The sequence below is a fragment of the Prionailurus bengalensis genome, chromosome D3 (genome assembly GCF_016509475.1).
Source record: "Prionailurus bengalensis isolate Pbe53 chromosome D3, Fcat_Pben_1.1_paternal_pri, whole genome shotgun sequence".
NCBI classification, from domain to species: Eukaryota; Metazoa; Chordata; class Mammalia; order Carnivora; family Felidae; genus Prionailurus; species Prionailurus bengalensis.
Genome location: NC_057356.1, coordinates 18,215,445 through 18,285,957, shown reverse-complemented (window position 1 = coordinate 18,285,957; position 70,513 = coordinate 18,215,445). Strand labels below are relative to the sequence as shown.

The 70,513-nt window shown below is 48.5% G+C and overlaps 1 protein-coding gene across 1 annotated transcript; it reads left to right on the top strand.

The window, feature by feature from the left end:
* Nucleotides 1–46,613: 46,613 nt before the first annotated feature.
* On the top strand, nucleotides 46,614–69,987 carry FOXN4 (forkhead box N4). Its single transcript, XM_043557842.1, has 9 exons — nucleotides 46,614–46,699; nucleotides 60,457–60,605; nucleotides 62,359–62,483; nucleotides 62,590–62,700; nucleotides 63,037–63,164; nucleotides 63,791–63,887; nucleotides 65,192–65,399; nucleotides 67,700–68,092; nucleotides 69,160–69,987. Exons 1-9 carry the CDS (start codon nucleotides 46,614–46,616, stop codon nucleotides 69,417–69,419), a joined length of 1,557 nt encoding a protein of 518 aa, XP_043413777.1. The 3' UTR covers nucleotides 69,420–69,987.
* Nucleotides 69,988–70,513: the final 526 nt, after the last annotated feature.

The following is a 70,513-nucleotide window of genomic DNA, read 5'->3' as shown; positions in this document are numbered from 1 at the left end:
ATCTTGGTTAGCCCACATCCCTCTTTTCCTTAGGAACCAGACTTCCGAATCAATGGTAGTTTAAAAAAGTGGAAAAGTCTGAAAAAGACAAGCCAAGTGGAATTTCAAAAGTAACCCTTTCCAAGAAAGGGTCCAATGGTCTTCTGATACCTCCCTCAAATTTGGAGGTGTGATACTTCTTAATTAAGCTTTTCTGCATTCCCAGAGCCTAACAATCTTGGCAAATTAAGGTCATTTAGAACCCGGAAGGGGAGACGTTACCTTTTCCCCAACCCGTTGTTTTCTGGCTTGCCCAAACGCAAACCAGAAATTAACTGCAAACAGCAGGTAGCAATTTCAAGCACGGAACTCAACAGAGTGTCGGCTCCACCAACAGAAACTGACCTCTAGCTCTCAAAGAAACCCTTCTGAAGGTGCTGTCCCCACTTCTGAGTGACCGTCCTTGGTGGCAGCTAAAATTTAAACCAAACGCACGTTGAGAAAGCGTGGTCCGATACTTTGATTCAAAGGGTCTTAGCTGTGGCACTGACAAGGATCGAACCTGAGTGTTAAAAGCATTGTAAGACCGCCAGTTTTTATGTATCTGATTTGCTCAACAGTGACAGCTCAGCAGTTGAAATGAGGGACTATCTTTTTATCTCACGACAAGAGGACTGTTGGTGTTTTATTATCCAACTACAGCCTCTTAATCACTACTGAATGAGTATAATTATGAATATCAGCAAACAGAATAATGCTCCTAAATTACCTTAGGGATTAGATGGTCCCCTTGTAAAAAAAAAAAAAAAATAGAGCAGTTCATGGGTTCTTAATTGTCCCACGGGAGTTGCAGGTGGAGGAAACATTTGCAGTTACAGTATAGGACCATGTTTTTCAGCCTAAGCAGGAAATAAAAAAATATCAAAGGCAAGACCTAAATGTAGCTCACTAACTCCCAACCATAGATTAAATACATGTTAGAAAAAAAGATCTTGGAAAATTCGCCGTAGCCTTTTTCCTTTGCACACATTTCTTAATTGAGATGTAATGGACATGTAACATTATAGTAAACTCAGACGTAGTTCAACATTTGTATACCCTATGAAAGGATCACAAAAAGTCTGGTCCACCACCACAGTTACAAAGTGGTTTTTTGTGTGTGTGTGTGTGCTGACAACTTTTAAAGATTTACTCTCTTAGCAACTTTCAAATATACAGTACAAGATTATTAACCATGTCCGCATGCTTGTATATGACATCTGCAGCATTTATTTATTTTACCACTGGAAGTTTGTACCTGCTGACCCCATTCACTCATTTTACCTACCCTCCACCTCTGGCAAGCAACAATCTGTTATCTGTATCTACATGCAGTCTTTGTTTTTGTTGTTTTTGTTTTTGCGGTTGTTGTAGGAGTCTACATATGAATAACATCATACGGTATTTGTCATTCTCTGACTTGTTTCACTTAGCATAATGCCATCAGTGTTGCCATAAATGGTAAAACCTTCGTACGGTTGAATAATTACACACACACACACACACTCTTTATCCATTTATGCATCCATCAACACTTAGGTTGCTTCCGCATTTTGGCTATTGTTAATAATGCTGCAATAAACACAGGGGTTCAATATAGCAGTTTTAAGTGGAGGATATTTTTCTGAGTTACTTTTTGCCTTTCCTGAAGTCCATTAAAGTTCCCAGAAATCCTGTTTCCTTGAGTTTATAGATGAAGTTGTCCAAGAGGCATTGTCTTGCCTTAAGGAGAATCTTCCTGGCATTCTCAACTAGCTTTCCCTGGAACAGAAGCTATATCATGGTCTGGGAGCCTTATAAACACTCAGCAGAAATTGGATATTGACCATGGATTACACTAAAACCTATTTGGATCAACAAATATGAAAGTGTGGCTTGGAATTTTCCCAGGATTCTGCACCCCCCTCAGTTCATATCCCTCTGGGGACAACGGAGAAATTAATAGATGCCCCCACAGTACACAACTTTCTACATGGCTTTTTAACTATTCCCCATTCTGACATCTGTGCTTAAATAACACTGGTGAAAACAGCTAACACTTCCGGCAGGTTGAGAAATCTCCGGAGCCTGTGGTTCTCAAACTTGAATATGGCAGAGGATCGCCTGGAAAAGTCTGGGAAATGGCAGAGTAGGGCCCAGGAATCTGGATGTGTAACAGGTACCCCAGGCCATTCCAACGAATAGGTCCGGGTAGCCCGGGACCATGGTTAGAACCCCATTCCTCAAAGCTGGGTCCACAGACCTGCAGTATCGACATCCCCTGAGAAGTTTAGCACAGTTTATGCAAATTTCAAGTTCAACGGTCTTTCTTTTGCTACGTCTGGAATTCATTAGGGATTTTCCAACCCTTTTTCCTCCATGTCCAAAGCCAGTCAGCTCATTTTCTTTTTGTGACATTGCCAGGACTTGCCAGGCAGGACAGACCGCCCCCCTACCCCTTTATTTTCTTCTGGAGAGGGAGGCCCAAAAGGTCTCATCTCAAATTTCTAAAAGGGTAGGTAGACACCAAAACCAAAGAGATACTGCCAGTCTCTCAGATTCCTCTTTCTGAAGAAACATACCTTTTCTGTCCCCAAAATTTATTGTTTTTAATATTTGAGAGACACAGAGCATGCAGAGGAGGAGGAGACACACACACACACACACACACACACACACACACACAGAATCTGAAGCAGGCTGCCGGCTCTGAGGTTGTCAGCACAGAGCCCGATGCGAGGCTCGAACCCATGAACCACCAGATCATGACCTCAGCCAAAGTCGGACACTTAACCAACTGAGCCATCCAGGTGCCCCTGCCCCCAATTTTTAATAAAAAAAACCCAAAACGTACAAGGTCTTTAGCCACGGGCTGGATCAACTTCCTGGAAATGTTCATTCCGCAAAGAGAATTCTTGCGCACACACCCCAAAAATGGAATAAAGATCAGTGTGTACAGTTTTTAAAAATTTACTTTCCTGGGGAGATACAGGCTTCCACGTATGGAGTAAATCAATCACGGGAAGAAAAGGCACAGCATAAGGAATACAGTCAATGACATTGCAATAGGGATATACGGGACAGATGGTTGTGGCATCTGTGGTGAGCAAAGCGTAATGTATCTACTTGTCCAACCACTACGTCCTACACGTGAAACTAACGCAACACTGTGTGTGAACTATACTGAAAACAAAAACAAAACTGACTTTTCTGGATTTGGCTGTTAACCCTGGTTTATGATGAGACCGAGCAGGCAAAGGAGAAGGAAAAGTGTGTTGAACAAACATCTGCTAAAGCCCCTCACGGAAATCGCTTCTCAGCCTCTTGGCTCAGATCAAGCGTAAAAGCCCCCCATGGATATTGGCTTTTTAAAATGTATCTTTTCTCTGATTGTAAAAGAAGGACATTTTCGTTTCAGACGCTCTGGAAAGACACAATAGAGAGAATACAAATCATCACCACTTCGGGGCGCCTGGGCGGCCAAGTCAGTTAAGCATCCCAGTCTTGATTTTGGCTCAGGTCATGATCTCATGGTCCTGAGATGGAGCCCCACGTGAGGCTGCACGATGGGCGTGCAATCTGCTTGGGGCTCTCTCCTTCCCTCTTCCCCTACCCCGCTAGTATGCTCTCCCTCTTTCTCTCTCTCTCTCTCAAAATAAATAGATAGATAGATAGATAAATAAATAAATAAATTCACCATTCAGAAATTACCACTGTTTTCATTTGGGAATATTCCTTTCTAGTCTTCCTCACCCCAGGCATATATGTATGTAAAAATATTGGGATAATGTTTTATTTTCATGTTTATTTATTTTGAGAGAGAGAGAGAGAGTGCGAGAGCGTATACATGCACATAAGTGGGGGAGGGGCAGAGAGAGAGAGAGAGAGAGAGAGAGAGAGAGAGAGAGAGAGAGAATCCCAAGCAGGCTCCATGCTGTCAGCACAGAGCCTGACACAGGGCTCGATCTCGTGAACTCTGAGGTCATGACCGGAGCTGAAATCAAGAGTCGGTCACTTGACCCACTGAGCCACCCAGGCGCCCCCACTGGGATGATGTTTTATATATGGTTTTGTATCTTTTAAGAATAACACGATTGATCCTTACACATTAAGAATGGTGCTTTGAAACACCACATGGTTGGGGCGCCTGGGTGGCGCAGTCGGTTGAGCGTCCGACTTCAGCCGGGTCACGATCTCGTGGTCCGTGAGTTCGAGCCCCGCGTCGGGCTCTGGGCTGATGGCTCGGAGCCTGGAGCCTGTTTCCGATTCTGTGTCTCCCTCTCTCTCTGCCCCTCCCCCGTTCATGCTCTGTCTCTCCCTGTCCCAAAAATAAATTAAAAACGTTGAAAAAAAAATTAACAAAAAAAAAAAAAAAAAACACCACATGGTGTGAAACGGTCTGGATTTGAAGCCGTCAGAATGACAACATTAGAATAAAAATTCGGGCAATAGCTAATTTCCCAATTGTGCTCCATAGAATTTATGGTATTATTTATGAGTCTTCTGGCCAAGTACCCCTGATTAAAGTATTAGTGCTAATAACTAGAATTATTCTCATCAATAAATATCTTTTAAAGAGTCAAAGTGGAATTATGAACAGAGCCAGGCTTCTGTAACAAGAGATCTACCCCTGGAAAGATGAAAAAAAGAACCCTTCATTTTCTGTGTCAAATTGACAGCACCTTCTTGTTCCCTCAGTCGTAAAACAAATTCTGAACCAAAGAAAGAGAGCAAAGCTCGTCTGACACAATCTTAAGTATCTAGGAAACTGTAGGAGACGGAAAATGGAGTTTCACCTTCTCTGACAGTGATGAAAAACATCACAATTAGACCTAGCTTCTCGGACCACCGTGGGATCCTCTGGGTTAGATGATGCTTGACTCAAGCAGAGACAAAATGAAGTAACTTTCTTGAACCGGCTGAAGCTACTGGAGATGTTGCACATAGAATCTGTATTGTCAACTTAAGAAGTCAATGATCAGATTAGAAAGTTGAGTGGTTTATTTTTTAAGGTTTTTAGTTTTAAATAATCTCTACATCCAACGTGGGGCTCGAACTTACAACCCCGAGATCAAGAGTCACAGGCTTTACTGACCAAACCAGCCAGGCACACTGAAAGTTGAGGGATTCTAATAAATAGGAACCAGGAGCGCAATCAAAATCCTAACTATGTGAACACGGCACCTGATCAACCACTTTCTGAGCATCTAATGTGTGCAAGGCATCATGGGAGGTACTTGGTCCCCAGAAACTTACAATCACTTTAGAAATAAAAGCACAGTTATAGGAACAGTGAAGACAACAACCCTGGGGGCACCTGGGTGGCTCAGTGGGTTCAGCAAACCCACTTTGGCTCAGGTCATGATCTCACCACATTCCTGAGTTCAAGCCCCGTGCCAGGCTCTGTGCTGACAGCTCAGAACCTGGAGCCTGCTTCAGATTCTATGTCTCCTTCTCTCTCTGCCCCTCCCCTGCTTGTGTTCTCTCTCTCTCTCTCTCTCAAAAAAAAAAAAAAATAGTAATAAATTTGTATTTTAAAAAAAGACAACCCAGGGGCACCTGGGTGGCTCAGTTGGTTGAGTATCCGATTTCACCTCAGGTCATGATCTCACAGTCCGAGAGTTCAAGCCCCATGTCGGGCTCTGTGCTGACAGCTCGGAGCCTGGAGCCTGCTTCGGATTCTGTGTCTCCCTCTCTCTCTGCCCCTCCCCTGCTCACGCTCTGTCTCTGTCTCAAAAATAAATAAAAACATTAAAATAAAGAAAAGAAAAGAAAGGAAAAGAAAAGAAAGACAACCCTAGACTAAATGCCTCTCTCTCAAAAAAAAAAAAAAAAAATATATGTTAAAAAAAAAAAAAAGACATCAACCCTAGACTGAATGCCTACTCTTTTAAATGGCTTTTACTCAGATCCGCCCCCCCCCAAAATGATTAATTAGGAAGTTACTTAAAATAGTAGAAGTTCCTGCTGTCAAACTGTGGGTGAATTTGCTTTTCTTCAAGATTTCAATATAAGATGCTTGCTCTTCGTTAATCAAAAGATAAGACAGTGGGGGTGATGGGAGGCAAGTGTTCAAAAGAGTTTTTAAAGTAGTAATACACACATACACGCACCACGGTTTAGATGAATCTTTGCTTTAAAAATAAGGCATACCAAAATGAGTTGCAAAATCGTAAAGGAAAGCCATCAGGAGTAAGGGGAAGGAGCTCACTGGACCCAATTACTCTCTGAATTCAACATATTGCTTGGGTGCCGCTTCTCCCGCCTCCTAGTGACACCGCCTCCTAACCGGACAGGAAAATGAGTCTACCAGAGGTGTAAGGGGCTTAGCGAATTAGGACTTAAGACAACCAGGGTCCAAGTAACTACTCAATGCAGTAGGTGTCCCACAAATCTACAGATGTGTTAAAACGGCGTAGCACTCCCCACACACCTCGCGCCAGCGTCACCCGTCCTGGTTTAAATATCGTATGGTAGTTACGTACGACATCATCGAGGGACACCGGGTCAAGTGTACATGGGACCTCTGTGTGGCTATTTTTGCAACTTGGGGAGTCTGCTATTATTTTAAAACAAAGTTGTTGTGTTTTTTTTTTTAACTTACCTGTGTATTTGACTCTGATGGGGTTACAGAGTCCTAAAAATACATAGTCACCGAAATATATTTGGACAGCAGCAAAGTACTTATCTGAAACGTAGTGTGTCAAAAGAGACCAAAAAAAGGGCATTATATAATCACCGAGAAGACAATCCAAAAAGAAGATATAACAATTTTAAGAATGCACCCAACATGAGAGCACTCAAATATATAAAATAACAAACGTAAAGGAAGAAGAAATAATGCAATAATAGTAGGGGGTTTTAAGACCCCATTTGCATCAATGGACTGGTCATTTAAATAGGAAATCAACAAGGAAACAATGGCTTTGAACGACACGCTGGACCAGGTGGACTCAACAGATATATAGAGAACATTCCATTCTACAACAGCAGAGGAGAGACCCAAAGGGACAAAGACAAGAAAGGATCGGAGAAAATCTCCAGAAACAATGACAAAACAAGTACCAGAATGGCAAGAAATACAGATCAATAATTACTTTCAATGTAAGTGGACTAAATGCTCCAATCAAAAAACAAAGGGTGTAAGAATGGATTTAAAAAAAAACACACAGAAAAAAACAAAACAAAAAACAACAAGGCCCATCTATCTGCTGCCTACAAGAGACTCATTTTAGACCTAGAGACACCTGCAGATTGAAAGTGAGGGGATGGAGAAATATTTATCACACAAATGGAGGTCTAAAGAAAGCCAGAGTAGCCATACTTACATCAGATAAGCTAGATTTTAATTTTTTTATGTTTATTTATTTTTGAGAGAGAGAGAGGGAGGGAGGGAGGGAGGGAGGGAGGGAGGGAGAGAGAGAGAGAGAGAGAGAGAGAGAGAGAGAGAGAGAGAGAGAGAATGAGCGGGAGAGGGGCAGAGAGAAAGGGAGACACAGAATCTGAAGGAGGCTCCAGGCTCTGAGCTGTCTGCCCAGAGCCCCCACATGGTACTTGAACTTGTGAATTAAGAGATCATAATCAGAGCCAAAGTTGGATGCTCAACCGAGTGAGCCACCCAGGCACCCCAGACAAGCTGGACTTTAAAAACAAAGACTATGGGGGCATCTGGGTGGCTCAGGTCAGTTAGGCGTCTGAATCTTGATTTTGGCTCAGGTCACGATCTCACGGTTCATGGGATTGAACCCCACATCAGGCTCTGCACTGACAGTGTGGACCCTGCTTGGGATTCTCTCTCTCCCCCACGCTCTCTCTCTCTGCCCCTCCCCTGCTCAAACTCTCTGCCTCTCCCAAAATAAATACACTAAAAAAAAAAAAAAAGACTGTAAACAAAAGAAAGAAAGAAAAGAAGCATGGAGGCAGCCATTCCGTATGAACATTGAACATGGATTTGAATCATGAGTTGCTTCCTCATTATCTGGCAAAGGAGCGTATACAGATTTCCGACTAAACAACAAGTTCCCACAATTCTACTACCTTGGAGCAAAGAGGCCAGCTGTGCAGATGACTTTGAGAAAGTAAGCTTTTGAATAAATTACCCATGAACTAAAAAAGGCCATCATGTGGATGGTGCCCAGTTGAGTGGCATGAACCCAGTGCTCAGTAAAGAGTAGCATCATTATTCATTTTGTTCTGCTCCTCAAGCCCAGCTCCTTCTCAGGTCATTTCCACTGGCTTCGTTGCCAATATTTCCAAATAAGGCTTTTATTTATTTATTTTTTTTAAGTTTATCTCTAGGGTGCCTGGGTGGCTCAGTCAATTAAGCGTCTGACTTTTCGGCTCAGGTCATGATCTCACAGTTCATGAGTTCAAGCCTCACATCGGGCTCCGCGCTGACAGCTCAGAACCTGGAGCCTGTTCGGATTCTGTGTCCCCCCCCCCCCCCTCTGCCCCTCACCTGCTTGCTCATGCTCTCTCTCTCTCTCTCTCTCTCTCTCTCTCAAAAATAAATAAACATTAAAAAAATCTTTTCATAAAGTTTATTTCTTTTGAGAGACAGACAGAAACAGGGCAGAGAGGGGAGGGCAGAGAGAGGGGGAGAGAGTATGAATCCCAAGCGGGCTCCACACTCTCAACACAGAGCCCGATGCGGGGCCCGACCTCATGAACCATGAGATCATGATGTGAGCCGAAATCCAGAGTCAGACGCATAACTGACTGAGCCACCCAGGTGCCCCAAGGCTTGAAACAAACAAACAAAAAACTATTTATTTTGAAATAATTATAGATTCACAAGAAGTTGCTAAACCAGTACAGAGAGGTCCCATGTACCTTCCTCTAGCCTCCCCCAAAGGTAACAATAACTATCGTACCAGGAAATCAACACTAGGACATTCTTCACACTTTATTCAGATTTCACTTTTCTCTTTTGAAGAGAGAGTGAGTGCACATGTGCACCCATGTGCACAACCGGGGGAGGGGCGGGGGAGACAGAATCCCAAACACTCTCCACACCCAGCACCAAGCCCAACGGGGAGGGGAGTGAGGATGGGGCGGGGGGAGTTCGATCTCACGATCTGAGCCGAAATCAGGAATCAGACACTTAACCGACTGAGCCACCAAGGACCAAGGTGCCCACACATCTTACTAGTTCTTATATGCACTCATGTCATGTGCTTCTATATAATTTTATCCCATGTGCACCATGACCAACAAGACACAAATGATCTGTCATTTCCTAAAGTCATACGACAATTTTTCTGTGACTCCTGGCAACCAGTATTCTGTTCATCAGCTCTATAATGATGTTATTTTGAGAATGATCTATAAACGGAGTCACAGAATATAGAAGCTTTTGAGGCTTTTTCCACTCAGCATAACGCCTTTGAGATCCGTCCAAGATGTCAGGTGTATCAATAGTTTGCTTGTTTTTATTATGACGTAGGATGTCCAAACGTTTACCAAAGCAATCTGGGAATTAATTCACAAGTGGGGGAAGGATAGCTTTCCTTCATTTTTTATACAGTATAACCACATAGGGGGCACCTGGGTGGCTCAGTTGGTTAAGTGACTTCAGCTCAGGTCATGATCTCACCGTCTGTGGGTTTGAGCCCCGCGTCGGACTCTGTGCTGACAGCTCAGAGCCTGGAACCTGCTTCGGATTCTGTGTGTGCGTCTCTCTCTGCCCCTCTGCCTGCCTCCCTCCCTCCCTCTCTCAAAAATAAATAAAACAGTAAAAAATAAAAAATAGGGGTGCCTGGTGGCTCAGTTAAGTGTCTGACTCTTGGTTTCGGCTCAAGTCATGATCTCCGTTTCGGGAGTTCGAGCTCCACGTCTACTCGGCGCAGAGCCTCTCTGGGATTCTCTCTCTCCCTTTCTTTCTGCCCCTCCCCTGCTCATGCTGTCTCCGTCTCTCTCAGAATAAATAAATACACTTTAATAAACAAAAAATTAAAAAAAAAAGAAAGTATGACCACATATAGATAAATCTGCACGTATATTACATCTACGTGGATTTCAATACAGCCATGACAATTAGAAAATGACACATGACACTTTGCTTGAGGACAGGCCCACCTGTCACATTTCCTCGGCAAGACCCGCTCCACAGGAAATACTCCTCTCTAATGAACCAAATCATTCTTCCCCATGAATCATGCTCCCTCGGGTTCCTGTTTTGAGACCTGATGCGGGAATGACAAGGAAAGCTGGGACCTCTGGGAGCTCAAGTACACTTTCAGTCAAGGACAGTGCCATTTGGAGTTACCAGTTGCCAAGGCGACGCTATTAGGTGCTATAGAAACAGATCATTGACGGAATGGATGGGTCGATGACAGGCTGGAGCTAGAGTTTCTTCATCGGGCATGAGGATTGTGTGGCTGGCTACTAAATTATTCTCACCACATATACAAATGCTTCTGTCACCTTTTTGGCTGTCTAGAGAAGGAGAAATTGTCCACCAACGGGTAATGTTTTCTAAACAGACTTGGTTATGCAAAAGAAAAGAAAAAGACCAGAAAAGAGAACTGTCCTTCTAAATCTTTAGGCTTTTTAATGAACCCCTGGAAAAAGCCAGTAGGTTCGACACCCGAATTCCATCTTGCACCTGCCCCAGGAGAATTATTGTCACTGCCTAAGCGCCTAGGAAAAGAGCTCAGTTTTAGCTTCCTAAGGTGATCTTTCTCTGGGGCAATTTGGGGTTACCACATCTAAAAGTATAAACACGGTGCCTCGGGGATACATTTACAGACAGTCTCAAATGTGAGGGCAATTACTACCCACAATTTTCTTCAATACCAGGCACCTACCTACTATTTAAGGTTCCACCTGAGCTGCCCACCGCAGCAGCCTCCACCCCATGCAGCTCTCCAAATCAATGAAAAGTAAAATTGGAAATTCAGTTCCCCAAGCACACCAGCCACATCCCAAGCACTCAGTAGTCACACACGGCCAGCAGCGACCGCATTGGACATGGAAAATGCAGACTATTTCCATAATCACAGGAAGGTTGATTGACGGCGTAGCTCGAGGGCGATCTGAAATGAACTGGTAACACCTCACAACTTCCGTCCTAAAGGATCGCACCCCCCAATGAGTACAAAGGGTGGCATTGAACAACCATCTCAAATAAAATTTTCACCAAATATATGCAGACTCTTATCCGTGAGCCCCGTTCTCGCCCCATCGCTCCTGGAGGCCCAGCTGTTACTCTTGTTTAAAGAGCTCCTCATAGAAGAGAAGGTGCCAGAATGAGGCCACCTCCCAGTCACATTACCTTGGATGCCATCCTGCAGGGAGAGTGCATCAGTTGTTAACAGCTCTTGTGCTGAGCCATTCAAAACTGCCTCCCCGTTGGCTTATAAGCCTTGATCCTGAGATGCCCAGCAGCAAGGTCTGATGCGATTCTAGCTCACTGGGCGGGGTGGTGTTAATAATTCATCCCAGGAGGTGGTGACTGCTCCCGATGGCCACCCACCTGTGGCACACGGGGCTGCTTGCAACCGATAAGAACTGGAAACCGGACCTCCCTCGAGATTACGTTACAGCCACTGCTGATCTCTGATTAGTCACCTACATTCCTGACCAGTCACCGAATATCAAAGTCAGGACCTCCAGTGAGCTGTGCTAAAGAAAAGATGCTCTTGGCTTCTCAGCTGAGCTCCGGCTAGGTCCTCGGTGAACAGACGTGGTCACCAGAGAATCAACTAGACAGAGACGAGCTCCCATTCCACCCCTTAGTTACGCAGATCTTTTTTTTTTTTAAGTTTATTTTTATTTAGAGAGAGATAGAGAGCTAGGGGGGTGGGCAGAGAGAGAGGGAGACAGAATCCCAACGCGGTACTCAAACTCACGAACCATGAGATCATGACCTGAGCTGAAGTCAAGAGTTGGATGCCTAACTGACTGAGCCACCCAGGCGCCCTTCCCAGACTTCTCGAAAGAGTCATTTGAACAATTTCTTCTGTGTTCTTCCAGAGTTACGTTATGCTTAAATATGCATGTATATGCAAGTGCATGCATCACTTAATGCATGCAACCAGGAGCATACAACGTATGCTTCCTTCCTTCTGAGGTTTCCCTTACTCACTCTTGATGATCATTCTGCGGTGCTAGGAAACTTCCAGAGGCATACTGGTGGGACACTGGGAATGGCAGGAGCACCCAGGTGTCTGTAGAGAATTTACAAATCATAAGAAGACCAACTAGGGGCACCTGGGTGGCTCAGTCGGTTAAGCGTCCGACTTTGGCTCAGGTCATGATCTCGCGGTCCGTGAGTTCGAGCCCCACGTCAGGCTCTGGGCTGATGGCTCAGAGCCTGGAGCCTGTTTCGGATTCTGTGTCTCCCTCTCTCTCTGCCCCTCCGCAATTCACGTTCTGTCTCTGTCTCAAAAATAAATAAACGTTAAAAATAAAAATAAAAAAAAATCAACAAAAAGTCTGCTTTACGTCATCACCAGGCACCAGTAATTCTAGACAATGTCAGGGATAAAATACTCCATCCCACAAGAATCTTTGGTTCATCTAAGTCTTAGATTATTGAAACTCAACAGAAATAGTTGAGCTATAGTGTATTTGTAAGCTTCAAATTAGCACAGTTTGTGGATTATCCTTTATTTTTTTTAACGTTTCTTCATTTTGGAGAGACAGAGGCAGAGTGTGAGTGGGGGAAGAACAGAGAGAGAGGGAGACACAGAATCCGAAGCAGGCTCCAGGCTCCGGAGCTGTCGGCACAGAGCCTGATGTGGGGCTTGAGCTCATGAACCGTGAGATTGGGACCTGAGCTGAAGCCAGACGCCCAGCCGGCTGAGGCACCCAGGCGCCCCATGGATTATCCTTTAAACAGCACTGAATTCTATGTAGAACTTGGGGATTTCCTAGTTACGTGGTCTTCCTCTAACACACAGACTCCGCCACATGTGTTCCTATTCAGAGTGAGATCATGTTGAATGAGAATTGTGCTCACGTTGGGCACAGGTCTATGTGTCCAGCCTCTGTCATATTTTGTACCTGTTTCTGGGCTTAAACAATAGATTAGAAGTAAGGATAGCCATATGCATTTTTTTTTTCTTTTCGGAGTTCTTTTTCTCACAGGAAGTTTTAAATGAAGTTCATCAATCATTTAAAAAAAAAAAATGTGTAAAGAGCCAGAGTCAGCCTTTAGAACTGTCCCTTGAAGATCCCTCCCAGAGAAAATTGTGTGAAAGCCATGATCTGTGGCTTAGCAGTGGAGAAATTCCTTAGATTCGCAACCGCAAAATGTAAGGAAGTGGATACACATGTAGGGGGAAAAAAAAGAACAGGTTTTAAAGAATAGCAGGAGAAATGGGCAGAAGACATGAACAGACACTTCTCCAAAGAAGACATCCAGATGGCTAATAAACACATGAAAAATGCTCAACATCACTCCTCATCAGGAAAAGACAAATCAAAACCACACTGAGATACCACCTCACACCAATCAGAGCGGCTAAGATTAACAACTCAGGCGACAACAGATGCGGGCGAGGACGTGGAGAAATGGGAACCCTCACGCACGGTCGGTGGGAATGCAAACTGGTGCAGCCACTCAGGAAAACAGTGCAGAGGTTCCTCAAAAAAGCAAAAATAGATCTACCCTATGACCCAGCAATAGCCCTACTAGGAAGGGCTACTCCTAGCCCTTCTCCAAAGGATACAGGAATGCTGAGGCACAGGGGCACATGTACCCCAATGTTTATAGCAGCTCTTTCAACAAGAGCCAAATTTGTTGAATTAGCCAAATTCAGCAAAGAGCCTAAATGTCCATCAATTGATGAATGGATGAAGAAGATGTGGTATATATACACAATGGAATACTAATCGGTAATGAGATAGAATAAAATCCTGCCATTTGCAATGATGTGGATGGAACTGGAGGGTATTAGGCTACGTGAAATAAGCCAGTCACATGTTTTCACTCATACATGGAATTTGAGAAACTTATCAGAAGACCATGGGGAAAGGGAAGGGGAAAAATATAGTCTGAAACAGAAAGGGAGGCAAACCATAAAAGACTCTTAAATACAGAGAACAAACTAAGGGTTGATGGGGGGACACGGGGGAAAGGGAAAATGGGTGATGGGCATTGAAGAGGGCACTTGTTGGGATGAGCGCTGGGCATTGTATGTAAGCAATGAATCATGGGAATCTACCCCGAAGCCAAGAGCACACTGTATATACTGTATGTTAGCTAACTTGACAATAAATTATATTAAAAAAATAAATTAAATAAAGCAAAGGATGCAATAAGGTATCATGAGAGACTGACTATACAAACAATGACCAGCTCGTACATAAAAACAAAGCCCTGAACTACAACCGTGCAGCAAGCTGCCCAGAAAACTGACCCATTACCTATAACCAGCAGCCCAGGAAGCCAGCCTGCTGGGTCAGACCTGCCAGGAACCAAACTGCTATCGATCTCTAGTAACAATCCAGGAAAGCCAAGCAACGACCCCAAAACCAACAGCACAAAACTGCCAGGACTACATTCACAACGGCCAAGCTTCTTTCATTTTTGTTCCCATTTCCAACTGAGGACCAACCAGAGAAAGCCAGATAAGCTCCCTAACTGATCACACAGAATGCCCTTCCAGTTAGCCCGCCTCCAGATTCCCGTGCCAACTGCCTCCCGCTCTGAGCTTACCAGAAGCTTCCTTTCTCCCTGCCCGCCCCATAAAGCTTTCCCACTTCTGTGCCTGCCTCAAATTGTCTGCCTCAACAGGGGCCATGGTGGCCGACTCCCTTGTTACATACAGCAAGCTCTGAAGAATAGCCTTTGGCTGGAAATAAACAAAGACCAACCAAATGGAAACAATCAGCCACGAACTGATTTTTGTCAAAGAAACGCTTGAGAACTTTTTACTAAACGTAACAAACTCTCTAGCGAAGTTATTTTAGTGGAAATCTTCGGCTGTGGAGACATTTGAAAGCTCCGAGAATTGATCTGAAGATAGAAAGACACGGATAATGCCATTTCTGGAATGTGTTGTGAAAAGGAATTTTTGTGAGTCTCTACCAAATTTATCCTGCTTATTTAAGACTTCTCCTGCTTGGGGGTGCCTGGCTGCCTCAGTCTGGAGAGCATGTGACTGTGGATCTTGAGTTGTGAGTTCGAGCGTTGCATGTAGAGATTACTCAAAAAAGAAAAGAAGAAAGACTTTTCCTACTTGCATATCTATTGCTTCACACCTATTCAACATACATATGCAAAAAAAAAAAAAAAAAGATCACTATTGGAAATGCTGACAAATTATGCAGAAGTCGAGGCTTAAAAACCTATCAAGTTATTATTCGTTACTGTGACAAATGTGCTGGTAGAACGTTCCCCACTTTGGTCAAAAGATATATTCATGTAATTATAAATTTTTTTTCAACGTTTTTAATTTATTTTTGGGACAGAGAGAGACAGAGCATGAACGGGGGAGGGGCAGAGAGAGAGGGAGACACAGAATCGGAAACAGGCTCCAGGCTCTGAGCCATCAGCCCAGAGCCCGACGCGGGGCTCGAACTCACGGACCGTGAGATCGTGACCTGGCTGAAGTCGGACGCTTAACCGACTGCGCCACCCAGGCGCCCCAATTCATGTAATTATAAAGGACCAGCCCACTACTCCTTTCCCTATTTTGTGCTAAAATATTTTAATTTTGAAACGTTTTACTGGCATGATTTTATACAAAGTTCAATAAAACACATTGCACTGCATTTATTTTCTGACGGTTGTCATTTGCTTCATTTCACGATTACGGAAAAAAAATTTTGTGGTGTAGAAAAGGGAGACATTAAAAGTGACCTCTGCAGGTGCCAGGTACTCCAAGTGTGCAGTTATATTGTCTAGTGGTTTTTCTTTTAATATTTATTTTTGAGATAGAGTGCGAGCAGGGGAGGGGCAGAGAGAGAAGACACAGAATCCAAAGCCGATTCCAGGCTCCGAGCCGTCAGCACAGAGCCCGACGCAAGGCTCGAACCCCCGAACTGGGGGATCATGACCTGAGCCAAAGTCAGACGCTTAACAGACTGAGCCACCCAGGCGCCCCACCTAAGGTTCTTTTTTGTCAGCCGTGAGGGTTCCTGTTGTGTTAAACCACTCTAGAATATTGAACCAGCCCCCAGAGGTGAGTATTTAGGCTGTTCTAAGTTTTTGGCTACTATAGATAATGCCGTACATCTGACCGTGAGGCACAAACAGATGGCAAACTGTAGGATACGGACTTCCTAACTGAAACTGCTAAGTCAAGGTTTCTGTGCTATTGGTGTTTTGCTCCACACTGCACGAATTTACATTTCCAGCATGTTCTTTCCACCACAGCTTGGCTTGCTGGCTATCACTCTGTGTTACCAGAAGCTTTGCTGGTCACCTCTCCGAGGGATAAACAGGAGGACTGCTTTAATTGTAAGGGAAGTTAAGCCGCTCTTCACATGCCCGAGATCCACATGACTTCCAAGAACGCTTTATGACTTACAGAAATTGACCCTCTAACCTGTGTTGCAATTAACTATCTCCGTTTGTTCCTTGCCCGTTGCCATGCAGGATTTTTTGTTTTCTCTTTGAATACAGTTAGATTTCATTCAAAGTCTCTTCCTCGATGTTTTCCTTCTCCTCCTCAATGTTCGTCAAGGCCTTTGCTACACTAAACGTTCTAGTGTTTGAAGGGACGACGGCTCCAGGTGAGAATGTTAACTTATTAATGGTAAGCCCTTCTTCCCCGCCCCCCCCCCTTAAAAATTTACACATGAAGCCTTAAGGTGTTTTGAACACTCTTTTATGGAAAAATAGGTAAGATTTTGAAGGCCTCCTATAAACAGAAGCGCTATGGCAGGAACACTGTTGCCCCCCACCCCCAATACACACACATACACGCATGCACACACATGCTCACAGTGTTATTCGACTCATCTCAAGAGATCAGGAAAGACTTTAGGATAAAAGGCCAGAGGGGCACCTGGGTGGCTCAGTAGGTTAAACCTCTGGCTTCGGCTGGGGTCATAATTTTGCAGTTCATGAGTTCGAGTCCCGCATCGGGCTCTGTGCGGACAGCTCAGAGCCTGGAGCCTGCTTCGGATTCTGTGTCTCCCTCTCTCTCTCGGCCCCTCCACTGCTCACATTCTCTCTCTAAAACACACGTTAAAGATATATATATTGGGGCGCCTGGGTGGCGCAGTCGGTTAAGCGTCTGACTTCAGCCAGGTCACGATCTCGCGGTCCGTGAGTTCGAGCCCCGGGTCGGGCTCTGGGCTGATGGCTCGGAGCCTGGAGCCTGTTTCCGATTCTGTGTCTCCCTCTCTCTCTGCCCCTCCCCCGTTCATGCTCTGTCTCCCTCTGTCCCAAAAATAAATAAACGTTGAAAAAAAAATTTTTTTAAAGATATATATATTAAAAAAAAAAAAAAGAGGCCCAAAAGTTTTACAGCCCAGTCAGTTGGGAGTGAGGTCTGTCTCCACTGCTTGCTGACGGAGGGACTTTGGGAAAGTGTCTTCATCTGGTTAAGCCTCAGTTTTTGCAACCATGAAATGAGGGGTGGGGGGAACAGTATACCCTACCTCACAGGATTGTCTTTGGATTGCATGAGGTAAGGAACCATGGAAACCCAAGATAGCTCATCATAAGCACCACTAAATGCAAGTTGGGATGCTGTCAGCCACTCCCATTCATAAGTACCTGCTGTGCAGGAGGGTCCAAGATGCAGAAATACCCCCTGAGAAGCATAAGATGTAGACACGATCAGATGATGCAGGAATGCCAGTAACCGATATATCAGGCCAAGAAAAAGACATGAACAAAGGGCTATCTCTACACAAGATCCATTTGGAGCCTCTGAGCAGGAGGTGGTATTTGAGATGGTCTTTGAAGGATGAGGTAAGAAATCCTTTCCAGCACTCCAACAACAACAAAAAGGCAGAAAAATCGGCAAACGTCCAGGTTTAGGTAGACTGCAGGATACTTAGGAACAAGTGGTTGGCTAGACAGGTCAGCTGTAATCCGGCTGCTGTGGCCCTTTGTAAGGTCTTTCGAATGGAGAAAACACATCTCTTTTTCCCCTAACATTGCAGAGAGCAGGGACTCGACGTGGCCGACTGCCCCTTTTCTCTTTTTAGGACTAGAGAACCCTTCCCCAACTGTTAGCTAGGCGCATGGCTGCTCAGCTAGAAACTACATTTCCCAACCTCCCTTGCAGTTGGAAGTAGCCATGTGACTCATCATGGAAGGTGAGCAGGAGCAAGGTGCACACGTTCGGCCATTGTGTGGCTTCCCCTTCCGTCTGTCCTCTTCCCGTGAGTTGGATTATAGACCTGGTGGTAAGCTTTGACCACGCAAACAAGAACAGCCCCCAGGAAACGGTAGAGCCATTCTAGATGGCCTGTGGAACAGAAACACCTGTCCACACTGGGCTACTCACCTACCTCTGGACTGTTGAGCAAAACAGCTTCTATTGTCTTTAAGGCTCTGCCCTTTGGAGGTCTCCATTTCAGCAGCTTCGAGAGTGCCCTAATTTATATGGTTAGCAAGTGCTGCCTATTCTAGATTCACAGATCTCAGAATGTTGTCTCCTATTACCAAATACCAGGAAATGAGATATTAATGGAGCTGCGGAAAGCTGTAGTTCATCACCCAAGTAAATAATGACTGAATTGGACTGGGACCACAATTCTTCGGTGGTTTGTTCATTCTTTTCCTTGGCATTTATTCGATCTCTGTGTGTATGTCCCTTCTCTTCTAGAATGTATTCTCCAGGAAGAGACAAATCACAAATACAGGATGCTTTAAGGAGAGGATTAAATAAGAGAAAGATGATGCGTGGCTGATTTATAGGACATGTACTGAGAGAACTCACAGAGTGGCCAGAAAAATGGTCAGAGCATAGCAGGCTACATGGAGACAATGTGGAAAAGGTACAATTTGAATCTGGTCTGTGAAGGAGGAATGGCCTTATATTGGTGGAAAGGTAGGAGGAGGCATAAAAGGCCAAGGAAATAGCAAAACTCAAGGCAAAAAGAAGATTGGTGACTAACGCAGTAAAGAAAATGGCTCAGTTCAACTGGACCGCCATGTTAGAAAAAACAAGAGATGAGGTTCAAAAGGTCTGGGACACATGATGGAAAAATTTGAATGGGAGACTAAATACGGAAGAAGATTGTTCATCCGAGAGCCTGGATTTTATAACAACTAAGTGTGGACACAAACTAAGTGCAATAGAATGTTTACTTATTGATATTTAACACATTGTAACTTTAAATGCACAAACCAAACACAAAGCAATTTAAGTGTGCTATTTCCCCGATAATTTCACGACTTACCATCTACACGTCTCAGTACCCGGCAGGTGAAACTATCGTAAAGTGAACCTTTGTCTTTTTTCAGTCCTGTTGACTTTTCTGTGTGAGTCTACAAACCATCCTCATTTGGAAAGGACGTCCAAAGCCTAACCATTTGGTTCTTGGCCACTGTAAGCTCAGACGAAATGGTTCTCTGGGCCTCTCCATCTGCAAAGAGCCCTTAGCACCCCCTAGCTACTTACAATTTAAATATGTTTGAAGGAAGGAGGAGGGTAGGAAGAAAGGAGGAGATAGATGAAGGGAAGAAAGAGGGAAAAGAAGGAAGGGAAGGACTTGAAGCAGAATATGTTAGAAGAAGAAACAAACATTAATGTCCAATGTGATCAAGCCACCTCACAGCTGTCAATGTCATGTCCAGTCACAACTGTGCTTCCTAAACCTCAGATGCCACGTAGCCATTGAAGACTGCACAGAGAACCCAAGAACAGCTTAAAGGTAACTACTTACTGTTTAAAAATTTACCCTTATTAACCACGGTCTGGGTCCTTTAGCAACGTACAGGGATCCTATGGACGGAGTTTTTCTTTACGCTATTTTAGATACATGGATTGATATAGATTTGAAGAACAACTAAAAGCCATTCATCCGGTCGGATACCTCAAACCACCGTAAATCCCTAAAATGGGTCAACTCTACATTTCTGATTTATTCCATTAGATTTATGTTCACTGAAAGTGTACAGGTGCGATCATCCTGTGCGGTTACTTTTCTTGCTTAAGTGTGTCACCAGAAGAATGCCAAGTGATAAAAACAACAAAGATCTTATTCAGACTCCTGGTTCCAGGGGCATGGGCTACGTGACTCATCACAGCCTGCGTCTACACTGCAGGTATGTCATTTAAAAAAAAATTTTTTTAAAGTTTTTATTTAAATTCCAGTTAGTTAACATACACTGCAGGTATTTCAAACGTCACAGTTTCAAACTGTGAATTTGTAAGCATTTTGACACAGAGGCAGTTAAGCCCTCCTCCTTCCAATATTACTGTTATTCAGATTTAAGACAGCATATCCTAAGACAGAAAGAAGACAATATTTAGTTTCATCTGATACATCTATAATTGCCTGGAATTATGTTTGGGTCATCAAAGAATCAGATTCGCCAGGATTTTTCTATTTGGGACGTATGCCAACAACAGTTATCATCTTACTAAGTGCTCACTATGTGCCAAACAACGTGTATACATTTTCTGCACTTAACCCTTATGTTTTTTTTTTTTTTTTAATTTAAATCCAAGTGAGTTAACATGAAGTGTAATAATGGTTTCAGGAATAGAATTTAGTGATCCGTCGCTTATGTATAACACCCAGTGCTCACCCCAACAAGTGTCCTCCCTAATGCCCACTCGTTTAGCCCTTCCCTCCCACCCAACACCCTGCCAACAACCCTCAGTTTGTTCTCTGTATTTAAGAGTCTCTTATGGTTTGTCTCCCTCTCTGTTTATATTATTTTTGCTTCCCTTCCCTTACGTTCATCTGTTTTGTGTCTTAAATTCACATACAAGTGAAGTCATACAATATTTGTCTTTCTCTGACTGCCGTATTTTGCTTAGCATAATACACTCCTGTTTCATCCACGTTGTTACAAGATTTCATTCTTTTTGATTGCCAATATTCCATCGATCAAAGGAACAAAGTCTCTTCCTCGATGTTTTCCTTCTCCTCCACCATCTTTTTAAATTTTTTTTTAATGTTTTATTTATTTTTGAGAAAGCGAGAGACAGAGCATGAGCAGGGGAGGGTCAGAGAGAGAGGGAGACACAGAATCTGAAGCAGGCTCCAGGCTCTGAGCTGTCAGCACAGAGCCTGACGTGGGGCTCGAACTCACAAATTGTGAGATCATGACCTGAGCCAAAGTCGGTCGCCCAACCAACTGAGCCACCCAGGCACCCCACCACATCTTCTTTATCCATTCATCTGTCAATGGACATTTGGGCTCTTTCCATACTTTGGCTATTGTCAATAGTGCTGCTATAAACATCGGGGTGCATGTGTCCCTTCAATTCAGCATTTTTGTGTCCTTTGGATAAATACCAAGGAAAGAAGTTGCTGGGTCGTAGGGTAGTTCTACCCTTATGTATTCATTAGTCACCATTCTCAAGAGAAACAGAACCAAAAGGATATATATATATATATATATATACACACACACATATATGTAAGAGATTATGGAAATGGGCTCATGCTATTTTGGGGGCCAAGAAGTCCCATGCCCTTCCATCTGTGATCTAGAGACCCAGGAAAGCTGGTGGTGTAATTCAGTCCAAGGCCTGAGAACCAGGGGCCTGATGGTCTATGTCCTAACATGAGTCCAAAGGCCCAAGAACCAGAACACCAATAGCTGAGGCAGGAGAAGACGGATGTTCCAACTCAATGACAAAGAGCAAATTCACCCTCCCTCTGCCTCCTTGTTCTCCTCAGGCCTTCAATGAATCACATGAGGCCCACTGTACTCGGTCTACCAACGCAAATGCTAATCTCTTCTGGAACCACCCATACAGACGCACCCAGAAATTACTGTTTTACCAGCTGTGGGGGGCACTGCTCAGCCTAGGCAAGTTGAGACATCAAAGTAACGATCACACTTCATTAGCATCCTCTGAGTCAAATACTAACTTCTTTTTGCAGGGGGGGGCAAGCTCTAGATCCGAGAAACCAAGGAACTTCCCCAAGGTCACACAGCTGATAAGTGGCGTTAGCAGGCAGACCTGGAAGCCAGTATTCTTAGCCACTGCGCTGGATCCAGGCAAAGGGTGGTGGCTGTCACTTAGCAGGTCCTGATAGAATCAAAACAGAAACTTCCAATTCCCACCCCCCCACCCCACTTTCCTGTTCCACTGCCTTTGGGAAACTTAAAAAAGGTTCAATTAGCATGTCACAACCACCTTAGAAAAGACTGGATCAAGCTAGAATCCTCAAGGAATACTGAATTCAAGGGACAATTTCCATGAGGTGAAAGGTATCCTCCCACAGATGGCATATTAACAGGAGGAAGACGGTATTTCTCCAGTGGAGAAATCAGACAACACCTCCACTGGGTGTCATAAGTTAGCATCACAAGTGAGGGGCAAATGGACACTGTGAGCCTCCAGGTGGGATTCCCTAAGAGGGAATGAACATCAGCTCTGCGGTATGTGGCCAAGAATGCGTGGCCAGAATTGGATCGCGAAGGAACAACACAATACGAGGAAGGTCCTATAATAAAACGGAGTGAGAGGGACTGTATTCTTCCAAAATATCAACTTTTTAAAAATTTTTTTTTTCAACGTTTATTTATTTTTGGGACAGAGAGAGACAGAGCATGAACGGGGGAGGGGCAGAGAGAGAGGGAGACACAGAATCGGAAACAGGCTCCAGGCTCTGAGCCATCAGCCCAGAGCCTGACGTGGGGCTCGAACCCACGGACCGCGAGATCGTGACCTGGCTGAAGTCGGACGCTTAACCGACTGTGCCACCCAGGCGCCCCTAAAATATCAACATTTTAAAGATAGAAGCAGCTCCAGTTAAAAGAGGCCAGAGTGGGGGGAAGAAGGAAAAAAGGGGGACAAATAAAGAAGCTAGAGAGCTGACAACTGAATGCACTACCTGACCCTAGACTGGATCCTGCACTGGACAGGGAAAATGCCAGAAAGAGAGTGATTCAGGGGTAAAGGGAGCACAAATGATAAAGCAAATAGGATAAGCAATTTAACAATAGGTGAAGCCCCAAGTGCCTGGATGGCTCCGTTGGTTAAGCGTCTGACTTCGGCTCAGGTCCCGGTCTCCTTGTTCGTGAGTTTGAGCCCTGCGTTGGGCTCCAGGCTGACAGCTTGGGGCCTGGAGTCTGCTTCAGATTCCGTGTCTCCCTTTCTCTGTCTGCTCCTCCCTCACTCATGCGCTCTCTCTCAAAAATGAAAAAATGTTAAAAAAAAAAATAGGTGAATCTGGGCAAAGGGTGTGGGGTGTTTCTTTGTGCTATTCTAATTCTTGCACTTTTTATTCTTTTTTTTTTAAATATTTATTTTAAAAGAGAGCGAGCATGTGAGCATGAGTGGGGGAGGCGTGGAGAGAGAGAGGGAGAGAGAGAATCCCAAACAGGCTCCCAGCTGTCAGTGCAGAGCCCAATGCAGGGCTTATTCCCATGAACTGTGAGATCATGAGCTGAAATCAAGAGCCAGAGTCTGCACCAACTGAGCCACCCTGGTGCCCCACACTTTTCTCATTCTTGCAGATCGGTTTTAACAGTTATATACTTACAAAACCATTCTTTCTTTTGGTCCCAGGTTTGGTTTTGATAGGTCTCTGATGATTACAAGGCTAATTATATTGGTTGTATTCCCAAAGAAATAAACTCTTACCTGTTTTAACTACTGCAACGCTCTTTTCCCGTCCTTTTTCTTTGACACAACCAGAAGAGTCCCCCTTTCTCCTTTCTACCCAATCCCAACATGCAAAACTGTATCTGAGACTTACTTTTTTTCAAATATTTGTGCTTACATCCTGGCCTTCCCAGAATCGGGGCAGCACCAGCACAGAAGTATCAAGATACTGCATTCTAGACTCCAAGTTCTTTAAGATATGATCGCTACTCATAAGTAGTCTATTCCCAATAATAAACTTAGTCATTCTATATGGTACCCAGATATACTACATTTGAATTTTTGGTGTTTTTTATTCAGAGATTTTTGAATTTTGATTTAAAAAAATACATTAAAATATTATCTAGAATTTTTGGTGACCACCCCCCCCCCTTTTTTTTTTAATGCTTATTCATTTTTGAGAGACAGATCATCAACAGAAGAAAAGCAGAGAGAGAGGGAGACACAGAATCTGAAACAGGCTCCAGGCCCTAAGCTGTCAGCCTGGAGCCCAATGCGGGGCTCAAACTCATGAACAAGGAGACCATGACCTGAGCTGAAGTCGGATGCTTAACCAACTGAGCCAACCAGGCGCCCCATGGCGACCCTTTTAATTTTGTCCCTGAGGCAAGTGCTTCACTTGCCTCACCCTACTCCCAGCCCTGCTGAAATTCAAAGCTTATTAAAAAAAAAATTAGACGGGGACAGAAAAAAAGTATTGTGGAATCCTGGTGAGGTTATGTAGCTGTTTGGCTTATTTTTCATTTGTGGTTGATTCTTCTTATGCTTTGAAAAGAGAAATTCTACACAGTATTGTCAAAAAGGCAAAGGAATTTGTACATATGCTGTAAGAAATATTTTCATTTGCTACAAAGTTTCCTAATCCGGCCAACCTCCAAAAGACCACGTAGGAATCGTGGACTAAGATATACAGCATGAAAAGAAGATAAAACATCCATCACGGGATAAATGGATAAACAAATACAATACGTACATGCAATGGACTATTATTCAGCTATAAAGAATGAAGCACTGACAAATGCTGCAACATGAAGAAGCCTTAGAAACTTTATACTAAGTGAAATCAGCCAGACACAAAAGGTACCATCTATATGAAGTGTCCAGAATAGGCAAATCCAGAGAGACAAAGTAGATTAGTCTACTGCCAGGGACTGAGCAGGGACTGAGCAGAGATAGAAAAGGATCGATTGCTACGGACTACAGGGTTTCTTTTTGAGGCAAAAAAATAAAAAATATAACCCAACTCTGGAATAGTGGTGATGGCTGCTCAACTTTGTATATACATGAAAACCCACTGAACTGTACACTTTAAAAGTACCTATTTGGGGGCCCCTGGCTGGCTCCGTTGGTAGAGCATGAAATTCTTGATCTTGGAGGGCTCAGGACTTTGAGTGCCACGTGGAGGGTAGAGAGAACTTAAAAAAAAAATTAAAGTATGTATTTTAAAAGTATGTGAACTTATCTCAATAAAGCTGTTGTTTAAAAACAACAACAACAACAAAACAGGGGTGCTTAGGTGGCTCAGTGGGTTGAGCGTTGACTTGGGCTCAGGTGGTCATTTTTGGGTTCGTGAGTTTGAGCCCAGCAGCGTTGGGCTAGCTGCCGTCAGGGTGGAGCCAGCTTCAGATCCTCCGTGTCCCTCTCTCTGCCCCTCTCCCACTTGTGCACGCTCTCTCTCAAATAGATGAATTAAATTAATTACACTAATTAAAAAATTAAAATTAAAAAATAGCAAACAGCAAGAAAAATTCACCACAGAACTAACAAGAATTCTAGATGCAAGAAGAGGAGGAAAGGTTTGTAAATCAAGAAAACATCCTGCTGAAAAGCAGGGACAGCTGGAGGCGGTGAGAGGCAGTAGCTTCCGCTGGTGTTTTCTATGGCTCTGGTTCCGGCTTTGCTAAGCGTTTAACCTTTCTGAGCCATATTTTCTCACTTGCAGAAACATGGATAATATCCACTTCCCAGGATTAGTAGTACGGTTCATGAGGTCACACGTACACAGGCTTTGACACTCCAAATGGGGGCAAATTTCCCTCTTCAAGAGGGGGTCAGGAGGCACATCAAACTTATTTTTCGAACTGCAAACATGCGCTGCATACACGCAGGTAAAACAGTGCCCCTGTTTGTAGACATTAGTGACTACTGACCTACTTTCCTCCTTATTGGTAAATATTCGCCGAGTGTCCTGAGAACAAAGGGCACCAGAAGACATGTGCTTCGTGTGTTTTAACAAGTGGGAATTCAGTCTTCAGCCACTCAGGAGTACCTCAGGAAGGTCTGTGACAAGTCTCTGTTTCATATGGCCAATCTGTCATTGGAAGACACAGCACCTAACTGGACTGTCTACTAGAGACAAAGAGAGATTTCAGAAGGAATCTCAAACATGAGAGGGTGGCAGAAAATCCCTACCGGGGATAAGCCACGTATATGCTAGGAAATAGAGCATATTTTATTTCCTAAAATAAGAAAGCATTAATAGCAAATTATTATTTTCTTAATTTTTTAATGTTTATTTATCTTTGCAAGAGAGAGAGAAAGAGTGGGAGCGGGGAAGGGGCAGAGAGGGAGGGAGGGAGAGACACACACACACACACACACACACACACACACACACACACACACAGAATCGAAGCAAGCTCCGGGCTCCGAGCCATCAGCACAGAGCCCGATGCGGAGCTTGAACTCACAGACCGCGAGATCATGACCTGAGCCACCCAGGCGCCCCGCATTAATAGCAAATTAAACAAAAGCAACTACCCCCAGCTAAGCCAAGAGCTACATCCTAAATCGGAGTGTGGACGAGAGAAATCATGGCATGGGAACGAGGAACTGACCCCTGCCATATTGATTCTTTCACATTCCATGCTAGGCCTGCCCTGGCCTTTTCTCTTTTCTGAAAGGTCTTGAAAAAGTATCCCTGAGGCTGCAAAGCAAGAAGCTGCTCCTGCAATTCCCCTTCCAGGGCGGTCTGCTTTGCTTACAGCTCTCGGCTCTAAGGAGGGCCCAGATTTTGTGTCTGAGTGTTTGGTAAGGCGTCTAGGGACTTCAGAGACCCCGCCCCACACGGGCACGCTCAGGGGACAGGACCCGTGCCGGACCTCACAGCTTCGATCTCCAAGCGGCAACAGCCCCTCCAAGAGCCTTTGGAAGGCATTCAAAGCTTGTCCACAAAGAAATTACTTGCCATCACGGATCGTTGAAATAGTATGGAAGCTGCAACAGCCAAAGACTCCAGCAATCAGCACTGGACACGGACACTTCCGGATTTTCTAAAATGGATTTCCTCCTTCAGCAAAGCAGGAAATGACTGACTAATGATTTAGCAGGGTAGCCAAGGAACGCAAAAGCCTGCGTTATGGGAAGGATTACCTATTTTATAGGAAATTATAACGAGCAAAGATGAGTCCCTCTAAACAAGGCAAATTTTGTCCATGGCCTAATGCCATGCCCGAAGCAGCATTTAAATGATACTTAAATGAGCAATCTGCCAGATTATATCCAGTATTATAATATTAATTTTGAAAAAAAAACCCCTTATATTACAACTACCCATGTGCTAACATCAACAGCAAAAACCCTCTGATATAAACAGAGACAGTCCCAATTCCATTATTATTTTTGGTTTAACAACCCAAGATTACAACCCTAAAGCTAGGTGAAACAAAAGGACAGAAAATAGTGTGATTTCCTGGAAATCCCACAATGCAATTTCACTTTGAACTTGCAAACACATAGCCCCGCATAATCTGCATGTAACTGGGTGGTGTTTTGTTCTAGAATGATGGGCCCCAATTAAAAATAATGAGGCCTGTCTCCAGCCGCCAGACCCAATTAGAGATAATGAGGACTGATAGCTCCTGAAATAGATTCATTTTTCTCTGATAGACGAATTGGGACAGGGGCCTTGGTAGGGGTCATTGGGCCAGGCCCAGCGACAAAGCATGGGTCACTCAGGCTTAAGGAGCCCTCGCGAACCCAGTTATTAAATAAGGAAGTAGGAATAACCCCGCAAGACGTTCATCCATCAGCCACTTATAATCTGCCACATTCAGATATGCACTGTTAGCCAAACATTGTGTCTGTTAAATATTAAAACTTTCTAATAATGACTATATCACTCAAAGGATTGTTTTTAAAAACACTGACAAAGACACGTGGCTGACTTCACATAGGTCTTGCGTTTAATGTGTGCCTACACACACACACACACACACACACACACACACACACACACACTTTATTTGGAGTATTTATAGACTTCCAGAAAGTTGCAAAAACAATGCCGACTTTCCCTATATCCTTCACCCAGTTCCCCATAATGACAGCATCTTACATAACCTGGCACATTTGTTACAACAAAGAAAGGAAATCAACACTACCGTCTACTAGACTCATTAGCCTGGGAACGGAAGGAGTGAGACCAAGGTGGCGGGACCGGAATGGAGTGGAGGAGGGAGGCGCAGCAAGCAGGGTCTTCTACAAACTGCGGGGGACCTGGGCAACTGGCCCAATGGTGGAGCTGTTCAGCTGGTGGAAAAGGAGAGCCCCTGGACAGGTAGAGACAGTCAAGCAAATTGTGCCCAAGGACTCTGATTACCCTCTTCACAAAGGCCACCGCAAGCGGATAGCACTTCTGTGTCATCTGAGGTCCTGTCTGGACGGGGCCCATTACTCAAGAATGAACAACAGTTACCAAGGATGCAATGGTCTCGCGAAAGCCTTCAAGGAGGAGAACCAAGGGGCCCTCAGGGTGATACACGTAGAAAGACTTCAGTGTGAATCCATCATCCCTCACTCCTGGGTCCCTGAACAAGATTTTAACCTCCAATAAAACGATGACTTTACTATCAAGGAGATGTACTGAAAACGTGTTGTATTTTGTCAAAAATAGCTTAATCTCGGGGTGCCTGGGTGGCTCAGTTAAGCCACTGACTCTTGATTTGGGCTCAGGCCATGATCTCCTGTTTGAGCCCCGCATCAGGGTCTGTACTGACAGCATGGAGCCTGTTTGGGATTCTCTCTCTCCCTCTATCCCCCCTCTGCTTGTGTGCACGCTCTCAAAATAAACTTAAAATATATCTTAATCTAGAAGTGAAAAAAAGAAGTTTGAAAAGTTTGGCAGATCGTATTTTCTTTCCAAAGATGGTCACTACAATACGCCCCCTTCCACCTGTTCTTCTAGATCTTTCCATGCCTCTATAAGAGATGGCCTTTAATTCCTTCTTGAATCTAGATGGGCTTGTGGCTCACTTTAACCAACAGAACGTGGCAGAAGGGACACCGTATGGCTTCTGGGGCTAGGTCAAAGACACAGCTGTCATCAGCAGTCTGGCTGCCCTGAGGCTGCCATGTTGAGAAGAAGCTGGCTGTATGGAGAGGGTATAGGCATGCCCTTCTGGTTGGCAGGTTCTTGTTCTCCAGTCCACCCAGCCAGGGACCAGACTTGAGAGTGAATGAGTCCTCAGATACATTGAGCCCAGCTACCAAGTCACTCCCATCCCAACCCTCCGGTTTTCCCAACTGAGGACCCAGACATCGAGAAACCAGGTTCAGGCGAGCTGGAACTCATTACCCACAGAATCAGTCTGCACAAGAAAGGGTGGCTGTTTTATGCCATTAAGTTTGGGATGGCTTATTGATCCCAGTAATAACTGAAACCATGACAAATATACTCTCTTAACTGAAAACCATCAGTCCAATCCCAAAGTTAGCCACCGCTTTCCCAACCCCGATGAACACGTGGGAGGACACCCAAGTCTGCTGAAGTCTCAAAAGCAGCAAGAGACCTTCTAGAACCTCGCTACCTAAGGTCTGGGAACCAGCAGCATCAGCACCGACTGGGAGCACTTAGAAATGTACAGTCTCAAGCCTCATCCCAGACTTACCCAGTCAGAACCTGCCTTTTAATGAGATCTCCAGTGACATACACACATTGCACAATCTGAGAGATCGGACTTTCTGCTTCTGCCTCCACAGGTTCAACTGAATGCTTAAGAGTCACCTGTATTTTTCCCAAACCTATTTGTACCTCATTAAGCTTGCTGTTGTAATTAAGTAATTCATTCCACCATCAAGCACATTGATGAAATTCAAGCACACAGTCCTCAGTGGGTCTTACAAAGAGAATGTGGCCCAGGTGTGAATTTCCATGAAGTTAGTAAAGGGGAGAAAACTGTAAAAGACTCAGGATAAAAATCCAGAAGGATTCTAGCACGGACCACATGTTTGTGTCCTCCCCAAATACCTGAGGCGGAGTCCTAATGCCCAGCGTGAAGATATTCGGCGGTAAAGTCTTTGGGAGGTAATTGGGTTGGATAAGGTCACCAGAGTGGAACACCCATGATGGGACTGGTGCCCTTTTAAGAAGGGCACGAAGGAAAGGCCATGTGAGCTCACAGCAAGAAGACGGTTCTCTGCAAAAGCAACACCAAGAACCCAATCTCCCAGCACCGTGATTAGACTTCCCTGCCTTCACAACTGGGACAAATAAATGTCTGTCATATACGGCACTCCATCTATGGTGTTTTGTTATAGCGGCCCAAGCAGACTAGCACAGATTCTGTACTCGGGGCTTTAAAGAGCAGTCTCCTATCATATGATCCAGCAATTCCACTCCTAGGTATATGCCCAAAAGAATTGAAAACAGGGGCTCAAACAGATATTTACACACCCATGTTCACAGCGATATTATTTACAATAGCCAAAAGGTACAAGTAACCCAAGTGTCTCATCAACACATAAAACGTGGTATTTGTATGTGCATGTACACGGGCAACAGAATGTACATTTATATACATGTGCAATAGAACATTATTCAGCCTTAAAAAAGAAGAAAATTCTGACACACGCTCTAATATGGATAAATCCTGAAGACATCATGCTAAGCAAAACAAGCCAGTCGTAAAAGATTCAAAAATCTGGATGCCACTTACAGGAGATTCCTGGAGTAGCAAAATGCATAAAGAATGGTGGTTCCCAGGGGCTGGGGACAAAGAGGAGGGAGTTAGTGTTGGGGACAGAGTTTGAGTCTGAGAAGATGAGTAAGTTTTAGAGATGAATGGTGGTGATGATTGCACAACATCGTAAATATACTGAATGCTACATAAATGTATACTTAGAAATGGTTAAGGTAGGGGCGCCTGGGTGGCTCAGTCAGTTAAGTGTCCGACTTTGGCTCAGGTCATGATCTCACAGTTTGTGAGTTTGAGCCCCGCGTCAGGCTCTGTGCTGACAGCTCGGAGCCCGGAGCCTACTTCGGATTCTGTGTCTCCTTCTCTCTCTTCCCCTCCCCTGCTCACGCTCTGTCTCTCTCTGTCTCTCAAAACTAAATAAATGTAAAAAAAAAAAAAAAGATTAAAAAAAAAGAAATGGTTAACATCATAAATTTTATGTATATTTACCACCATAAAAAATTATTCCATCCATGGAAAACCTCTCTCTCCATTTATTCCCATCTTCCTTCCAGACCTTTAAGAGTTTTAAAGCTTTTCTCCACAAAACTCCTTGGCAACAATGAACTAGAAGAAAAATTAAGAGAACAATTTAACTTATAGTACATCAAGAAGAATAAAATATGTACGAATAAGTTTAACCAAGGAGGTAAAATATCTGTATACTGAAAACTTTAAGATATTGATGAAAGAAGTTGAACACTAATAAATGGAAAGATACTCCATGTTCATAGATTAGAAGAATATTGTTAAAATGTCCATACTACCTAAAGGAATCTATAGATTCAATACAATCCTTATCAAAATTCCAATGCCATTTTCTCATAGATATGAAAAAAAAACACCCCTAAAATTTGTATGAACCACAAAATACCCTGAATAGCCAAGGCAATACTGAGAAAGAACAATAAAGCCAGAGGCGTCACACTTCCAGATTTCAAAGTATATTACAAAGCTCTAGTAATCAAAACACTATGGTACTGGCATAAAAACCGATGCAGATCTGGGGCGCCTGGGTGGCTCAGTCGGTTAGGCGGCCAACTTCGGCTCAGGTCACGATCTCGCGGTCCGTGAGTTCGAGCCCCGCGTCGGGCTCTGTGCTGACAGCTCAGAGCCTGGAGCCTGTTTCGGATTCTGTGTCTCCCTCTCTCTGACCCTCCCCCGTTCATGCTCTGTCTCTCTCTGTCTCAAAAATAAATAAACGTTAAAAAAAATTAGAAAAAAAAAAAAAAAAACGATGCAGATCAATGGAACAGAGAGCCCAGAGATAAACTCATGCATATATTGACTTACGACAAAGGAGCCAATTAATACACAACGAAGGAGCCAAGAACATCTAATAGGGAAGGGATAGTCTTTTTAATAAAGGGTATTGGGAAAAATGGACAGCTACACGCAAAACAAACTGGATCACTATCTTACACCACACACAAAAATCAACTAAAAATGGATTAAAGATGTGAAACCATAAAACTCATACAAGAAAACACAGAGGAACAGCTCCTTGACATTGGTCTTAGCACGGATTTTTTGGATTTGACACCAAAAGCAAGGCAACAAGAGCAAAAATAAACATGCGGGACTACATCAAATTAAAAATTTTCCACACAGCAAAGGAAACCATTGACAACATGGAAAGGTTACCTATAGAATGGGAAAAAAATACTTGCAAACCACCTATCTGCTAAGGGGTTCATACTCGAAATATACAAGGAACCCGCTCAACAGCAAAAAAAAACCCAATGGAGAAAAAAAATGGGCAAAGGACTTGCCTAGACATTTTTCCAAAGACATACAATGGTCAACAGGTACACGGAAAGATGTTCAACATGACTGATCATCAAGGAAATGCAAATCAAAACCACAGCGAGATCATCTCATACCTGTAGGGATGTCTGTAAAAAAGGGATAATAAAGGTCGATGAGGAAGTGAGAAAGTGGAACCCTTGTAAGCTGCTGGTGAGAATATACACTGGTGCAGCTATTGCGGAAAATAACATAAAGGTTCCTCAACAGAACTACCATATGATCCAGCAGGCCCACTCCTGGGTATATATCCAAAGGAAACAAAATCACAATCTTGAAGAGGTAACTGCACTCCCATGTTCACTGCGTCCTTATTCACAATCGCCAAGGTATGGAAACAGCCTAAGTGTCTGTCAACAGATGAATGGATAAAGAAGATGTGATCTATACACACACACACATGCAATGGAATATTATTCAGCCTAAGAAGGAAATCCTGCCATTTGCAACAACACGGATGAAACTAGAGGACATTATGCAAGGTGAAATAAGCCAGAGAAAGACACATAAGGGCATGGTATCACTTACATGTGGAATCAAAAAGAGCCAAACTTGATAAAACAGTAGATAAGTGGTTGCCAGAGGCTGGAGGAGAGTAGAATATGGAACGGTTGGTCCAAAGGTACAAACTTTCAGTTATAAAATGAGGAAGATCTGAGGATCTAATGTAAAACATGCTGACTACAGTTGGTAACACTGTCATAGGATTAAAATTTGCTGAGAGGACAATTTAAATGTCCTTTAAATGCACACACAAAAGGTAAATATGTGAGGTGATGGACAGGTTACTTGACGGGAGGAACCCTTCCACCATCTAGAGTTGTGTCAAGTTGTCACATTGTACACTTAAATATCTCAGAATTTTGTCAATTATATCTCAAAAAAAAAAAAAAGCAAACACAATGGTTTGCATTCTTTGGCTATGTTTTTTTTCTTTTAGCACATAACATTTACTTTTATTGTGGTAAGGACCTCTAACAGGAGATCTGCCCTCTTAACAGAGAACTGCAGGCATCATGTTGTACGGATCTCTAGAACTCATTTACATAATCGAACCTTTACACCTTTGAGTCAGCTCCCCATGTCCCCCTGTGGCCACCCCCCTGGCAATCACCAATCTACTGTTTCTAGGAGTTGCACTCTCTTAGGGATTTCAGAAGTAAAACCATGCAATATTTTTGCTTCTGTGACTGGCTTCCTTCATTTAGCGTAGCATCGTCAAGATTGGCTAATGTCTATTTGATTCTTGGTTTTCGTTGCTACCGTGAGGTCGCATGCTTAAAATATTTTTTAAATCCTGAGTCACCCGGGTGCCCCTCAATTGTTTAATTTTAAATAGTCCCATACGGTTAGTGATTACCGTATTGGACAGCAAAGGTCTATGCAATTATTTTTAAATCTGTTTCCTTCCCCTACCTCCCACTCTTTCAATAGACCAATGGTTCTGGGCCAGGGGCAACTCTCCCCCCGAGCCCCAGGGGACACTTATGTCTGAGGACATTTGTGGCTGTCATGATAGGGGAAAGGGTGCTACTCCCATCTAGTGGGTAGAGGCCAGGGATGCTAAATGTCCTACGATGCCCACCTTAAAGACAGCTCCCCCACCTTAAAGAATCATCAAGCACAATTGTCAATAGCACCAACGCTGAGAACTGGGACACACGCTTTTTTTTTTATGGTAAGCAAAGGCTTTCCTAATTTGTACAGCTGTGATATGCATTCTTTTGATTTAAAAAAAGCTTAAATTGAGGTAAAAATAGAAAACTTACCGTATTAAGCATTTGTGAAGCGTCCAGCTCAGTAACACTAAGGATATTCATTTTGCCGTGCAACAGACCTTCAGAACTCTCTCATCTTTCAAAATGGAAATCCTATACCTATTCAATGGTAGCCCTCCGTTTCCCTCTGCCCTGAGCCCCCGGCAACCACCAGTCTGCTTTGTCTCTATGAATTTGACTATTCTAGGCACCGCATAGAGGTGGGATCCTATTTGTCTTTATTGCGACTGGCTTATTTCACTTAACATCCCGTCCTCAAGGTTCTGTGTTGTAGCACGTGACAGAATCTTCTCCCCTTTTAAGGCTGAATATTCCCTTGTGTATCACATTTAAGTTTGTTTGCTCGTTTATTCAGAGAGAGAGAGAGAGAGAGAGAGAGAGAGAGAGAGAGAGAATGAATGAATGAATGAATATATCCCAAGCAGGCACCACACTGACATCACAGAGCCCAACTTGGAGCTCAAACTCACGAACTACTAGATCATGACCCGAGCTGAAATCAAGAGTTGGACACTCAGCTGACTGCATCACCCAGGTGCCCCTGGCGTAGCACATTCTATTTACCCAGTCCTCCATTGTTGGGCACTTGGGTTGCGGCCACCTCTTGGCTATTAGAAATCATACTGTGACAAACGTGGAGGGGTCATTTACTGGATTCAAAATGAACCGTTTTGGACGCGTTTCAGATTTACAGGAAAGTTGCAGAGATTACACAGGGACCTCCCACGTACCCCTCCCCGAGTTCCCCGTTGTCATTTCACATTACCGTGGTATGTTTGTCACAGCAATGGCAGTCCATTTCTATAAACTAGACTCCAGACTGGATCAAATGTTACCGGTTTTCCCACCATGCCCTGGTCTTCTCTTGGGATCCAACCAGGGTACCCATGTGGCATCAATTCCTTTGTCCTAGCCAGTCCCCTTTGGTTTGGGACAGTTTCTTTTTTGTTATTTTTTTTAAAAGATTTTTTCTAAAAAAAAAAAAAAAAGATTTTTTCTGGTTTATTTTTGAAAGAGAGCACGAGCAGGGGAGGGGCCGGGAGAGAGGGGGGGACAGAGGACCTGAAGCGGGCCCCGTGCCAACAGCAATGAGCCTGACGCAGTGCTCCAGCTCATGAACCGAGAGATCATGACCTGAGCCGGAGCCGGATGCTCAACCGACTGAGCCACCCAGGTGCCCCCTTGGACAGTTTCTTATACTTCCATTGTTTTTCAGGACCATGATGGTTTTGAAGGGTATGGATGGATCTGGTATTTTGTAGAATGAGCCTCAATTGGGGATTGTCAAACATTCTCCTCATGAGTAGACCGAAGTTATTGTTTTGTTTGTTTGTTTTTAAGGAAGATTACCACAGTGGCGAAATGCCCCTGTGGCTTCTCATCCCATCACATCCTACCAGGGGGTGCATGGGACCCCCCAGGGCATCACTGCTGACGTTACTATTCGTCACTTGGTCCAGGATAGAAGTTACTGGGTTTCTCTAACTGCTGGAAGTCGGAGGGGGGTCAGGAAGACAAGCCCAACAGTGAAGGGGGAAAGGGAAGATTCATGTTCCCATCCAGGATATGGAGGTTGTCTACGTGGAATATTTGGGATTCTTCTGGAAGGAATGTTTGTTGTTCTTGCATTTATCCATTTCTTTCATCATTTATATCAGAATGTACTCATGGATAATTATCTTACACCGTTGGTTACAATTAAATTTTTTGAGCTGGGGCCAATCCTTCCTTTCTAAAGGAGTGTATCACCAACTACTTTAGATCTGATGCTATAAAGGGTCTCAAAAGGTGATAAAACAGACTTTTTCCGAGGAATCTGCCTTGCCTCCAAGTTACTAGTACCATTGATAATTGTGACAATTAAGGTCACACTGATCATTCTGAGCAAAACGTTGTTCAACCCGTCTCCTTTCAGGCAGGGCCAAAATAAGGACCAGTTGCAAAGCACTTCCAGAATAATCCTGAGAAGCTTACAAGCGTCCCCCCAAGATGGAGCTGTAAAACCCTTCTGGGAAGGTACTTAATTGGTCCAATGGAGAAGACAGGGTCATTATCACTGAGCTGGCCCATCGGGGTCACAAATCCCCGGGTTCAGGAAAAGCAATAAAACCAGTGTGGGGTGCATTTGCCTAAAAGCAAAAACAGTTCCTCCAGTCCAGGACAACATCCACTTGTGTGCTTTCATTTTGCTCAGAGCACTGTTAACAAAACAATGTTCGGATCAAGAATATTTGGAATAGAGCGTTCATTTGGATAAATGGTTTTTTGTTTTTGAGAAACCACCCCTGAAAAGTCAAGAGAATTCTATTAAATCTTTTAAGCATTCCAGCTTTTTGGTTTTCTTCTGAAACAACTTGTTCTTTTGATCGAAAAATGTCTTACCTTTGCATCTGAAACCAAAGCAGAGATGGGAGTGTGGGGGACTTATTTGAGCGTATATAGAAGTTGTATATGAACCTAAACTACCGTTGACATGGCTACTTTGATTCTCCAAGTTGAGCATTTTTAAATATGTCGTTAAAAATCAAGAAATATATTGGGGCACCTGGGTGGCTCGGTCGGTTAACTGTCCAACTTCGGCTCAGGTCATGATCTCGTGGTCCGTGAGTTCGAGCCCCGTGTTGGGCTCTGGGCTGACAGCTCGGAGCCTGGAGCCTGCTTTGGATTCTGTGTCTCCCTCTCTCTCTCTGCCCCTCCCCCACTCATGCTCTGTCTCTCTCGCTCTCAAAAAAATAAATAAAATAAAGATAAAAATAAATAATGAACATTTAAAAATCCATATGTAGTTGAAAGAATTTGGTCTTACTTGCTCAGAGTCCCAAGCACATACTGGCCGGTCACTCATCGTAGCACTGTCTGTACTCAGGACTGTGTGTATAAGTACCCCCTTTTCTTAACACGCATGTCATGGGGTTCACAGTCTGGAGCTCCACCAGAGGATTTTCAAAACCAGGGGCATTGCACCTGGGAATCCTTTTCATTTCAGGTGCAGATTCATTTCCGAAGTGCACAGCCCTCCCTGGCCCTTGGTCCACGTGCATGACAACTTTCCTCCCGGTGATTAGCAAACAGCAGGTACTGGTTTTGACAATGAGCTCTCTTGGCCCGGCCCATCTGCCGCATTCCCACTGCACACCCCACTGTGACAATGCTCTTTCAACGAATTCTAATGGAATTTAGAAGGGTTAGAGAGAGGCACACCGAGGCATCCCTTCCGCAGAAGCACGTGGTGGGTTTCAAAGCACGCAGAATGCACCCGTCTCTCACACGGGCTAGGTGATGAAACAGGCATTCTCCGGAACCAAGCGTCCCAAACAAGTCAGGCGCTAGGACCTCCGCCGTATTCTCCAAGCTGAAATTGCGGAGGCCTTTTTGTCCGTTACAGCCAGGCATGTAATCAGTGATTGTTCCTATTGTAAATCCCAGATTCACCATCTGTATGCTCCAAAGGGCTGGGTGATTGTTAATACCCCATCCCTATGGGATTAATCTGCAATTTCACACTAAATGATTTTTAAGTATAATTTGTTACAATGATACAACATTACCATTTCTAAAACAAACAGCCGGGATTGTTACCTTGCAATAAAAAGCAGAGAAAGTGTCCACCAAGTGCTATGTATGAACAAGTTTATGCGCTGTTCTGTTTTATTCACTTTAGACATCAGTGGGGAAAGATATTAGAAAGGAAGAAAGAAACACACACAACAAAAAACCTGGTCCAGAGCCTTGGGAAAGGGGCTTTTAGTAAGAGAGCAGGCTGCTTTTTGTTACTGGGGAACAGGATCTAAACATGAAATAGTGGTAGTCAGAGTTCCCTGAACAGTCTTTTAAAACCCCTCAGGGGTGTTTGTTGTTTGCAGGAGAAAGCAGCTTGCAGCGAAAAATTGGAGCTTGGATTCTCTGTTGAACAACGAACATTTAAAGACCTTTTTGTGCACAAAGGAAGATGCCCCCAAGAACAGTCTGTAATATTAAAAAGAGGGGTGCCTGGGTGGCTCAGTCGGTTAAGTGTCCGACTTCGGCTCGGGTCGTGATCTCACGGCTCGCGGGTTCGAACCCCGCATTGGACTCTGGGCTGACAGCTTAGAGCCTGGAGCCTGCTTTGGATTCTGTGTCTCCCTCTCTCTCTGCCCTTCCCCTGCTAGCTCTCTCTCTCAAAAATAAACATTAAAAAAAAAAAAAAAAGAGCTGGCCTGAAGCATGCAGAGTATTCCTTTTCACGAGGCACAGAGGCATGCTATTTTCCCATGTCTTAATTACACAAAAGGTATTACTCCAAACGTTGTAACTATCCACTTCAAAATATATTACCTTCAAAAAATGCACTTATTTGAAGTCTAACCAAAGTGAGGATACCGGATATTTTCACCTACTTTACTAAGAAGGAAGCCTTTCCATTAGACTCAAACAAATACAGCAAATTTATTTTTCCCCCAAACTTTCTTCTGGTGGGTTAGATGTTCCCTTATGAATCAATGGTTTGAGAGGTCAGATCCACTGGCTTAGCAGAAAGAGTTATAAAGCGGTCTGCACATCTAGTGTGCTCAACTCCATTTATTTGACTCAAGCCCATAAACAGTGTGTGACCTCTCTGGGGCCAGTGTGACCAGTAGCAATTTCCTGGGATGTAGCTGCATCCTTACCAGTGGGACCTGCCTGGTCCCAAGCCCTGCATCCTAAGAGATGCTTAAGATGCCCCGCCCATGGGAAACTACCTGGCGTGGAAAAGTACAAGGGAGGGGTCCTCCAGACAACCTCTTCCCCATCCCCTGACACGGTCAGGTCAGGTCGGACAGATCAGTTAAGCCAAATCAAAGGGATCTCCTCATCTCTCCTGTCGGGGCGGATGACACCTACTTCACAGCACCCTAAGGACCGAGCTGGATGTGCAAAGCACTCAGCACAGCATCGAGCAGAGGAAGTTGTGGGGGGAAAAGGGTAGATCATCTTTATTAACCACTGATGATCCTTCTCGGCTTTTAATAGTAACATGGGTGTGCCCACACATGTTATTTTTGTCTTCACTCTAAGAAAAACAAAGAGCAATTTAAAAACGTGTTCAAAAAACAAACGGCCGAGACCTAGACAGTAGGGCAGAGCAATAAGGAAGTGGCCAGGCAAGGAGCAAATCGAAGAGCGTAGGACAATCCCTCTAACTGTGGGCAGCTGCGTTCAGTCCCAGCTGATGACTGCCTCGTGGGGTTGCTGGCCAAGTGGCCAGCTTTTCCAATTTTTCAAGAAAACCTAGAGAGTTGCCTGGGTGGCTCAGTTGGTTAAGCAGCCGACTCTTGGTTTCGACTCAGGTCATGATCTCACAGTTTGTGAGAGTCAGGGCTCTGCGCTGACAGCATGGAGCCTGCTTGGGATTCTTGCCTCCCTCTCTCTCTGCCCCACACCTGCTTGTGGACACATGGGCACATGCACTCTCTCTCGCTCAAAATAAACATCTTAAAAAAAAAAAAGGCTGGAAGTCCTAGCTTTTGAAGGATTTTTAAATGCTGGCTTTTTAAGTTTTTGTGTTTGTTTGTTTGTTTGTTTTAAAGCCCTTGAGCCAAAGCCTGTCTGTGGATCACTCACCTCTGGTTCAGGATCTCTCATCGAAGCCAGTAGAAAAAGACAAAGAAAATGGAACACAGAATAGAGTGATAGTCTCAATTCTGTCTAATAATGTAGACTCAGATTAGATGTGAAGTTGTATGTTAACTACTCTCCCATCACAGATCTAGAGGCTGCAGCCATTACCCTGCACAACAAGAAAATACTACAAGAGCCACAAAGTGGCCAGATGAAATCACTTCTGGAATGGAGGGAAAACACAGCCTTCCCCAAATGGGATTGCCCAGTGCGATTTCCTCCTGGAATGAAGGTGAGGGCTTAGACTGGGTAAGACTGTGGACTGGGCAGACGATGAGGCCCTTGACTAGATTTTCATATGTAAAACAGCACAGTTGTGAGGGGTCATGAGTAACTTCTCCCTAGAAGCCGGGGGAAGGCTGTGTCAAAGCGTTCAGATCACTAGAGACCTACCTAAGTTCAGATTCTCCTGGTTAAAAAATCTGAGTTTCCCAAAGGCACCCAATCGATTCCTTCCTTTTTCCAGAAGAATCTAGCAACCGAATAAGAAGTCCCTTTAAACACACAAAACCACCTGAAACATATACCTGGTTCGAGGAATATGTACCCCACAGAAGGCGTGCTCCCCCAGCCTCTCACAGCCCTGCAAGATGGGAGTCGTTACTCCCCTGCAGAGATGGGAGAACCAAGGAAGGGGGAAGAATTCATCCAAAGCCCTGCAGCTAGGGATAGGCAAGAGAGGGACAGCACTGAGACGGGAGCCACCGCTGTCCTCTCCAACCAGTTGAGCCTCAGGGAGCACCTACTCCTGGAGGGCCCTCCCTGTGTTTAGCGTCCGCAGGGAATAGAGGGTTCTGGATACATACTCCAATTCATACGGAATTGCTATGTTATGAGGATGGGTTGTTCACTTTGCCCAATATCAAACATGCTTCAGGTGAAGATTATGCCAAACAACTTGACTGGTCTGTTTGACCAAGAGATGGCCCAGCCTTTTAACACATTTTTACTGTAAATCTCTAAATACTCGAAATCTCTCAATCTCTAAGCATCTCTAAATGCTTTGTTTCATGCTTTTCAATTTAAGCCAGATAGGAAAATAACCACCCAGCAGCATTAATGTGGTCATTATCAAGATAATAGGTGTTGAAATGGCTAAAGGATTAAGTTTTTTCTCAAAGCATTTATTTTTTCACTGGATTATCAGTTAGATGTAAATATAGCATTTTTTTAAATATCTGTTTTAAAGTTTATGTTGCAAGAGAGAGAGAGGGAGAGTGAGCACGTGCACAAGTTGGGGAGGGGCAGAGAGGGCAGGGGAGAGAATCCCAAGCAGGCTCTGTGCTGTCAGCACACAGTCCGATGGGGGGTTTGAACTCACAAACCTTGAGATTATGATGTGAGCCGTAACCAAGAGTCAGACACTTAACCGACTGAGCCACCCAGACGCCCCTATACTACTTGTTAATGCAGCAGAGACTTGGTCCAGAAAATTATTTACGTAGACCAACCTGGCATGCAAGTTCAAGGAATACTGTGGAATTCTGGCATTGGGGGAGCTTCAGAGATGGCATCCAACTGGTTTCTGGTTTCAGAATCCCCCTTCACCGGTGGCCAGTCTCTGTATCGACAGCTGGGGTGAGGGCACCGTTTACCAGCAGAGGAGACAGGCCAGCCTGGGATCACGGTCACTGTTAGCAAGTTTTTCCTTATCCTGATTAATAAGCCTCAGAACCTACCACCTGGTGGTGGCTCTGTTTTGCGAAGTCACAGACAATAAGGCCTCTGGTTTTTATTCTCTTGGCACTCCAAAAAAGCGGCCAACAACTTTTTCAGAAAGGAAAGCCTAGATGTATTGCCATAAACAACGAAGCGAGGCTTTTATAAAAGGCAGTTGGGGGAAAAAAATAGAAAAAACGCGGAGAAGGCTCCGGCAACTTGCTCAGTGCACATTTGAGGGTCACACTCTTTAACAGGCTTAATTTTTGTTTTTTTTTAAGTTAGTCACAACCTTTCTGAAGAGTCGGACAGGACAATGGTGGAAACTGGTCTGGAGTTTCAGACTAGAGGCAGGAGATCACAAAGATACAAAAACATTATAGTATTCCCTTCCTAGAAACACCGGAGGGTTTAGCATCCTTTTATTAAATAAGATGTAGGACAATTATAAGCGGCAGTTCCTCTACAAACGCGTTCCCAAAGAGAACCATAATACACGTATCAGTCATGCTAACAGGAGCAAAGGAGATCAATGACCAGTGGACTTTCATGGTCTCCCACAGAACAACAAACTCTGCTCTCGTCTTCGAAAGCTGTGTTCACACATTCAACAGTGGCTTCCCAATGCTAGTGAACCTACCTCTTAAGAAATCAGAATCAGAAGGTACTTTTAAGAGAGCCATGAGCCTTGGGGAGTAAAGACCGGGTGAGCCTTCTGTCCAGAACTTTCTGAGAAGAAAATGCCGCCTAACTAGTTTTTAGCAATGGGACACAAGAAAAAAAGCTTTTTAAAAGCCTGTAAATCTCCAGAGTGCCTACTATGTGCCAGAGACAGCCCAGGAGGCTGTGGCTTTGAGGGTTTGCTGTAGTATAGCCATTTATGAGGGGGAAAAAAAAACCCAAAACACCACCTTGAGATTTCTGCTTCGTAGATGTGCCCTGCGGTTCACTGTACCAGCCAGAGGTCAGAGCGGAAGACAGAGAACTATTCAGTGCTACAAATCATGTAATTCTGACCACACTCCCTTTCCCTCTTTACCATGGGAAACTCAGAACAGTTAAGCAAAATAAAAGTCAAAAACTTTGGAATTAAAGAAGAAACGGTCAGGGCGTGTGATAAAAATCGGGTTACTTGAGCTAAAAAAAAAAAAGCTGCTTTAACTTGCTAAGTGAATATATTGTAATCCTTCAATACGAACGCTATACTTACACATTGCACACAAGGAACTGGTCTTCCCACGTATGAAGGAGTTGGGTTTTAAGCTCGTCATTAACATCATAAACAAATATTTTGCCCACAGCCATAGGCACCCTAGCTCCGAAGAGATCAGACAAATAACTACTGCTCAACCACCAACACGTATCAAACTCAGGCCCAGATTAGAGCATTTTCCACTACGTCAATCCAGAGCGTAAGCAGAAAAGCCACATACCTGTTGCTTTTGTTCCTTTCTGCAGATTTTCTATAAAAATCAGAGGTCTGGGGAACAGAGCGTCTGCTGAGCCTTTTAGAAATCTTGCTAGCAGGAAAGCAGGTACCTTTGCAAAGTCAGGATGGATCTAAGACCCTCCCCCCACAGAAGCAAATGATAAGGAGCCGCAGAGCCATGGACACAGGTGAACTTCATGATCACCTACTACAGGTGTCCACACTTTGCCTGAGAATCACGTGGGACATTTGTGAAACAAGGATTCCCCAGCTCTTTCCTTTTGTGGTTTTAATTTCACCCCAGGTGACTCTTACACTTCAACAGGCTTGAGAAATATTCGTAAGAGGGAAAAATAGACGCATGTCACAAAAGAAGGGTTTCTGCTAAGTTACCTGGGTTTTCTGAATACCCTCAACAGTAGAAGTTTGAGTGGCAATATTTTCACCAACCATTCCTGAAGCTGAGAATTTAAAATGTCAATTCTTTAGTAAAATGGCCATAGTTCCCAGCCAAAAACCCATGCAGGGAAGCCAAGTTTTCAAAGCCAAGTTTTCTCAAGGAAAAGGGGAGGTTTTGAGGACTTTCCAGAACATCTTTTTTTTTTTTTTTTTTTTTTTGTCTTTTAAGGAAGGGTCCCTGCTTGGCTTTTCTATAGTGCACGAGTCTGCAGAACTCACAAACTGGATGCATTTTATTAAAAAGCTTTACTGAATCCATCAACTTTCAGAAGAGAGACTTTCTTTCCAAACTGCCGTGGAGATAAAAAAAATTGTACCTTAGTGAAAAGGGCTGTTACCTCAACAGGAGATTGTGAAGTCACCTCTGTTTACACACAACTCCATTAAGGATTAACAGAAATAAACTCAAATACTTTGAATGCTTACCACTTAACCTTGGAATTAATTATTGGTCTCTAATTATAGGTCACCAAGGGACACTTAAAGCCGTGTTAACGACTTTTATAAACAGGCAAAATGCAAACTTTCAATAGAGGTAGGTCGGAGAGAAATGAAAAGAGTTTCATGACCATGACCTTAACTAACATCCGTAAACTACATTCCCCACTAGAGAATGCAAGTGATCTATTTACTCTTGGCAGAGAAGAAAGGACTAAGGGCGCCCAGGTGTTAAAGGAAAACCATTCAGGAGGACATGGACCAGAGCCAAGGTCACAGCCCACCTGAATGAGCAATGAAATCCAGGTACACCCAGCCTTAGGGAGCCCCGGCTCCTTGCGGGACTTAAGCACGGGCTAGGACACGCTTCCCAACCACAGGCGTGGAGACGCGGCTCCCTTGCCTGCTACGGGGATGCAGAACGCGAGGGCAGTCACAGGAAATTTAAGAAGCGCTGGGCGCCCGGCCTGGCTCCGCCAGAGTGGCGCAGCCTCGAGCCCAATGTCCACCCGCAGGTGCAGGGGCCGCGGCGTCTCTCCGCTCTGGGTTCCAATCCGGACTCTGCCACTTACTGGCCGTGCTCCTTCGGCCCCCTCGTGACCGCTCAGAGCGTCAGGTTCGCCATAGGCGAAAAGGGGACCATCGCGTCTAAGGGGCCGGCGTGAAGAATAAACGAGGAGGTAGAAATACATAAGGAAATAAAGCCAAGGGTGGCCGTGACGATTAGTGTGGTCATTACTCTGGCAAATGATTCCAACTGAGGCTCAGAAGCGAGGGCGCTGGAAAGGCAGACTTTCTCGGGGGATCACACTGACTCCAGCCCCCTAAGGGGGGCCGCGGGGACCTTTGTCCGCGCCCGCGCCGCCCGCCGCCGCCCGCGGTCCGCGCCACCTTTCCCGCGGCGGGCGCCAGGCGGGGCGGGGCAGCAGGCGGCGCGGGCCGGGCGGCGGGGAAGGCGGGAGCGCGGGCGCACCGGCGGGACCCGGCCCCCAACGGCTCGGCGGGCTCGGCTCGCGGCCCCGGACCCCGAGCGCCTCGGCCGCCGAGCCCAGCCGCGCGTGCACGCGCGCGCTCCGGGCGGACTCACTCTCCACGCGGGATCCGGGGGCGGGGGGAGTGCGGCGCGCAGACCCGGGCCGCCCCCCAGCGCCGGGCCGCCGCGCTCGGCCCGCCCCCCCCCTCGAGGCCTCGGCAGGTGGAGGCGCCCGGCGCGAGCGCTCCCGGCCGCGCAGCCCCCGCCCGCCCGCCGCGCGCCAGCCCGCGGGCGCAACTTTCTTAAAGGGACAGGTAGCCGGAATCGGCGTCTACCTGGGTCCCCCCACCTCGCCGGGCGGCCTCAAGGCCCGTCCCGGCTTAGGGGGAAAGGGGAGCTTGCCGCCGAGCTCTCCTCCCACCCACCGCCTTCTCCCCCCGGGGAAGTGACGGGTTGCAAGTTTTAATGTACCCGGCATCCTTTTGCAACTTAATTCTTTTGGTCTAAATCGCCCTCCCACTGCTCCTCAACGCATGCTCGCCGGCATGCAGTTGCGGCCACTGCTGGCAAAGTTTGAAGAGGGGTGTCCCCACCCCTGCGCCCCGCCCCACCCCACCCCACCTAGAGCCCCGGAGCGTGCAAGGCTGGCGGCTGCTGGGAAACACTCGCTGCAGTCCCCTTGACCCTGCCCTGTAACTGACCCTTGGGGAAAAAGCCCCCTGCACGGCTACTGCGCATGCTCTGAGCTGGACAGCTCCAGAGAGGGAAATTTAAAAACGGTTCGAGCCGCGACGGCGGCCAAATTGCTGAACGCGAGGGGCGAGCGCGAGGGAGCCCCCCTCCGGAACCCCCGCCCGCCCCAAGAGCGCCTGCAGCGGCGGCCAGACGAGGATCGGCTCCAGGTACTGCCTTGCGGGGTCGGCTTTGCTGCCTTGCATTGCATTTCCAGGGTGGAGCCCCGGGCGCAGGGGCTGTGGGGGCTACTCTCTCTTTTCCCCTTTTCTCCTTCCCGGGAATCCCTGAATGACTTTTGGGGCGGAACTGAGATTCTTGGGTGGGTTTTTGTGTTTGTTTCAAGGTTGAAGTTTGAGAAACTTCGGCAAATTTTGTGTTTTTGTTTCTTGATTTTTTTTTTTTTTTTAAAGACTGTGTGTGGATGTGGTGGGGGGTGGGGTGGGGTGGGAGGTTGGATTGGTTTTCCAGCCAGGGCATGTGGCATTTCTGAAGGCATTTCCAGGGCGGGAGCCCTGCAGGGATTATTCCCCTTTGCAAGTGGGAATTTGGCCCTCCCAGAGAAACATACATGACACGTCAAGCTGTCCTTTTTTATTTACCTTTTTTGTTTAAAAAAATAAATAAATAAATAACTGAACAATAAAGTAACTGAGCTGCGGTTGAAAAGAGGCTTGGAAGGGATTCAGGTTTTTCTGATTCCTATTTTGCAAGTCCACATTTTCCACGACTTGACATTTGGATTCTAGAGCCTTCCTCTGCCCTTCCCCCATTAATTCGAAAGAACCTGGAATTTCATTCCATTCTCTTCATTTGCTTCTGAAACTCTGTAGAACTGCCCTGGGAAAGTGACCTATGATGCCCAGAAATCTTCTAGTACTTTCTTCTTTCTTTCTTTCTTTCTCTCTTTTTCTTTCTTTCTTTCAAGTGTTCTGCTGGTTGGTTGAGCTTCATCCTTCTGAACTGTGGGAAAACTGGGGTTCTGCCCTGTCCACACCATCACTGATGGGAGCTTTGTTTTCTGCTTGTCTTTTCCCCAAGGAGATGATAGAAAGTGACATCTCATCTATGATGTCAGGAATTCTGCAAAACTCAGGGCAAAATCATCACCCTTCTCCACAGGAGTACAGGTGAGGGCTTCAGCAAAAACAAACCATTTCTTTTTTAATTGTGTAACGCGTTTATGTGCTGCTTATGGTTGCTGCGCAAGAACCATTGTTACCTTAAATTTTGCGGTTTTGCAAGACACCAGAAGATCTCAATTTCAAAGTTGGCCTCTCTGAGGGTGTCTGGGCTTGTGGCCTGGGGCAACGGGGACCACTCAAAGGCCAGTCTTTTGTCTCCTCCAAGAGAGGTCCCCTCCTGGGTGACAGACTGGGCATCCTGGTGAATGTTAAGATGACAGTGGCAGTTACTGCTTCCCATACAGTGTCCCAAGATTGGCTCCAGGAAATGTCCCCCCAAAGCTTTGGGGTGTGGGGGAGGAATTGGCGGCCACACTCCTTGGATGCTGCAGAGGTTGTGAGCGGGAACTCCTGAATTCCTAGCCTGACTGTGTGACTTTCAGCAAGGCCCTTGACCTCTCTGGACCTCATTTCCTTATCAGTTAAATGACGCTCTTGAATGTATTTGAAGAATAAATTTGATGGAGCTGAGGCCAAAATAAGTTGTTCCTTGAGACAGGATGAAGCGAGATATACACGGGTCGGGGGAGCTCCTCAGAGTCCTTTGCCCGTTTTTTCTCTTCAAGCCTCAGAGCTAGAACGGCCTCTCGGGGTTCGACTAGTCTAGCCCCTTTCTTTTGCGGTTGGGGAAACTGAGGCCAAGAAGGGAGAAGGGGCCAAGAAGGTCACACAGCCAGGGGAGGGAGGAGGAGAAAAAAGGAATGTGCTGGAGTTCCCTCCCAGCCTCTCTCGCCTGAGGCCAGGAGGCCTGACTTGGTTCCCAGTGCCCCACCTGTCAAGGCAGGCATCGTGTCCATGGGTTGAGGGGGCACAGCCCAGATTATGGAGTGGGGACAGGACAGGGGCTGGCCTGGGAAGAGCAGGCTGTCACCTCGGATCAGACCTGTTTACCCAGGGGCTGTCTGGCCTCCTGGGGCCACTACAACTCGCCAGCAATGCCTTCTGGGGCAGACGACAGCCCCCAATTAGAGCGAGGTTTGCTTCCTAAGGGCTGTGGGCCTGGAGGCTGCCTTCTGAGATCCGAACGAAGACGCAAATGCAAAGAGATGTTTGCTGAGATCTTGCTGTGTGCAGATCTGGGACTCCACATGTATGCTAGGCATGAGGCAATCTGAGAGCACCTACTGTGTGCCCAGCTTGGGAAGTTGCTGTGATGAGCCCCCATTGCACAGATGAGGAAACTGAGGCTTGGAGACATTAAGTGAAATCTTTAACCAAGAACCCACCACCAAGGACCTCTGGGCTTCCTTCCAGCCCTGAAAGGGTTTAAATAATGGCAGGTGTAGTGGGGGCAGCATAAGGGTGTTAGGAGCTTGGGCTCTGAAATCCTCTATAATCCCGGTTGATTCCTGAGCCTCAGTTTCCTCGTCCATAAAATGGGGCTAGAAATAGTACCCACTGCATGGAGTTATTATGAAGATGAAGCAACAATTTCTGACTCTGCCACTTGCCAATTGTATGATTCTGGGCGTTTTCATTTCTACACCTTCATGTGTCTGTGTCTGTAGCAGGGATAATAAAAGCTACGGGTTTTAAATGTAATATCTATGGAAGTGTCCATCACCCAGCAGGCACTCAGTGTATCGGGGTGAATCTCCCTCTGTCCCCCCTGCCGGAAGCCCATGGGAAAACAGGTCCTTCCCCTGGACCAGCTGGAAAAGCTCAGAACCATTGATTCTTACTGTTGCCTAAAGCACCCCATAAAAGCATCAGAGTTAGGGAATCAGGTGTTTAAACTTTTTTTTTTAATGTTTGTTTAATTTTGAGAGAGAGAGACAGAGACAGAGCACGAGCAGGGGAGTAGCAGACAGAAAGAGGGAGACCCAGAATCTGAAGCAGGCTCCAGGCTCTGAGCTGTCAGCACAGAGCCCGACGCGGGGCTCGAACTCACGAACTGCGAGATCATGACCTGAGCTGAAGTCAGGCGCTTAACCGACTGAGCCACCCAGGTGCCCCAGGAATCAGGTGTTCAGAGCAGCTGCTCTGGAGTCAGACGTGCCAAGTTCAAAGTCCAGCTTTGGACATGTCACGTGATTTGCTTGAGTCTCCTAATCTTTCCCATGAGCACAATTAGGGCGCAGTCGCTGCTAAAAGGACTGAGTATATTTTATAGAGCAAGAGACACAGAACCAGCATTTGTCGGTTCTTACTACTTAGTTCCATTAACAAGTGTTAAGTTTCTGCAACAGTTGGGGTCTCTGGAGGGCCTTCATGTGGGGGCCCTGGAGGAACAGGGTGGATGAGGGGGTTCCCTGAACCCAGATTTCCAGTACTCCCCAGTTGGGGCTCCCACCAGCTCCAAGCCTTGGGGTCTTGGCCAGCCCAGCTCCCAAACTGTCTGGGGTACTGAGCAAGCTGTCCCTCTCCAGAAATAGGGCAGAGCAGGCAGTAAGCTTACTGGTGTGTGTGTGTGTGTGTGTGTGTGTGTGTGTGTGTGTGTGTATGTGTGTGTGTGTGTGTGTGGAGGGGGGTGTCAATGCCTACCCAGTTCCCTGACCAGCTGGCAGGGGCGAGGCAGTGGAGCTAAGAGAAACAGTCTTGCCTCAGCACATGATGAGTGGCCTGAGTGTCCTGCCTTATATTTGCATGGGTTTGGGGCTTTCTTGTGTTAAACAGCTACCATGTCCCTCCCTGAGGGCAGAATAATAATAATGGTGACAACAGCAATAATAATAATAATAATAATAATAATAATAATAAGCAGCTGATGGTTTCTTAATCCTTTACTACCTGCCTTCCCTGTGCGGAAGCCATCCTGTGAATGTGGCACTCCTGTGCCCATCTGGCAGATAAGGAAACCAAGGCTCAATCTGATTAAATGGCTTTACATGATGAAACAGCTAGTCGTGGCCAAAGTACCACTCGAACCTGAGGCTGTCCCAACCCAGAGGGCACCACGACCACTACCCTCCCGCCCCCCCCCACCGTGCCCCTCAAGTGTTGAAACACAATAAGTTGCTTTACCACCTCGCCACTGTGTGACCCCAGACAAGTCACTGTCCATCTCTGTGCCTCAGTTTCTTCATCTGTGGAATGGAGCAAAGGGAGAGCCCAAGTCACAGGTCATTGGGAGTATCCGGCACTTTCTGTCTAGAAAAGGTGTTGGGCCAGGCCTGGGATAGAGTGCTTTCTCAGGGAGGGGAGGTTTTATGATCGCGGAGTAGACTCCCTGGCCCCTTCCAACCACTCCCATTTTTCTCCCTGAATAATAGCCTTGGAGAAGTTTATGGGCTTCTCATTCCCCCTCTCCCATCTCCAGGGAATGGCTCCAAGGACCACTCAGGCTGCTGGTCCAGCCTGGTTCCAGCCCCCAGGCAGCCCTCCACGCAGCCCTCCATCCCCAAGGGCCGCCTTGGCCGTTAACTTTCAATGGCTGTGTGCAGAGAGGGAGGGAGCGGGGGCAGGGGACAGCAGCTGGAGGCCGTCCTGTCCCCAAGGAGCTGTCGGGGGAGAGTCCGTGGCTGGGCCTAGACAGCAAATGGCAGCAGCCTTCTCCGCCTGAGACGCTGGGGCCTGGGGGCCAGGGCCAGGGGCAGCCGTGACCCTGTGGACAGCACCAACAGCTCACGTCCCACGTGGGTTCGACATGGGTTAACCAGTTTCCCTTTGGTTCAAAGCTGGGAGGGAAGTGCTCCCTTCGAGGTTCTGCAGGATAATTCGAGTTACTAAGCACCTACTGTGTGCCAGAAAGCTGCGGAGCTCCTTAGCAAGTGCACCGACCCCATTTTATCTTCATGGTAACAACCGTGGAATAGGTGCTGCCATGATCCCAGTTTACAGACAAGGAGACTGAGGCCCAGCATCTTGTCCAGAGGCATACGTTCAGGAAGGGGCAGAACAGCGTTGTTTTGTTGTTGTTGAAGTTTATTTATTTTGAGAGAGAGAGAGAGAGAGAGAGAGAGAATATGCATGTAGGTGCGGGCAGGGAGAGAGAGAGAGGGAAAGAGAGAGAATCCCAAGCAGGTTCTGCACTGTCAGCGTGGGCCTGCTGCGGGGCTCGAACTCACGGACTATGAGACCATGATCTGGGCTGAAATCAAGAGCCAGATGCTTAACTGGCAGCCACCCAGGCGCCCCCAGGGCAGCAGATTTCAACTACCTGTCCCCACGTTTGGAACTTATTCTAGAGGTCAGGTCCAACAACCTCCTTTTACAGATCGGGAAACTGAGGCCCAGAGGAAGAAGGCAGACTTCTGGCTCCTTGGACGTTTACCTTCTCCCACAGCCATGCGGCTCTGTGGCTCTCCTTACAGATTCTGATGCCAGACTCTCAGTTCCTCCTCTAAGAAATGGGCAAAGCCCTTCCTTTCTTTGGACAGTGGTGTTTTCATCACAGTGCTGGGCACACGATCGATCATAAATATTCATCGGGTAGATGGATGGATGGGTAACTATCACCTGAGAAACAGTACGTCCATGGAAATGTAGAGAGGCTTTGTGCTTAAGTGACGACAGGGTCCCGCAGTGTGGACCAGGGTGGACAGAGGCCACCTGCCTTTCCTCTTAAGCCCCCCGCTGAGCTGCGTGTGGGGATGGTTTAACTCCCATATCAGTGTGGCTCCACCCATCAGTTGTAACCTCCTTGCAGGGGGGAGGCTGGGGGCTCCATCTGTCAGGGGCGGTGACGCTCCCAACATCCTTACACCCTTCCTCCCTCGAGGTGGCCAGAACAACTCCTCCAGCTACCTAACAGGCAAGGGAAAGAGACGTAGCCTTTCTGGGGTCCAGCCCTCCTGGGTCCACCCCTAGAAACGCGTGTGCGCGCGCACAAAGACATACACACACAAGCCCCCCACCCCACCCCTGCCAAGTTCCAGCCAAGTTCTAGCAAGGAGAGATTCTCTTTTCCAGCCTCCTAATCAAATCATGTCCTATTACGCTCACTCTTGGCCCAGTTGGGAATCCCCTAGCTTGCTCAACTGCATTTGATTTTCTTTTTCCTGTGAACGGTTACAAAAGATGTTACAAAAGATGTGTTAGCTAAATAAATACCGCCGTGAAATGCTTAATCCGTTCTGTGTAAAGGGTTGGATTGGAAACAGGAACAGTTTGTGGTAATGTTAAGAGCTTCCTACTAAACCACATCTCCAGAAGGCAGGTAAAAACCTCCTTGTAATCAGAGAGGAAGTGACGTCCCGGGGCTGGATGCGTCTCTGCTCCGCTGGGATGGTGATCTGACTCCCCAAAGGCAATACGTGCTGTGGGGTCTCCTCCTAGTGACCATGCAAAAGGCAAGAGGAGAGAACGCAATGGGGAAGAAAGAAGGAACGGGGTCTAAGCATCTGCTGGGTGCCGGGCCCCATCATACACATTATCTGATCTTATCCTCACAGCTGCCCTCTGGGGGGGGGGGGTGTTATGATGATGATGATTCCACTTTATAGATGGGAAAATTGAGGCACAGGGCAGGTAAAGTGATTTGCCCAATGTCACATAGCTACAAAGGGCTTGGAATGGGATTTCAGCCACAAGTGGATTCCTTCTACCCTTTCCTACTCCAGCAAGGATGTAATAAATGTCCACAGGGTGCCAGGCCCTGTGCCAGTGGCTGAACAAAATAGAGGGTCTCCCAGCCCTGGCCCTCCTGGAGTGGAATGACTGGAAACGTATAAAGTGAATACCTCCTTAAAAAATGCTAAATGTTCTGCAGACACACACAGGAAGAAGGACCACTAGGAGTGTGGGTAGCCAGGGAGAATCTCTCAGAGGAGGAAAGATTTAGGCTGAGACCAGAAGCATGAGAAAGAGCCAGCCAAAAATGAGCGCATGGAACAGCATTCCAGCTGGAGGGAACAGCAGGTGCAAAGAGAACTCAAAATGCTTGAGGAACTCCAAGTTCGACAGGTTCGCTAGAGCGGAGGAGAGGAAGGCATGAGGGGAGGGGTGGGAGGCAGCCAGGGCCAGATCATGGTGGGGAGCTGGAGCCTTACTCCCCTAATGGGTTTTAAGGACAGTGCCAGGTTCTGATGTCCCTTCCAAAAGGTCACTCTGACTGCTGGGTGTTAAATCCATCTATTCCACAAATAGTTGTCTACCCCTCGAGCCACACACTGTTCGACACCCTTCCTGTGGTTTACCCTGAACCAAGAACACCTCTGTTCTGCACATGAGCTAACAGAGACTCAAAGGCACCGAGTCACCTGCACAAGGACCTCTATTAGGAGTAGAGCCAGGACTGGAATCCAGGTGTCCCTGGGCTCACCCCCTGCAGTGCCTTGCCCTCCTGGCTCATCTTCTGTCCCTCCAGCAACATGGCTGATTAATTAAGGACACTGTTAATTCCTGTCATCAGGTTGGTCCCCTGGTCACTTAGGATGGCAGCCAGGGACTCCAGTGGTGTGTCGCTTTGCCCAGGGCCACCACAGGGTCCCCTGACCAGGGACCCTATCACTATGGAGGCACCCAGCAGATCCTTCTAAAAATGATGACGATGATTTACCCTTCCCGCCCACAGCTTGATGTATTTCAGCCAAACTGGCACAGAGACCAAGTAAAGAGGCTGCGGGATGGTGGTTCAAGCCCCAGCTCCTTTGCATACACGCTGTGAGGCCGAGGGCTATCGCTTCCCCTCTCTGAGCCTCAGCTATCCCATCTGCGAAATGGGTTTGCTAAGGAGCCTTCATCCCACAGGCTGTTGAGCACCGAGGGAGGTACAAACCGGAGAGGGCTGGCGGGGAGGTAGGCACACTGTGGGGCTGCTCCTCCATTCTGTGCGTTCCTAAGTCAACTAGAAAGTTCTCTCCTCGGGCAGAGGGGCGGTTCTGTGCTTGCCCCACAGCCTGGCAAGGAGGAGTTGAGGAAATACCTATGTTTACTGAGTGTTGGCTGCACGCTCTTTAGAAGATGTTCGTAATCATGCGAACCGCGCCATGCCATGCACGTGGGTGGACTGGGCGCCCCACCCTCATGGCCGCCTCAGTCCTTACAACAAACACCCTGCGAGGAGGGTACAGGCACTAAGCCGTATAGAGGAGCCAACTGAGGCCCAGAGAGGCAGACTACCGCAGACCAGTCTCACGGCTATAAAGGGGCCGGGTGGGATTCAAACCCAGGCCTGGCTGACCATAGAGCCGACACTTGGAACCACTACCTGGAAATGCCCGAGAGAAAGCAATGGGGGGGGGTCGCGGGGGACAGGCCTGACTCGGGTTCCCTAGCTGGGAGGGGCCCGGAATGTGTCATTGCAGAGGACTCGGGAATTGTGATGAGCAAACTCACCAGGGCACACAGATGAGGCAGGCAAAATGATAAGCACGTAGTAGACACTTGGAAGATGTTGGCCGGATTATTCCACTGACGACCGAGTATTCTGAGGTCGGTTTCCCCAGGGTACCACCTTGCTCCTCACCAGGCTCTGCCCCCTTCAGCATCCTCCCGCTTCCTGGCAGAGGTGGGCCGCCCACCTCTGTGGTCCCCCCACCCCGAGTGGCCCGGCAGGCTGCGTGTGTCCCAGGGGCAGCCCCACCAAGATGGAAAGGGCTCAACCCCATTGTGTTCCAGATGGGCAAATAGAGGCCCCGGGGAAAGGTGCTGGGGTGGGTACCTGAGGCCATTGGCCAGAAGCTGCTGAGATAAATTCTCCTGGCTCGCCCTCACCTCTCCCATCTGTGAACAGGGGTGATGACACCCACAAGGTGTGTGTGTTAGTAAGGAAAAGACAGATGTGTCCCCGTGTGGGGTGGAGAGCTGATGGTGAGCTACTGAATTCAGAAGGGGTCTCTGGGGTGCCAGGCAGGTCTTTCTTTCCTTCTTTTTTTTTTTTTTTTTTTTTTTTTTTTTTTAATGTTTGTTTTTGAGAGATCAAGACAGAGCACGAGCAGGGAGGGGCAGAGAGAGAGGGAGACACAGAATCCCAAGCAGGCTCCAGGCTCTGGGCCCTGAGCTGTCAGCACAGAGCCCGACGCGGGGCTCGAACCCACAAACCGCGAGATCGTGACCTGAGCCAAAGCCAGACACTTAACCGGCTGAGTCACCCAGGTGCCCCATCATATTCTTGACCATCACTTTAGAGTAGATGCCATTATTATTCCCGGTTTATACACTGAGCCCCAGAACAGGTGACCATCACACAGGCAGGAATCTTTAGGCCCTGGTCCACCCGTGTTGGGGTTCATGCCTGCTCCTAACCACGGTCTAGTTTGCCTTCCTAGAGCGCAAGCACACGTAGGCCTCTAAGGGAACCTCTACTCTGCCGCCGTTGCTGGGGAAACTGAGGCCCGGAGAGGGAGACTCACTTGCCCCAGATGATAGAACTGTGGAAACGTGACCAGAGTGTTTTACCTGCAGACTGTTCCCATGAGTCATAGCTTCTTTGTATCAAAGGGAACTTGGAGGCTGCTTGGGCTCACCCATCCAATAGGAGCCTGACCCCCATCATCCCTTGACCCCTGCTTGAATGCTCCCAGGACGGGGAGCTTACTACTTTGTGAGCCACCTTAGTACAAGGCTCCCATTTTTACAGAGCCGTTCCCTGTCACTTCCTCGCTGGTGGGAGGTGAAGTGGGGAGTTTTTCGTAATGGGACATACTAAAACTCCAGATTCCATGCAATCAGCTCCTGAAATTTCCAAACCTCAATCAAATTTCCAATTTTAAGGCAATATAGACACACCAGAGATTTTTCCATAATGATCGAAAAGACTGTTCCAGACCACCACCACCTAGTAGAACTTTCTGTGGTGATAGAAACGTTCCAATTTTGTGCTGTCCAGTACGGCAGGCACTGGCCATGTGTGGCCATTGAGCACTTGAAATGTGGCTGGTGTGATAAAGAAACTGAGTCCATAATTTTAATTTTAATGAATTTAAATTTAAATAGCCACGTGCGTGGGGCGCCTGGGGGGCTCAGTCGGTTGAGCGTCCGACTTCGGCTCAGGTCGTGATCTCACAGCCTGTGGGTTCGAGCCCCACGTCGGGCTCTGGGCTGACAGCTCGGAGCCTGGAGCCCGCTTCCTGTCCTGTGTCTCCCTCTGTCTCCGCCCCTCCCCCACTCTCACTTTCTCTCACTCTTGTCTCTCAAAAATAAATAAATGTTAAAACAAATTTTTTTAAAATAAATAGCCACGTGTGGCTTCCTATTGGATAGCACAGTGCTAGAATTTTCTAGAATCCACAGAGCCCATTTCTTCAACCGTTCCTTGTAGGGCAGGGAGAAAGGACAGTGGGACTGTAACCAGCCCAGTCTCTTGCTGGGGGACCCTAGACAGGCCTGTTTCTCCCTGGCCTCCGTGTCCCCATCTGGTAAATGGGAAGGTGGTAATGATAACAATACCTGCCTGACCGGCTTGGGCACACAGTGGGGACTCACCCACCCCAAGCTGTGTCCACAGGCTTTTATAAAATTAAATAAAGTTAAGCTGGGCCTTTTATCCCCTCCCGGCCCTTTGGACAGCAGGGAGTGGGGCATCTGGAAAGCTGGGTCTGTTTGCTCATTTGTCCAATCTGTGAGGACTTAGTGAGCACATACTATGTGCCTGGCCCCATACTGGGCTCTGGGGTACAGCTGCTCCCTCAGGGGGTTCAAGGTTCCCTGCTGCAGCATCAGGTTGTCCGGGGGCCACCTAACCCAGCAGTGGACTCAGCCCGGGTCCTCGCATGGAACTCTACACATCGATGAGGGACAGGTCATAGGGACGCTTCACTGAGCCACCGCAGAGAGAGGGCTGGGCCGATGGGCCTCTGGGCAGGGAGCAGAGGAAGGGTGGAGGAGAAGGGGACAGAGATGGTTGAGGACCCAGGCTGGGCAGTGGGGATGAGACACTCCCCATTTAGGCCCTAGAGCACCGCACTCTTCCCGTGATCCACAGCGAAGAGGGGCCCGAATGCCGGCTGATGAGACAGCAGAAAGCGAGCGAGGCTTCGGGGCCAGCAGATCCCCGGCACAGAGCCTCTGGGCATCCACATCCGCTGCAGGAGACCAGCTGGGCCGGTGCCAGGCACACTGACACAGACATTTTGGCCTGAGCAAGAGAGAGACCCAGCAGGGGGAGCAGGGCCTGGCCACCGACCCCCGGGATGAGCAGCAACCCCCCACGAAGGGAGAATGGGGACCAGGCCTGTGTCGGAAGCTGAATATGCACTGGCTAGTGTGGTCCTCAACACAACCCAGGGAGATATGGACTGTTATTCTCCCATTTTCCAGAGGAGAAAACAGAGGCCCAGGGGCCAGAAGTCACAGGGATTCATCTAGTCCAAGCTTACACTGTGCCCAAGACCCTGTTTCACCACCTTGGGGCTATCCTTCCCCCAGAGCTTTTCTGGGAGGTGCTAAAATACAGTCTCCTGGGCACCACAGCTCAAGGAGGGGGGGACCCCAGGCTCCGGGCTAGGTCTTGAACCCTGCATTTCAACCAACTCCTGGGCAATGCTGTGTACACAGCCCCCACTGGAAAGCTCCAGGATCGTGGGGGCGGGGTGCATCACCCCCAGGTCACATCTAATTCTCGGCCCGTTGTGCCACAAAAACAGCCTCAGACTGGCGCAGACAGACCTGGGTTCGAGTCCCGGTCTGGCCTCAGCTTCTCCATCTGTAGTGTGGGGCCGCCTACTCCCTGTCCCTGTCCTGGAGGGGTTGCAAGGGCTCAGGGAGGCGGAGGATGGCTCAGTGAGCACCAAAAGTTCCGGACACCGCGGCCACTGTCACACCATTCTTTGTGTCGGTGACCTGGGGTCAGCTTACTTCGACCAGCCAAGCAGGCACTGAAGTAGCACCGCTGTGTGCAGGGACACCGGGTGATACAGGGCTCAGGGCCAGCCCTCGGTGGTCCAGCAGGCAGGGCAGGGGTGGAGAGATGGCTGTACAGACTCACGGGCCCTGGCAAGGCGTAGGGAGCCGTCAGGAGGCAGAGGGGTCCCCGAGTTTGGGGTCTGGATGGCAAAGACTTCCCGGAGGAGAAGCCACACTCCTGGGCTGGATTGAGCGCCCCCCTGCCCCCTGGGAGCCGGGAGCCCTAGCCCTGGTCTTTTTCAGGACTCCGAATCGGGAGAAAACGGCTTCTCCTCTCCCAACCTCAGTGTCCCCATGGGTAAAATGAAGGGTGGGGTCAGATGATGTCTGGAGGGACTTTGGCCGTCAGAAGGCAGTTTACGGAGTGAGCCCGCAGGGATGGGCACCGTTTGGGTGGGGGGAGGAAAAGCTAAAGGGGGCATTCCCGGCAGGGGGGAATGGCTATAATGCAAAGACGCGGAGGTGCGACGGTGCCTGGGTGTCCCGGGGGGCAAAGCGGACACTGGGTGGCCCCAGTAGGGATGATGCCGAAGGAATGGGGAGCCAGGTGGGACACCCAAATGGCAGGGAAGAAAACCACATAAATTACAACCAGAATAGCACCATTTACTCGGCCCCTCTATGGGCTCAGCTACATCGATACCCTTCCGGGATCCTCGCGTTGTGGGGAAAACAGGCTCAGGACAGTTAAGGGACTGCTGAGGGTCTCAGTTTCTCTCTCTGTAAAATGGGGATAGCATGGAGCCCAGGGTCTGGCATACAGGCAGTGCTCAATAAATGGGAGCCGCTAGTGGAAACAGCAACAGAGGCAGGTCCGCGAGACCAGAGTCCAAAGCTTCGATGTACTTCTAGTCCTCTGGGAACCTAGCTAATGTGACTTTTGACGTTAATATTGGTATTAATAATGACGGCTAAGTCAGACACCGTTCCAAGGGCTTTACACACTTAATCCTCACGACGCCCTATGAGACGGGGAGTGTCGTTAACCCTATATTACAGATGGAAACTGAGGCTCAGAGAGGTTAAGTCAGTGGCCCTGGGCACACAGGTGATTAGAACCCAGAGCCCAGGCTCTTAACCACTCTGGGTCACCTGCTGCCAGAGACTTTGCTCACTGGTGGCACGCAAGAAGCCGGTTCGTTTGCAAGCCCCCCACCACCATCCCAGGGACTCTGGTAGGGCCCCACCTTGAGAAACCTGCCGGCAGTGGCTCACCTCTATCCATCCCTCCCTGCTGCCCCAGCGCCAGACGGGGCCACGTGGGCAGTAGGGAGCTACAGCAGGTAACAGAGCAGGAGCAAGGTTCACACCACCAGCCTCTGGGAGGTGGGCCAGTCATGGGGTGCAGAGGGGTGGGTGGGGACCAGCCAGACGTCCCCAACAGCGGGCCCTGCCCTTCGGCCTTGCCCCATGGTCTCCACGGGCCCGAGGGGACAGATGGCATCGCCCAGGCCTGGGCCGCGGCTGTCACTCGCCAGATGAGTTACGAGCAGGCTGAAGGAGTGGCAGCCGGGGGTGGGAAGGGGCTACAAAAACAATTGCAGGGAGACCCCAGGACAATGGGGGCCACGTGCCATGGGGGCAACAGTCGTTTGTCGCACAATGGGCCGCCAGGGGGGACAGAAGCCAGGCCAACTGCTGCTGCTGACAGGGCCGGCCGGGTTTTCAAATCGTTTCCAGGCCCTGTTTTCCTACAAGGCAGCCAATCGCTGGGGTAGCCGGGCGGTCACCTGATGCCAGCTTGGTGGGCTGAGGGCCGAGGCCCGGCGACAACCGAGCAGTTGTGGCCATGGCAACGCTAATTGTGGCCCTAAAACAAGGGGGGAGAGAGAGAGAGAGAGAGAGAGAGAGAGAGAGAGCGCGCGCGGGTGAGGTGGGAAGGAGGCAGAAGAGAGGCTGAGACACCAAGGCAGAGGAGAGGGGATGCTAGCTGCGGTGGCCCACAGGTGACAGAAGCCGAGGTCCACCGCGGGTCCCCTGTCACATGCAGGACAAAGCCAGAGGCTGCGTTGTTTTTTCTCTCTCCCCCTTTCCATGAAGCCCCGACACACTCCTGCTTGAAACGTGGAGCTTAGAATTTGGACCGCGGGCCTCCGGGCTGCAAACCAGAAAGCCCCTGGGCAGTTTGCAGCCACGTTACGACGTGGACAGGATGCTCCCATGGGGCATCTTGGAGCCTTGTGGCAAGCATGACTTTGGGGGTGCTGGGGGTCATGGTTACCCCACATCGGGGTACCTGCCTGCCATCCTCAGTGGGCAGCCTCTTCCTTCCCGTAGAGACTGATGGTTTTGCTCGCACATCTGTTGAGGGGTGGTGGGCCTGCGTCCCAAGTGGAGGCTCCAGGGGCTTCCTGGGGTCACGGTGAAGAGCTCCGCAGCCTTCAGGCTGTGCTGCCTGGTTTCCAGACCCCCCGCTTCCTGTTACACATGGCTTTGAGCCAGTGACTCGGGGCTCTGAGCCTCAGTTTCCCCATCTGTAAAAGCGGGGGGGGGGGGGGGGATGTGGGCATATCCTACCTCTCAGGGCTACTGTGGGGATCGAGCGGGATTGAAAAGGACTGTGCTTGTTGAGCACCGAGCCCTGTGCCTCAGTTTCCCCACCCATAAAATGGGAATCATAATAATACTACCTCATGAGGTGACCCAGAGATTTAAATGGGTTTCTGCCTGCGAAGGGCTTGGTATGGTCCCGGGCACAGAGTAAGTGCTCAACAAACATGAGCGTTTATCATTCTGGGGGGAGGGGCTAACGTGAGATGTGTTAAGTGGGTAAATGAAGAAATGAATGATTTGAGGATGTGTGGTCCTGGCTGCCAAAGCGGGAGGATCCTGGGTCCCCATGTCCAGCCCCGGGGACGGGCAGATTAGGGAAGCTGGGGGAGGTAAGGGACTAAGGGGGCGATTCCAGAGGTGGGGGGGGCCCCCCAAGAGCTGGCCTGAGCTCCCCGCCCCGCCCGAGCTCCTGCCCCTCCCTGCAGGCTCCTGGCCACCACCACCGGTGAGGACGACCTTCCCGGGGACCTGCAGTCGCTGTCATGGCTCACAGCTGTGGACGTGCCGCGGCTGCAGCAGATGGCGAGTGGCCGCGTGGACCTGGGTGGCCCCAGTGCACCCCACTCACATCCAGGTAGGCTCAGGGGTGAGGTGGGGGCGGGGCATGAGGGTGGTGCAGGGGAGGGGCGGCGCTCAGCGCTGCCACCCACCCGCCATATGTCTTGAAGGTCTAAAGCAGTTAGCAAACTGTGGCCCGCGGGCCAGATGCAGCCGGCAACCTGCAGCCTGTTTGCTTTTTTTTTTTTTTTTTTTTATTGCCTTCGTGTTCAGAATGGTTTTACATTTCTCAAGGATGGTAAAAAACAAAAACAAACAAACAAAACAGAAGACAGAAGCTATATGGCTGGCAAAGCCTCAAATATTTGCTCCCTGGCCGTTTACAAAAGCCTCCTGAACCCTGATCGCCAAAGAGGTCATACGCGGAAAGTGCCGAAGGTCCTGGCACACAGTAGGTGCTCAATAAATGGCAGCCAGTCGCAGTCATAGCAAGTGGACTAAATATTTAGAGACCCAGAAAGCACTGGAGACCAACAATCAAGGAAAACCATCATCACAGTATGTTAAAAGGACCGACAGTTGAGAAATTCGTGTCTAGGATTATTTCTTTCATTGAACAAACTGTTCTTGGCCAAAACATCTATAGCGGGGGTCAGCAAACTTTTAACGTAAAGGGTCAAGGAGTAAATATTTTAGACTCTGTGGGCCATACGGTCTCCGTTGAGATGCTCAACTTTGTCACTGTGGCGCAAACCCAGCCCTAGACAATATGTAAACGAAGGGATGTAGTCACGGGCCGGTAAAACTGTGTTTACAAAAACATGCTGTAGGCTGGGTTCGGCTGGCTGGCCGTGGTTGGCCAAGCCCCGATCGAGAACTTCCAGCTGTATGACCTCGGGCAAGCACCCTCCCCCTCTGAACTGTGTCCTCCTCTGCGACAAAAGGACAGCCGCACTGCCCTCGCGGGGCGACGCGGAGACGTGACGCCGAAAGCTCCTTGCACGCAGTCGGGGCTGTGTGGCACACGAGCGGGAACCCTCCCCTGTCCACCGTGTTGCCGCACGCCTCCTGTGTCCCTGTCTCCGTGCCAGGGGTTTGGAGCACTGGGTCATATAAGATGTGGTCCTAGTTCTCAGGGAGGAGCTGAGGGCAAGGCAGACAGATCACAGGCACAAGGGCATGAGCCCAGGGGGTGGCGGCCAGGACTCAGAGGAGAGCTTCCTGGAAGAGGAGGCCCCCCGGGCAGGATCATCTTGCAGGTCAACTTTGTTTCACCTGGAAGGTAGCCCCAAGTCAGAATTGTACAGTGAGCATCTGTGATAGATTAGCCATGCTAATCTGAGCTAATCCTTGGCGGACGAGCAGGACTCAGCAAAGGGGAGACGAGGCACAGAGGCATTTAGAGCTAAGCCTAGAGGACTGGGGGGTGGAGGCACGTTTTTGAGGAGAGGGATGAACATAATGAGTTGATGCTTTAGCTTCACGATGGACGAGAGCCAAGATGTTCATGACATCATCATCATTAATTATCCGCTCGTATTTATCGAGAGTTTATGTGCCGAGCAATGTAATGAGCACAACCTCCTGACAACTTCATACGTGGGTAATCTCGGTAGTGCCGCTGTACAGATGGGGAGACTGAGGCTGGCCCAAGGTCACACAGCTGGTAGGAGCCCACTGGTCACTCCCACGCTCCCGGGCAGTGGTTTGCCAAGCACCTGCTGTGCACCTGGGTGGGGGACGGCTCCATTCTCTGGAGGTGCCCGGGGACTGAGCTGCTCTGACCCACTCCTCCAGCCCAGCGGCATCTCTGTGCTTCCCTTTTGCAGGTGCCTTGGCCAGGGCAGCCAGCCTGCATGTGGGAGCCACCCCAGGTCCACTGCTCCACGGCCCGGCTGGCATGGTCCCCCCAGGCATGCTAGGCCTGGGCCCCATGGCCAATCACGGAGCCAGCGTAAGCGCCACCGCGTGGGTCGGGGAGCTAGAGCGGGGGGTCCTCCGGGGCTGGGGTGCCCCACCCTCACCCTGACCTCTGTCTCCCCCTCTTGCGGCCTCTGCAGATGAACCAGATCCCTGTGGGGGGCCAGCCCTCATCCAGCCTGCAGGACCAGCCACAGCTGTACTCGCCCGCCTCCCAAACGCAGTTATCGCTGCCCCCAGGCACCCAGCAGGTACCGGGGGCTGGCGGGGGCCCCTGGACTCGGAGACACACACCCCTGCCTTGGGCTGGCCAGGGAGCTCTCTGAGCCTCAGTTTACTCCCCTGCAACATGGGCATAACATTCCCCGTGTGTGTGTCATTGAGTCCTTCATTCAGTCCCCTAAAACCGCTGCGCGGGGCAGGGACAAGATTATCTCCTGGGGCCATAGACCTGACATCTTGCTAAACAGCATTCTCCTGAAAAGGGAGCCCGGGGTCGGGGCTGGGGGGGGGGGCGTCCTGTGAGTGGCTTATGCTCTCTCTCACCTTTTCTCTCTGCCACCCTTCCCTGCCACGCCCGTGAGAAGCGCCCCCCTATGGGCCTGTACGGCTCCCCGTTTGGAGCACGGCCTCCCTACCCCCAGCCCCGCATGGCTGTGCATTCGTCTCGGGAACTGCACCCCAAGCACTACCCCAAGCCCATCTACTCATACAGGTGAGGTCCAGGACGGGCTGGGGCCACGGGGGGCTCGGGGAGGAGAGGGGCGAGGCTATCCCAGACAGCTAGATGTGGTGCGATGGCTCAGACTTGCAAGGGGGAGTTTGGGGGGAGTGGGGAACCCTCAGGTGGGACCTGCTCAAGGAAGGCCCATCGTATGTCCAGTCAGCCCCCAGGGCTGAGCACCCACTCCCGACTCTGTCACTCATAAACTTTGTGGCCTTGGGGAAGTGGCTTGGCCTCTCTGAGCCTCAGTTTCCTCTGGTGTAAAAAGCCATCGAAACAAGAGGATTGTGTACCTCACAAGATTTGGATACGGCTGGGGCGGGGGGTAAGCAAGCCTGGTTAAAGTCTAAAGGCCCATAGGCATGAATTATGGAGAAGGAATAAAGAGAGGAAAAGCACTTCCTCAGATTGGTACCAGTGTCCGAGCTCAGGGTCAAGGAGAAGGGCGGGAGGTGGGGAAAACGTAGGGCCGTGGAAAGGTACCAGAGCTAACGCCGTTGGAGCGTGTAGGGCCTGGTACCGCTGGGGTCAAGCAGGGCAGGCTTCCTGGCAGAAGAGACCTGGGGCCGTCAGCCCGAGCCACCGTCACCCCCGCCTTCTCCACCCTGTGCCTCCAGCTGTCTGATTGCCATGGCCTTGAAGAACAGTAAGACAGGCAGCCTGCCTGTGAGCGAGATCTACACCTTCATGAAGGAGCACTTTCCCTACTTTAAGGTGAGGGGCCCCAGCCTGGCCTGGGGGTGCTGGAGCCGCTCCGGCCTCTCGTACTGCCAGAACCCAGGACCTGGCCCCGGGGCCACACCGGGTCACCCTTTTAGGCCCCCAGTTGTGTCCATAGGCACCGTTCACACAGTCAGGGGCAAAGAAATCCAGAAGGGAAAGGGAGCATCTGAGCTGGGCTCTAACGAGGGAACAAGTTCACCAGACATCCGCGGCAGCAGGGGAGGGGGGCGGCGGGAAGAGGGGCTAACTTACTTACTCAGCACCGACTCGGTTCAACATATGGTTGCAGGGGCACCTGGGTGGCTCAGTCTCTTGAGTGTCTTGATTTCAACTCAGGTCATGATCCCAGGGTCATGGGATCAAGCCCCACATCAGGCTCTGTGTTCAGCGTGGAGCCTGCTTAGGTCTCTCTCTCTCTCTCTCTCTCTCTCTCTCTCTCTCTCTCCCTCCCTCCCTCCCTCCCTCCCTCCCTCCCCTTCCCTCCTTCTCCCGGCTCACGTGCTCTCTTCCCCTCCCTCTGAAAAGTGAACAATTTCAAAACCATACTGATGCAGAACACAGGCTTGGCAAGAGCTTTTGCCTCGCCGAGCCTCGGTTTTCTCATCCGTAAGATGGGGAGGATAATACCCCTCTGCCAAGGTTGGCGAGGACTCTGCGTGTGAAGGGCCTGGCAGCTCCTGGCACGTGGTTGGCCGCTAGGAACGTTAGTTTTGCTGGCATCCAAGCAAACTCAGGCGCCGGTGGTCAGAGGGTCGGTACCAAGCTGTGAGGTCCCCGACTCGGACCGTGCCCTCCGCAGAAAATGCCGCGCACGGTAGTGTGTGCGGGAGGGGAAGAGGCCATGAGGTGCGCTGTCGTATCTGCTTACCTCACAATCAAGTATGAGCGTTGAAAACTGTCTGGCATTGAATACACTCGGCCAGTTATCCGTGTATTCGCATCGGCTCGCTTGCTCGCCGAGCGGGAGAGAAAGGACGGAAAATTCGGCATCCCCGGGCCGGTTCTCAAGTAGTAACTGTCGGCTGGAGCCAAAGCGCACCTGCCCCTTTAACAGGGCACGGGCCCTCCAGTTTGCCCCAGTCCCTACCTCTCTCTCTCTCTCTCTCTCTCTCTCTCTCTCTTTCTCTTTCTCGTCTTCCCAACTCAAGGCGGGTGTCGGAGTGTGTCAGAGTGTCATTTTACCCCGCCCCTGCCGCGCCTGCCCCTCTAGGCCCGCCTTTGAGAGGCCCCTGGAGAGGAAGAGCTCATAGGGAGGTCTCTGAGGGGGTCTCCTGCGCGTCCGTCTCTCCCCACAGACGGCTCCCGACGGCTGGAAGAACTCGGTGCGGCACAACCTGTCCCTGAACAAGTGCTTTGAGAAGGTGGAGAACAAGATGAGTGGCTCCTCGAGGAAGGGCTGCCTGTGGGCCCTGAACCTGGCCCGCATCGACAAGATGGAGGAGGAGATGTACAAGTGGAAGAGGAAGGACCTCGCCGCCATCCACCGGAGCATGGCCAACCCCGGTGAGGCCCACACGCACCGCCCGGCCCGGCTCTGCCTGCGTCCTGCCTGGCCGGCACCAAGTCTCGGCCCCGATGGGGGGCACACGGGCCTCTGGTGAACTTCCCGCCTGTGAACTATGCCTCCCCTCCCCTGTGGCTGCTCAGCTCAGAGCCCTGGTCACAGGCCTGGGAAAAGCTGGTCGGTCTCCCCTCGGCAACCCCTAGCTTCTCCCAGAGAAACACCAGACGAGACAACCACGGGATGACGTCGCTTTCGTACCTCTCCTACCACATCGGCACTGAGTTTTAAAACCATAAAATAATAGGGGCGCCTGGGTGGCTCAGTCGGTTAAGCGTCCGACTTGGGCTCAGGGAATGATCTTGTGGTTCGCGGGTTCAAGCCCCGGATCGGGCTCTGGGGCTGGCAGCTCAGAGCCTGGAGCCTGCCTCGGATTCTGTGTCTCCCTCTCTCTCTGCCCCTCCCTCATCACGCTCTGTGTCTGTCCGTCTCTCTCGCTCAGAAATAAACGTTAAAAAGACTTTTTTTACATATGAAAAAACAGAAAATGATAAAATGATAAAGTAATAACACCCAGTGTGGGCTAGGATGTGGAGAGAAACAGGCAGCTCCGTGTCTAACTGATGGGAACCTAAGTGAAACTTTTCCGGGACACAGTAATAGAACAAAACCCTGCAAACTGTACCTCATTGTTTGCACCAGTTATTATTTTTTTAAGTTTATTTATTTATTTTGAGAGAGAGAGACAGGGAGAACGAGTGGGGGAGGGGCAGAGAGAGAGAGAGAGAGAGAATCCCAAGTAGGCTTCACGCTCAGCGTGGAGCCCGACGCGGGGCTCGAACTCACAAACCGTGAGAGCGTGACCTGAGCTGAAACCAAGAATCGCTCAACTGACTGAGCCACCCAGGCACCCCCTTGATCCGATCACTTCTGGCCACGTGTGCTGAGGAGATCAAAGATGTCAACAAAAGGCTGACACACAACGTGATTCATCACAAAATTATTTCTAACGGTAAAAAATTGAAAGCAATCTAGACATCCTACAAGAGGGGATTAGTTAAATAGACACAATGTCATACCATGCAAGGACTAGAGAAAAATATTTTTGGAATAGAAAGAAATACTTCCAACACAACAGGTGAAAAAAAGACAGGTTATGAAGCAATATCACACAGCTTCATCATATTTTAAAATGCATATGTGATGTTACACGAACATATACATTTATATATGTGTGTATATCCACTCATATGTGCGTATATGTACTTACATGGACACACACACACACACACACACACACACACACACACAGACTAGAAGAAATATACCAAACTCTTTACTGTGAATGAAGAGACCACTGGTAATTTTTATATTCTTCACGTTTCTGTATTTTCCAAATCTACCCTGTTCGTGAACCTCTTTGCTTATGAGAAAAAAATATGGCATTTTTTTTGTTTTTTTTTTTTTAATTAAGAGATGTGAAGGGGAGAGGAGAATGTGCAATGAAAGGCCAGTCCCACCCAGCCTTAGGAATATGTGGCCTGACTCCATGGGGATTGGCATGCCTGGTGTTTGCATATGAAGGAGGACAGGAGTATAACTCAGACACGAATAATTCAATAAAGAGAGGAAAAGGGGACCGTAGCGGGGTCCGGGAGGCCCTCAGCGGAAAGAGTACCGTGTGATGCCCACCCCTCAGAGAACCCTGGGGTCTGACTTGAGACCTGAGGCCAGCCCTGACACGTTTAGAGTAAGACCCAGGTTGGAAGCGTCCTCTAAAGTGAGTGTAACCTAAATCGATCCCGGGACCCTAGCGGTCCAGTCTCGAACTGGTGTTACAGTCCAGGAGACACGAGCCAGCAACCAAAAGTAATTCCACAGTCATGGTCTTGTTCGTATCCAAGGCCGTCAAGGAGGATCCAGCTTTAACTCACGGCAACACTTCTTAATGTCTCTTGAGCAGCAGGGATTTTGTCCCCATGTCGTGGATTTGTAACCTCTGCCTGACCTCCTCTTGCAGGGCATGAGGAGCTCCAGGCGAGGTCCTAGGGTTACTGCACTGTCCCAATGAGAGGAGCTCATGTTATTATCCGAGGCCCTTCTCATTCCTCAAAGACCCTACACTGTGATTTCATGACATTCCCCCAACAACACTGTGTAGAGCGTATGATGCCATCTCCTAGATGGAGAGACTGAGGTTCAGAGGGTCCAAGAGGTTGGCTAACGGTCACGTGCATCGTTTAGCACTGGGGCCTGGGAGCTGCAGGGTGGCTGCTGAGTGACCTCTCCCACTTGCCTGCAGAGGAGCTGGACAAGCTGATCTCGGACCGACCGGAGAGCTGCAGACGCCCTGGCAAACTGGGAGACCCCGAGGGCCCCGTGCTGACTCATGCCACCACGGTGGCCATGGCCCATGGACGCCTGGCTGTCTCCCAGCTTCCGCCCCAGCCAATGATGACCCTGTCCCTGCAGTCCGGCCCCCTGCACCACCAGGTCCAGCCCCAGGCACATCTCGCCCCAGACTCTCCCGCCCCGGCCCAGACCCCACCGCTGCACGCCCTGCCGGAACTGAGCCCCAGCCCCCTCCCCCACCCCGCCATGGGAAGGGCGCCCGTGGACTTCATCAACATCAGCACCGACATGAACCCTGAGGTGGATGCCCTGGACCCCAGCATCATGGACTTCGCTCTGCAGGGTGAGGCCGGAGGAGTGGGGGGTGGGGGTGGGGGAGCCGGAGGGCCAGGAAGATGGGGGAGGGCCAGAGAGAGGAGGTCTGTCCGCATTTCCACCTCCGCTCATTCCTTCAACAAGCACTCCCCAACCGCCTAATGACGGTGAAGTACAGCCAGCATTTAGTGAGCGCTTACTGTATACCAGGCCTCGTGCCAAACGCGTCATAGCCATCACCCCCATGTCACCGTGCATCGGCCCTGGGGGGCCACTGCCATTTCACGTCCCCATCCTGCCAGTGAGGAAACTGAGGCAGAGGAGTGAGGTCCCCTGGCTCGCCGGTGGCCCAGCCGGGATTTCAACCCAGGTCCGTCCGACCCCCAACTTTTCCTCAGTAACTGCTTCCACTTGCACGTGCCAACCTCATGCCGGGTCACACTCTGGCCCCCACTGCCTGCCACACGGTCGTCCCTGATACACAGGACAGGAGCTGAGCGGATGACGGAACGAACGAGGGAGGTGCCTTGTGACTCATCCGTTCACGACCGTGTGCCAGCCAATGGCCGAGAACTCCTCTGCCCTCAAGGAGTTCGGTGTCTAGAGAGGGAAACGGACCGGTTGGCAGTTTGTTAGCAAGCGAGCGAGTCACGTACAGCTGTGAACTGGGTGTATCCGGACCTCGCCGCCTCCTGCCTGTCCCCCGAGATTATCATGTAGTCAAACTGTGTTGTAAACTGTGTTGTGCTGTTCTGTCCCCTGACCTTGCCACAGTGGGACCCCTTAGTGAGAGTAAGTGCTTTCCACACAGCCCCCTGTTTAAGCCCCCAAGGGGAGGAGGAGTGGGGGTGGGGTGGGGGCGATTGTCTCCATTTCATTCCAAGGAGCCTGAGGCTCCGAGACAGAAGTGACGTTCCCAGGGATGCCCAGTGGGAAGGGAAGGGGCGGCTAGAAAGAACTTGGTGTCTCCATGCTCCCCTGCGGTACCCGACTTTGAACCCCAGACATGGTCTTTGCCCCTTCCTTAAGATAGGATTTGAACTCGGTTCTGTTTGACACAAAGCCAGCTCACCCAACCGCTTTTGTCTTTGAAAGGGAACCTCTGGGAGGAGATGAAGGATGGGGGCTTCAGCCTGGACACGCTGGGGGCCTTCGGAGACTCCCCCCTCGGCTGTGAGCTGGGGGTCTCGGGCCTGACCCCCGTCTCCGGCGGCAGCGACCAGTCCTTCCCAGACCTGCAGGTGACGGGCCTGTATGCTGCGTACTCGACCCCAGACAGCGTGGCCGCGTCGGCCACAACCTCGTCCTCCCAGTACCTGGGCAGCCCAGGGAACAAGCCCATCGCCCTGCTTTGAGGTGACGCCTCACCTGCCCCGGCACCCGGAACCCCGGGCTTGGGGTTCCTGGACGCAAGGCCTCTTACGTCTCCGTCGGCACCCTGGGCCCTCTCGCACCTCCGCAGGAGGCCTTTGGGGCCACCTCGAGTCAGAAGGACAGAGGACAACGGACGGGCATTGCAGCCTCCCTGACCTCTTGACACCTGAGAACGAGATTTCTCCAGCCTGCATCCCCGCCGGGCTCCCTAAACGACCCACAGTCCCCTCTGGGGTGGGACTGCCATGGAAACACCCCAGCAGGGAGGCCCTTTAATTTATTCTTCTGGGATTAAGCCTCCACCTCAGCCTCCAGAGGACAGGCCTTGAGGCCAGGAGCAGAGCTGGGAGACTGGCGCACCTCTCTTGGACCGGACCGGGCTGAACTCCGGAATGGGTGCCCGGCCCTCCCCTCCAGGCTCCCCACTCCCGGAGTCTGTTAGAGTTTCACACAACCGGTCCTGGGCCCATCCGGGGCACCGTGTCCCTGTGTACATTTATTTATATTTATTGGAGCTCATCCACACCACCTCTCGGAACCCAGCCCCTGGCCTCTGGAATGAGAGTCCCCGGTACCTCTCTCTGCATCCTGGCAACCTTAACTCCCGAATTACCGGTGAATCGTGACGCCAACTGGCTCTTAACCCCTTTGCAGCCCTGGGCTGCTTTTTAGAACAGAAAGCACTTTTGACACTATGAGACATCCACTTTTTCTAAATTAGGTTCCAGATACTTTTTTTTTTTTTTTTAACGTTTATTTATTTTTGAGAGAGAGAGACAGAGTGCGAGCAGGGGAGGGGCAAAGAGAGAGGAAGACACAGAATCCGAAGCAGGCTCCAGGCTCGGAGCTGTCAGCACAGAGCCCCGTGCGGGGCTCAAACTCATGAACCATAAGATCATGACCTGAGCTGAAGTCAGAGGCTTAACCGACTGAGCCACTCAGGCGCCCCAGAGACCGGATGACTTTCTAACTGCTCAGGCATGGTCCAGATCTCTTCCCACATGCTCCTAAGAGGGGAGGTGCCAAACATAGTTTGGGGCTGGGGGGCTTTCTAAGGGCAAATCGGGAGGGGGAT

Bases quoted from the DNA above. Each gene is read 5' to 3' on its own strand.
- FOXN4 (XM_043557842.1), top strand. From the start codon at position 46,614: ATGATAGAAAGTGACATCTCATCTATGATGTCAGGAATTCTGCAAAAC. The intron at 46,700-60,456 runs GTGAGGGCTTCA...CCCTCCCTGCAG, and splicing joins CCTTCTCCACAGGAGTACAG to GCTCCTGGCCACCACCACCG. The intron at 65,400-67,699 runs GTGAGGCCCACA...ACTTGCCTGCAG, and splicing joins CCGGAGCATGGCCAACCCCG to AGGAGCTGGACAAGCTGATC.